We start from the raw sequence: 60,948 nt of genomic DNA, 5'->3' as shown, positions 1-60,948 counted from the left end.
TTGTTGTGTGTCGAGTAATGATTAAGCACAGAAATTATTTGTTACTGGTACGACCACGCGCATGAATATGACGAAAAATACTATGTTTCGGAAGATTTTTGAGGATTAACAAATGTCAAATGTCGCGCGCTGAAAAGAGGGACGCCCTCAGCCGTGGTCACGTGATTTGGTATACGATCAAAACAACCGGAAGCATGCTGGCATTCCCGCGTCAGACAACAGATGTGAATGGAACAGAGAGGGGCTATATGACTGGGGGACAGAGCGGGGTGGTCACAGTCGGCACGGCTTCATTGTCATAACAGTAACCAACGTGCGTCTGTTTATCAGCGAAACCGGTAACGTGAGATAGCAGTGAACGATCGCCACTTCTGTAGTACCATCAACATGGGTGACGAATACGAAGTCATAGACGAGGAACCTAAAGTCGAAGTTGAGAATGGTACCAACCAAGGCGTTCAACTTAAAAAACAACTGGGACTTTTTAATGGAGTGGCTATTATTGTTGGAATTATCATCGGCAGTGGGATATTCGTGTCTCCAAAGGGGGTGTTACTGGAAGCAGGATCTCTCGGCAGTTCACTCATCATTTGGGGACTGTGTGGTGTTATTTGCCTGATCGGTGCCATTTGTTATGCCGAACTTGGAACAAGCATTTTGAAGTCTGGAGCTGATTATTCTTATATCTTTGAGGCATTCGGTGACATGCCGGCATTTCTTTATCTATGGGTTGCCATAGTTATTATCATTCCAACCGGCAATGCCATTACGGCAATGACTTTTGCAAACTACATCCTTCAACCAGCTTTTCCAGATTGCGGACCGCCGGACACAGCGGTCAGTCTACTGGCTGCTCTATGTATCAGTAAGTATATTATTTTTATATTGACAAACTCTTTATGTTTAACCAATACGTGTTGTACAAGATCGTCACTGTTAGACGTCCTGTTTTTCGTTTCATCATCATTGCATCATCGTGTTTCCTTGCCCACGTGGGTAAAACTGCACACAACATTCGATTGAGCGCTGCCTGATTTCCTTTGATGTTTTCAATATCTGCGCTGTATGGAGCTTTATGGCACACAATTTGCGCGTTATAAAAAGCCGAGCGCATAAAAACGAGGTTCAACGGGTGGTTGATCTTTACGAACCCCTAGAGAAAATGACTATGTGATCCTGGATGTTTAAAGAAATAGATGTGCATCTATTTAATTGGTTTTCGCTGACGTTTTGTTTTTGTTTCTGGGAATATACCCCAGACAGGAAGGAATGGCAGCTGGCAGATTTGTTTTGTTCTCGTATGTAGGACTTCATAATATGGAATACGTTATTACATAGATATTGAATACAAATATACAATGGTAAATATTGTATTTATGTGAATATAGATCTAGACTGTAATCTAGATGCAGCAGCTGTAACATATGGAAGGATTCAGCAGTCTGTGGGACGTAACGATATAATTCAGGAAAGTCAAACAGACCTTTTCTTGATGTAAGGTATTTTTTATGTTTCTTCAGTCATCGTAATATTCTGTGTTCCATTAATGTAATTTTACTTGAGAACGTTGAGGACTGATTTCATTAAAAATATTGATTTAAAAAGTGAGGTTTATAGTCATGTGATCAGACAATTTTTAATACAAAATATTATTAATGATGATTGATTTGAAAATTGTGTCATCAATGATTTTGCACATAAACTATAGTGATGTAATGTAGTTTTAATGTACTCACACAATATACAGTTTAGGTTTTATTCGTGGACTGCTTCTAAATTATGTTCAGGATACTGTTGTTATGAATCCATGTATAAACTTGCGACACTCAGCAGTCATGTGGAATATGTTAGTTTCTTTTTGGCATATTTGCTCAGTTACTTAACCGATATTTATCAATAATCAATCAATGTTCAGTTAATGATAATCAATCTCTGTGATCTGTATCGAAAGCCATCCCTTCCAATTTTGTAAGTTCAAAGGTTCTTACAGGAAATATGTGGGTCCTGAAGAAATGGTGCAGCATACAGTACTCCGAGATTAGATATATTTAATTTCTGGACCTTTATATTTCTTGTCACAAATTTGGTACGATGAATGTGATAATTGTGCGCCCCTTTGGGTGCACTATCTTTTCTGGTCTAGGGCCATTCTATATTGGCCTACCTTTAGAATACAGCACCACAAACTTTAAAAATACGTCATAATACCCTTTTACGTAATGTAATGTGATTTTGTTCGAAAGCACGTTCTCGATACAATGCCCTATGACGCCTGCATGGCAACACGGTTGTCTGGCTCAGCGAGTGCGTTTAAGCTCCGCTCACTGGTGTTTCATTTCTACGAGCTATGTCATTGCATAAGCCCAACGATGTTGAGAGTTTCCAGTAGTTGTATACCGCGGATGCTAATATTTTGCAAGCACCAGTTTGAAATATTTTTCTTTTTCACTAATACGCTCATATATTTATTTGTATTGCGGGCTGCTGAGGTGTTATGTTTTGTGTATTTTGTATTTTGTAATTTTTTAAATTTACATATATATTTTTGTCATTCAGTAATTTGCACCATTACATAGAAAAGTGTTTTATTAGTATTTTATTTTTCGAAGCGGTAATAATGCATTACACTAGACACGTCAGTCGTGTTTGTGCCGGTTCGGTCAGTGCATTCTATTTATTAGGATTAATTCAAGGGATTGGGGTTAGGGTTAGGGTTAGGGTCGTGTTTGTGCCGGTTCGGTCAGTGCATTCTATTTATTAGGATTAATTCAAGGGATTGGGGTTAGGGTTAGGGCTAGGGTTAGGGCCCTAATGCAATATAGTAGGTACATGTCCGGTGGTTCGGTCAATGCATTCTATTTATTAGGATTATTTCAAGGGGTTAGGGTTAGGGCTCAGGGTTTAGGGTTTAGGGGTTAGGGTTAGGGACCTAATCCAATATAGCAGGTACATGTCAGGTGTAATACGTGAGTACCATTTGTTGTTTTTCTTTTTTGCATTTTAATACTTTTTTTTCACACAAAAACGGGAAACCAAAAACGTCGAAAGTACATTATGAAATGGGTTAATGTAGAAATTTTGGGCTAATGGAAATTGGCCTGGAATTTGCACTCAAGCCTATTTCACACGCAACATAAATTTTGTTCAGTAATGATTCGAAGGCTAACTCACCCTCGTGCCGTCACTGCACATGCTCATGTCTCCCTCGTTCCTTAGTGCGATCCACATTATCCTTACAGTGTTCCCTACATCACTTTTCTGTCACAAAATCACCGATTTATATAAAAAGCGTCATTCATGCATGCACCGCGTGAAATCTACGCCTGACGCCTGGCGTCAACAACCCTTTTCAGTTTGAGGCATATCGGCTCATTCCACGCCACGCGTTAATTTGTAGATTACGGAATGGGGACGAGTGTGCCAAATGGCATCGGATCCATTCGGCAATTGTCCGAAGAATAAAATCACGCGACACCAAGTCTACCCGTAGCATTCGTAATTGTCCGTGACCTATTCGACTCTTTCCGTTCATTCCCGTGACGTCACAGGAATGACTCGATAAATTTGCACATTGCGCAACAGTGTGGACGTAGCTCAGTCGGTTAGCTGTCGAGCTAACAATCCGAAGGTCGTGGGTTCGCGTCCGACGGGTTCTCACAAACTGGTTGCTTGTCTTAATGGCATGTGACCTACGGCAGAGATCGTCCTCACGAGAAGTTGTGGTGCTGTATTCTAAAGGTGCTCAGCTGGCTGCACATTTCTGTGTCACGTTAAACCGTGGTCTTGACCCTTGGTGCAAAATTCCCATGTCCCCTTCCCTTTCTCAACATTCCCATGTCATGCTGTACGCTTGATTTGTTCCATTCTTGGAAGTGTGCTTTAAAAAATATCCCCGATGATGATGATGATGATGATTCCCTATAGTGAACTTTGGAACCACAGAGCATGATACACATACATGCTAGTGATAACATAAATAAAAATACTAAATAAAATTAAATAAATAAATAGTATAGATAAGATTATTTAAAAATCTTGATGTGCGGATTTGAAGTTTAAGATATTTATCATTAAATATGAGATTTTTTATTTCTTTTTTTATCTTTATAAATTAAAATGCAGCATCTGCTAGAGTCATTTGCTGGTCATTATCCCCAGCTGTCACCTTGTACAGTGCAGTTGCGGAGGTGTAATACAATGTGGGAGGTAATCCTTCAAGCTGTGATCTTGGCTCAGATCAGAATGACTTCTTTGAGGCATTTAGAAGTTGGGAGCACTAAGGGAAGACAACAATACATGAATGAATGACTTCTTTATTACAGTGGGAGTGAGGTTTCACTTACTTTATAACGGTGTTAGAAACTCCACCCACTGTCACTCCCACTGTAATAAAGTAGTAGTTCCTCCATTTATTGTTTTCCTGCCGCAGTTCAGAATATATTCCCGTCTTTACAGGAGACTGTATGTTGTTTTGGCTATTAATGTTATAACATATGTCATATTTGGGATTACACTTTCTTAGTAAAGTAGAGATTCTAGTACTTTTTTTGGATTGAGTCCCATCCGGGATTGATGTCTGGCATGTTGTGCACACAAATTGACTTGATTTATGTTCGAATTGTTTTCGTTGTTGTTTATGTTGTTTGTCCCAATATATTTCAACATTTTAATGGTAAAATATAAAAGCTAAAAAAATATTAACAGAATAATCAATTGTAAAAGGATCATCAGTGTTTAAAGTGATTTCTTGACCAGAAAAAAATTCTGCCATTAAGAGAGCATCTGATATATTTGTATGTGGTATGTTGATGGGAGGTGAGGGTATTTTAAGAAGAAAGTTTTTTCCTAAACTATTTCTAGCAAACTGAATACTGAGCAGCATTCAACAATATGTTAATTTTCATTAGTAACACAAAACGTTTCATGAATTCATAGGTATTTATCAAATTTATGAATTCTTCACGCATTCATATTGTTTTTAATGCTGAGTCTTTTGAGACAGATTTTGTTTTGAATAGGTAACTTCTTATTTTGAAATGTGATTCAGTGAACACATATTCATATTTGTTTCAGAGTTATTCAGTTACAGTCTATTGTACATGATTTTTTAAATAATTTGATTTTAGGAAAATTAATTGTTATTATGTTTTATTAAGAACTGAAATTGAAAAAATCCTTAAAAACATTTCCACTGCCAACAAAAAAAATACAAAATGGGTATACTTCTAAGCAAACAATTAGTTCAACATGTTGAAACCAAACCATCAGGAAGTTAATGATCCACCTTTGTAGGGCAAAATACAAAAAAAATGTGGTTCCGATTACACCTCTTTAAAATTTAGGGTAGGTAGGGAGGAATTTTTTTTTTACATTTTTATTTTATAAGTATAGTACGAACTAATAACACATTTTTCAATATGTAATTGTTTATTCAGTGAAGCTTGCGACAATCATGTCAACTTTTTCTATCAGAATGACCGATGGCCGTTGGCGAAACAGGAACAAACAATGGTATCTGAAAGCTTATTTTACTCATACCTCTTAAAAAAACTAGGGTCGGCACCAGAATTCAAGGGTTGGTCTGTTAATCGGAACCACAACATTTTTTTTAGGCCTAGAGGCAAGTGATAATAATTATGAATTTCTAAGCATGATATATGGAATGTCCAGTCTTTTGTTTGCAATAAATTATATGGTCGATGTCAATTGAGCAGTTAAAATATGTTTATTGAAGTGTCAAATTACCATGATAATTAGGTTTATGTACATCCTTTCTGATATAGTGCATCATAGCTCAAATTTATTGCAGTAAATAGTCCTGACTCATGAAGTGCCAGAGTGTTGATTCTCTCCTCTCTCTCATACCTGACATAAATATTTCTCCCTCATTCCTGGCATCAGTTTATGTGTTCTGGTATTTTTTGATGTACTGTATGAACTGGGTTAAGACAAAGCTGTCTTGTGTAGGATCATTTTGTTGTAATAGAGGATTGGGGACAAAATTGGTCCTTCCATTTCAGACACTAAGTCCCTGAAAATATTAAATTTAATCATGAAATATTATTGCAAAAGATACCCTGGTCAGATAAAAGATTTCAGAAGCAGTGGAGAATTGATTGAACATCCTTCATTTAGGGCCATGGACTGTTTCGGCAAGGTGGAAGGGGAAAATAATATGGTTCAGGGATGGTGAGACAGACAATTTGAAACAATCTTCTTAATATGTGGGTTGTATATATTGTTGTTTTAGTGTAACAATTCAGTGATAACAAGGGGTTGTCCTGTTTAGAGTATCTTTTGAAACAAATGTATCCAAATGTGGAAGCCGCAGTAGCTGAGGGCTAACTTTGTGTGTTGGTGATTAGGTGCCTGACTTTACTGAGGAAGTGTAATCCCATTTGACATGTGGCCACTTTCACAATGACACACTTTCATAGTGTATTTAAATGGACACAGTTTTGTATGATGTCTGGAGCATCCTTTGACAACATATTTGAGAACAACCCCCACACTCTTACCTGCACTGACACTGAGTAAAGTACGAGGACCAGGTCGTGCATGCAGGTAGCGTGTATAACACACATTCTGTCCATGCTGACAGACATCACCTGCTTTAAACTCCATGATGAGAATGCTGTCCCTCTTGTGAAATTGCAATGATAACAATCAAGGAAATATTTTTAATTTGGGATGATAAATTCTAAAACTGATTTTTCTTGTCAATGGATACAAATAGTATCTATCTAATTTTCGTATGTATAAGCATACTCTGGTGAATTAAATCGCTGAAAACAGGGTGCCAAAAGTAAGTCTGATGGACGATAGTATTGGACTTGGACTTGAGGAGAACCTTGTCGTTGACTTCAGCAACAATGCATGACGATATTCAGAAACAGAAGGGCAGAAATTATTTATACTGAAAGGTACTGAACTATATTCATAGAAATCTACTGTTTTAGTATTGCGGTCTTGATGAGATACGTAAAGTAATTAAACATTGATGAAACATTTGTAATGGTATCACTACTGAGCATTACTGGCTTGGTGATTATTTTATTTGACTCTGAACGGTATATGTAGATATCATGGCTGTTATAGCCATGGAGTGGACATGGGATGAATGAATTGATGCTGTCAGTACTTTCTTCTCTCCATCTTGTTTTGTCTCTGGAGCCTAACAAAGACTTTCAGCCATTATTTCATTATAGACTTTCCACAGATATCAGTCTATCCATAAACAGGGTTTTACATAGACTTTTAAAAATGGGAGTCATGGTGACTCACAATATTTATCTTTGGGAGTCATTTTCAGTATTTGGGAGTCATGAAAATTTTAATATTTCTTGATGTTAATCATTCTCAGTATGTAACTGTCCATGTCACACCACCAAAGAGACTACAGCATTGTTCAGTTCAAACAGCCAGGATTACTGTCTCCTCTGAGTTCTCTGGAACAATCTGACAGCTGTGTTAAAGTCAAACTATCATTGAACAATATCATTTTTTGCTTATCAAATCGATTTTATTGAACTGAATTGTGAGGGCCACCCATAAAACTTGCGTCAAGCTTGACTCATATGATAATATTTTGAGAGTTGTTTACCAAATTGTTGCGTCAAATACACAGGAATCATGTGTCATATACAACCTGGCATAAAACTAGACTAAAAACTAGTCTCTGAAATGAACAACTGTTACAGAAGAAATGGTTACTGGCCCCAGTTACTAAATTACGATCATAAAATATATTGAAAAGAAGACAGAAACTTTCTTCATTTACAGAATCTGGTAATCTAGACTTATTATATATTCTAGACATGGGATTTCATGGGTATGTTTGTTTCAGGCTCTTATAAAACTAGTGCCATTTGTGTTTTTAAGAATTTTTAAAAATACATATTAGGTCAGTTCTTGTGAAGTGGTACATGAACGGTAATAATGTCACAAACTGCTTATGTAATCATTAACCAAAAATATCCAACGCCAGTATGAATTTGGTGACATCGTTTGTAGCAATGAGGCATCACAAACCTTCGCCAATTACCAGGACAAGTAATTCTTTAGTGGGTGTGTCTTAATTCTTTTTTGTTGACAGAAAGAATCCAAGGTAGTCAATGAAAAGTCACTTGCAATTAATTCATATATAAAAAAGTATATAGTTATAGAATAATTGATCAATCCATTGATCTCGCTTGCATCATTGATTATCGTTGGGTTTGGGAAACAAATTCAATATTCTTTAAAAAATGAAGCATAAAATTATAAACTGGCCCAAAAAAGAAACGCAAAATGAATAAAAATGCAAAAATAACGTATATTCTTGATCAAAATCCAAAATCTTTGATTCATGAAGGATACTTACTGTTGTCAATCAATAATGCCTTTGGCAATGAGTTTGAAATTTCGTTCAGTTTTTTTCAAACAGATGAACATTCATAATTTAACAAAACGAAAAGGAGACTTGCTTACCATGTCTCCCTAACGCACCAATGTACAGCACGTGAAACATGCATGCATTAGCAATAAAAAGGCTGGGTTTTTGTTTGATTGTCACTTGCTACTGAAGTTAGAGAAAGATCCGGAAAGATGCCCCGACTCAGCGAAGCAGAGAGGAACAATGCTGTCGGTCGTTTGGAAGCTGGTGAATCATTTTCAGCAGTAGCCAGAGTGTTAACCGTGGCGCCAAGCACCATAACTAGACTGTGGAACCGATATCAGCACCAAGGAACCACATGTGATCGACCCAGATCCAGCAGACCAAGAGTGACCACCAGGGGGCAGGACCGGTACATCAGGTTACGTCATCACAGTTGAACCACAACCGTGTCCTCTACAGCATCCAACATACCGGGCCTGCGTAGGATATCGGCACAGACAGTGAGGAACAGATTGCGAGAAGCAGGACTTTGGGCTCGACGTCCTGTTCGTGGGGTCATTTTGACAGCACAGCACCGTCAACGACGTCGTCAATGGTGTCAGCAACACAGTATGGCCGCAACTGCGTTGGAGACGAGTGTGGTTCAGTGACGAATCCCGTTTCCTACTCTATCGTTCAGATGGAAGAACTTGAGTTTACAGACGTCAGGGACAACGTTTTGCGCCATGCTGTATTCAGGAAGTTGACAGATTCAGCGGTGAAAGTGTTATGGTATAGGAAGCCATCTCACACACTGGAAAAACAGATCCTGTCCGTGTGCAGGGCAATCTCACGGCTTGGAGGTACACAGACGAGATCCTGAGACCTCACGTTCTACCCATTACCCGGAACGCCAATGTCATTTCCCAGCATGACAACGCCCGGCCACATGCAGCTCGACACACGAGCTTACCTTCAGGCAAACAACGTCCAGGTTCTGCCTTGGCCATCAAAATCGCCGGATTTGAATACTATAGAGCACGTATGGGATGACTGACGTGTACGTCAACGTCAACAACAGCTGCAGACACTAAAACGATTGGCTCAAGCACTTCAGGAGGAGTGGGCCAACATTCCCCAACGTGTCATTCAGACCCTTTTTGGGTCCATGGGAAGGAAATTCCAGGCTGTTCTTGATGCCAATGGTTGGCATACGCGATACTGACCACGTTGATGACCTTGACCTTTGAATGCGACATTTCAACCCTGTTGTAATGACCTCGTCTTCTGTGTTCTCCATGCTGCACATTTCCTCCTTCGTAACATTATTCATTAACATATTAAATGTTCCTAAACAATTGAACCAAAATCTTGTTTTGCGTTTCTTTTTTTGGGTAGTATACTTTTGAAGGTACGCTTCTTATTGTTATGTTTGTTAAATCAAGACATAAACAACTAATGCAGTTTCCTGACTCGTAAAACTACAATGTAAACAACATACTCTCGTGCGTGTCAACAGGAAGTGTCCTCAATCGTCTTGATCGTGGTATTAGTCAGTTCCTGTTTTGTTTCACAGTGTCATGATGATGTCCCGGTATTGCCCACATGGGTTTTGTGTTGTGGTTTGTGATTACAGTTGATTATTGATTGATTACTGTTCCGATTATCCATCTGCATATTGTGAGCAATAACCGTCACTAACAAAAATAAATTATTTGTGTACAATTTGTCTTCAAATTCGACTTAAATATATCCAGAGAGTTGATAACTGGACCAAGTGTTTTATAAAATGGTTCGTGAGTACATAACAGAGGAAGAACAAAGTAACTACGCTGTCAGTAGTAATATCTATTATCAGATTATGTTTAATCTGCGATTTTTTTAATGTGTGCCAAATGAACAGGGGTGGAAATTACCCATTGCCCGACGTCCGAGTCCAGTGTTTTTTTCTGTCGGGCAAGCAAATTCGTATATCACACTGTACCGGCATCCAGTTGACTTTCCAATGTTAATTATGTTGTTTATTTAAAAAATCAACAAGAAAACGGCCGGTATAGTGGAAAAATTATCAGGGCAAGTGATTTCACATGTGCCACTGTACCGGAGTACACTAGCAATTTTAAAGTTATTTCCACCCCTGATGAAATGAGTGATTTTGGATTTTGAACTGTAGAACAAGTGTCTGTCACTAGTCTTGCATGAGGTGTATCACTTTTTGTTCCCATCGCAAGTCCCCTGGAGATAGATAGTTTCCTATACTACTGTTCACAACTATAAACCCATGTGGGGGTAATTTTCCCTTGTTTGACAAGTCGGCCCAATTACTTGTGATTATCTTCAGCATCTGACCTGAGCGTGGGGCTTTCATGGTGGGAAACTGATGTGTGAGTGTGTTCATGGGACCTCTTCGATATCTTTGGCTTCTATGGTAATTTACTTAGATTCATGGAATCTCTAGAAGTATCCCATCAACAAAATGTCATCGCTTTGTTTTCATCATCCATCAAATCCAGGTAGTTATGACTGTCAATTTGCCGTCTGCTCCATCTGCAGTGCTCAGTGGCAGGAGTTGTATGACCTGTAAGTTGAAATACGGCGCCATTGGTGGGTAAATTTGAGTATGCCAAGGCAGGCTTCAAATGGTTTAATGGTCCCTTTGCAAAGCATTTACTCCAAATGCAATGTATGTCCAATTGGGTACATTGTTAACACCTAGGTCAGTAGATCAATTTGCACGCTACTGAAAAAACAACCAAGCTGCTTGTGAGGCTCTAGAAGGTTAACGGTCATGTCAATATCAAATCCTACTGGGTACCCATTAACTGCTTGGATGATTAGAGGCATGTTTCATACAAAGTGTTCAATATCACATCCCACTGGGTACTCATTATCTGCTGGGTGATAAAAGGCATGTTTCATACAAAGTGTTCAATATCAAATCCTACTGGGTAACCTTTATCTGCTGGGTGATAAGAGGCAATACCAAGGCATGTATCAAATCCTACTGGGTAACCTTTATCTGTGACAATAGAGGCATGTTTCATACAAAGTGTTCAGTATGACATCCAACTGGGCACCCATTATCTGCTGGGTGATAAGAGGCATGTTTCATACAAAGTGTTCAATATCACATCCCACTGGGTACTCATTATCTGCTGGGTGATAAAAGGCATGTTTCATACAAAGTGTTCAATATCAAATCCTACTTGGTAACCTTTATCTGCTGGGTGATAAGAGGCATGTTTCATACAAAGTGTTCAATATCAAATCCTACTGGGTAACCTTTATCTGCTGGTTGATAATAGGCATGTTTCATACAAAGTGTTCAGTATGACATCCAACTGGGCACCCATTATCTGCTGGGTGATAAGAGGCATGTTTCATACAAAGTGTTCAATATCACATCCCACTGGGTACTCATTATCTGCTGGGTGATAAAAGGCATGTTTCATACAAAGTGTTCAATATCAAATCCTACTGGGTAACCTTTATCTGCTGGGTGATAAGAGGCATGTTTTACCAAGTCATACCATTATCTGCTGGGTGATAAATAGTGTTCAATATCAAATCCTACTGGGTAACCTTTATCTGCTGGTTGACAATAGGCATGTTTCATACAAAGTGTTCAGTATGACATCCAACTGGGTACCCATTATCTGCTGGGTGATAAATGGCATGTTTCATACCAAGTGTTCAATATCAAATCCTACTGGGTACTCATTATCTGCTGGGTGATAAGAGGCATGTTTCATACAAAGTGTTCAATATCACATCCTACTGGGTACCCATTATCTGCTGGGTGATAAGATGCATGTTTCATACAAAGTGTTCAATATCAAATCCTACTGGGTAACCTTTATCTGCTGGGTGATAAGAGGCATGTTTCATACCAAATGTTCAATATGACATCCAACTGGGCACCCATTATCTGCTGGGTGATAAGAGGCATGTTTCATACAAAGTGTTCAATATCACATCCAACTGGGCACCCATTATCTGCTGGGTGATAAGAGGCATGTTTCATCTGTTCAATATGGGTGATAAGTTGACAATAGGCATGTTTCATACAAAGTGTTCAATATCACATCCCACTGGGTACCCATTATCTGCTGGGTGATAAGAGGCATGTTTCATACAAAGTGTTCAATATCACATCCTACTGGGTAACCATTATCTGCTGGGTGATAAGAGGCATGTTTCATACAAAGTGTTCAATATCAAATCCTACTGGGTAACCTTTATCTGCTGGGTGATACGAGGCATGTTTCATACAAAGTGTTCAATATCACATCCCACTGGGTACTCATTATCTGCTGGGTGATAAAGGCATGTTTCATACAAAGTGTTCAATATCACATCCCACTGGGTACCCATTATCTGCTGGGTGATAAAAGGCATGTTTCATACAAAGTGTTCAATATCACATCCTACTGGGTACCCATTATCTGCTGGGTGATAAGAGGCATGTTTCATACAAAGTGTTCAATATCACATCCTACTGGGTACCCATTATCTGCTGGGTGATAAAGGCATGTTTCATACAAAGTGTTCAGTATGACATCCTACTGGGTACCCATTATCTGCTGGGTGATAAAAGGCATGTTTCATACAAAGTGTTCAATTATGACATCCCACTGGGTACCCATTATCTGCTGGGTGATAAAGGCATGTTTCAAACAAAGTGTTCAGTATGACATCCACTGGGTACCCCATTATCTGCTGGGTGATAAAGGGTGATACAAAGTGTTCAGTATGACATCCCACTGGGTACCCATTATCTGCAAAGGCATGTTTCAAACAAAGTGTTCAGTATGACATCCACTGGGTACCCATTATCTGCTGGGTGATAAAGGCATGTTTCAAACAAAGTGTTCAGTATGACATCCACTGGGTACCCATTATCTGCTGGGTGATAAAGGCATGTTTCAAACAAAGTGTTCAGTATGACATCCACTGGGTACCCATTATCTGCTGGGTGATAAAGGCATGTTTCATACAAAGTGTTCAGTATGACATCCCACTGGGTACCCATTATCTGCTGGGTGATAAAAGGCATGTTTCATACAAAGTGTTCAGTATGACATCCACTGGGTACCCATTATCTGCTGGGTGATAAAGGCATGTTTCATACAAAGTGTTCAGTATGACATCCTACTGGGTACCCATTATCTGCTGCTGGGTGGGTGATAAAGGCACTGGGTACCCATTATTTCAAACAAAGTGTTCAGTATGACATCCTACTGGGTACCCATTATCTGCTGGGTGATAAAAGGCATGTTTCAAACAAAGTGTTCAGTATGACATCCTACTGGGTACCCATTATCTGCTGGGTGATAAAAGGCATGTTTCATACAAAGTGTTCAGTATGACATCCTACTGGGTACCCATTATCTGCTGGGTGATAAAAGGCATGTTTCAAACAAAGTGTTCAGTATGACATCCTACACATCCTACTGGGTAGGCATGTTTTCAAACCATTATCTGCTGGGTGATAAAAGGCATGTTTCATACAAAGTGTTCAATATGACATCCCACTGGGTACCCATTATCTGCTGGGTGATAAAAGGCATGTTTCATACAAAGTGTTCAGTATGACATCCGACTGGGTACCCATTATCTGCTGGGTGATAAAAGGCATGTTTCATACAAAGTGTTCAGTATGACATCCCACTGGGTACCCATTATCTGCTGGGTGATAAAAGGCATGTTTCATACAAAGTGTTCAATATCAAATCCTACTGGGTAACCTTTATCTGCTGGTTGACAATAGGCATGTTTCATACAAAGTGTTCAGTATGACATCCAACTGGGCACCCATTATCTGCTGGGTGATAAGAGGCATGTTTCATACCAAGTGTTCAATATCAAATCCCACTGGGTACCCATTATCTGCTGGGTGATAAAAGGCATGTTTCATACAAAGTGTTCAGTATGACATCCCACTGGGTACCCATTATCTGCTGGGTGATAAAAGGCATGTTTCATACAAAGTGTTCAGTATGACATCCCACTGGGTACCCATTATCTGCTGGGTGATAAAAGGCATGTTTCAAACAAAGTGTTCAGTATGACATCCCACTGGGTACCCATTATCTGCTGGGTGATAAAAGGCATGTTTCAAACAAAGTGTAAAAAAGACCCTACTGCACATGGTCATCGCTCAAAAGACTTTTCACGACCAAAGTTGTTTAAATAGACTGGTTGTCTAAACTGCATGGCATACACAGGATGCAGACCTGAAACAGGAATTGATTGACCTCCAAATTCAAATATGGCGACATTCATTATCAGTTTGATTAATTCCTGTTAGTCTGTGTTTCCAAACAATGTCATGCATTTGTATTGATAGTGTTTCGAGGCAGTGGGGTAGCCTAGTGGTTAAAGCTTTGTCTCGTCATGCCGGAGACCTGGGTTCTATTCCCCACATGGGTACGGCAAGCTGGTTATAATCAAGAATGGACCAGACAGTCCAGTGATTGTATTTCATAAAAGTGTGGGATTGGAATGTTGGCAGAGCTTTCCCTTTGGTGTAGAAATGTAGCAGAATGTGACTTTTTGTTCAGAACTTGTACGGAATTTATAATTTTTTGAGCACTTTGAGATAAATTTCAAAATTGAGAATGTGAATTTGAAGTCTGTCCTCAGTCATGTCAATGTATATTAGTTGTCCACCCTCGTATGCCTACAGAAATGTACCATCAACATGTGAATTAATCGTAATTTTGTTTATTATTTATTTAATGATTTCAATTTTTTGTGCAATTTGAAAGACCATTAAAGGCCATTTCAATAGATTTGAATCTTCCTTATGAACAAATTATCAAAGTGTTCAACATACTCAAGTGCTGCAATTGAAAGACCCTGCATGTTCATGTTTCACATGCATTTTGTACCATTAGATCTTGGTTCGGGACCCGTGGATTAGATCTTGGTTCGGGACCCGTGGAGATCCGGGTTAGAATTGATCTTCAGCAACTCATGCTTGTCGTCAGGCTTGCTGACTTTGTTGACACCTCAGTGGATCCCATTTATGTAGATTTATGCTCATGCTGTTGATCACTGGATTGTCTGGTCCAGACTCGATTATTTACAGACAACCACCATATAGCTGGAATATTGCTGAGTGAGACATCAAACAACAAACCAACCAAACAACCAGTCTTTGTTTGGACTGACTGACTGAGTTTGGTTTTACGCCGCTCTTAGCAATATTCCAGCAACATCACGGAGGGGGACACCAGAAATGGGCTTAACACATTGTACCCATGTGGGGATTCGAACCCGGATCTTCGGCGCGACGAGCCAACGCTTTAACCACTAGGCTACCCCACCGCCCTCTTTATTTGGAGTTCCCAAACCAGTAACAATGCTACATGTAGCAAAATACAGTTTGGCTGCAGGATTCAATCAGGATTTCCAGGAGTTGTTAATTTGACAAATGTTTAATCAGTCACGTGACTGCGACTATGTTTTGTTCACGGAATTGTACTCTGGGCCACATGGCCAAAATACTGAATCATCTCTTATCTAGTTTGAAATCAGGAGGGGTGACTAGACCATTGTCTTCTGCCCTCACAAGGCAAAGAGTTCCTTTTCAGGGTTCGAAATACCCCATATAGTAGTGTGCCTTGGCCCGGTAATTATTGAAATGGCACCGCTAAAAAAATGTTCTCGGTGCCCTTTTGACATGCCTGATTTTTCAGAGACATAACTCACATTTAGTCATTTGATCCCCAAAACAATTATTTTTTTCCAAATTAAATAATACCATACATATTTGAATGCTCATAAACCCATTTCTTTATTTAACAAAAAATTTCAAATGATCATCATCATTGTCATTTATTCTAAAAACATGTGGGCATACTCAATTTCTGAAAGGCACACCTAAAATATTTGTCTGGTGCCCTAAGGCACACTTAGAAAAAAAAGTATTTCTATCCCTGCTTTTGCTTATAGTGCGTGGTCTCTCTTTGCCAGATTTGATTTTTTATAGTCCAGTTTAAGTATAGTTCTTATACTGAGATGAGATTTGTTCCACATAATTCTTCTCATTTTGTAAATTATGTAATGTCATTGGCATCTTTTGTGATTCCTGCCATTACAATAAATCCATGTCTCGTAAATAGTCAGTATTTTGTGACAAGAACCTTCTCATATCTATTAATATAAAGAGGCAAAATTGATCAAGGTCATGACAAACAGAGAACACAAAAATATATCCATCAAACACTTCAAGGTTGGTTGGTTGGTTTGTTTAACGCCGTACTCAGCAGTATTCCAGCTATATGGCGGCAGTCTGTAAATGATTGAGTCTGGATCAGACAATCCAGTGACTAACAGCATGAGCATCAATCTACACAATTGGGATACAATGACATGTGTCAACCAAGTCAGCGAGCCTGACCAACCAATCCCGTTAGTCGCCTCTTATGACAAGCATGGGTTACTGAAGACTAATTCTAACCTGGATCTTCACGGGTAAACACTTCAATGGGCAAAGAGTTGAATCCCACCCAAACTGTATTTTGCAACCTGAAGCTTTGTCACTAACTAACTCCATAGCAACAGAAATGTTGGTCGAATAATTCTGTAGCATAACACATTTTGGAAAATAAATTATACCTGTGTAACCATATTTCTGAAATTTCATATAATCTGAACCTCAATGTATTTATATTTTGATGATTTCTCATATACTACTGAGTTACCAATATCTGTTTTATTTCCAGCTCTTCTTACGTTTATCAACTGTACGAATGTGAAATGGGCCACCCGAACACAGGACATCTTCACAGCCACGAAGGTGCTAGCCCTCGTCATCGTCATCATCACTGGTATGGTCAAGCTTGGCATGGGTACGTCATTAGAATTCATTTACACCTTGTGGTTTTGACAGAAACATATACTTATGGTAATCTTTGCTAAACTGCCCAGTAAGGCCAATATATGTCCGTTTCCTATTACATGTTTTTTAAAAATAGGGTACTGGCAAACAAGGATAAGTTGGGCTGGTGCAGAGAACGCTTTTACGAGAAGCAGGTGGTGCACGGCAATGAGCAAACCCATTTGGTTTGTGAAAGGTAGAGCAGATGTAGGCTCATAAGACTCTCACGTGGTCGGTGTAGCACTACACTTGATCGCAGACAACCTGGGGCCCCTTAACTCACAATGGCAAGGGCCAGTGGGCGGCACTCATACATGACGGGTCAATTGTCAGGTCGGTGCTCAACTTACCCTTGTTTGCCAGTAGGTGGCTTAATTTTATGTGCATATTTTTTTACTTTTTGAATATAATTTTTTAGTAGCACCAGGTGTGCACCTATAAGAATGTCTTCAAGGATACCATATCATGTTGTGACAATTCTGTGTGATGAAACATTGACAGATTTTTATATCAAATCAAAGCCTTGTAAAGACTAAGGACTAAGGGACCATTCATAATTTATGACAAGGGGTGGTGGTGGTGATTTTTATGGAATAGCATGTACAATGTGATTGACACACACACACACACACACACTCACACACACACTTTTAAGCATAATTTTTAAACATTTTTACCTACAAAATTGCTGCCGCCCCTAGTACATGTGTACAAAATTGATGAAAACCCCCACCTCCACAGAACAAAATGGGTGAACCCCCGTTCACATCACCACCCCCACTAGCCATAAATTATGAAGAGTCCCTAAAGCTGTTAGTTTTTATCAGTATGTGGTCATTCCAGGTTGTCATTAGTCTGTTGTACAACACCACATTAAGCAATATTTGACGTACTCCAACTCACAATCAACCAAGCCAATTCTAATCCAGAATACCTACATTGGACTATCCTGTTCAAATTTTAGAAGGATTTCGATGTGACTTCCCCAAAATGTTGTTATTTTACATTAAGAAACCTTTCTCTGGATATACAACTAATCAATCCTATCATTCTGAAGTAGGGATGTCACGATACATAAGCTTCATGAATCGATACGTATCACGATACCCATGTCACGATTTGATACATATCACGATGCCTATTTTCATGGCATTATTGCGTAAATTTAGTTACATTTTGAACATTAATATTTCATATTTAAAGTGATACTTTCAAAACTAAATATCGATACAGTTTTGAATGTATCGATAATTGTATCGTCTTAGAAAAAGTATCGATGTATCGTGGCATCCCTATTCTGAAGACAATTATTCTTTACATGTCAAACCTGAATTTAATCTTTCTAGTCTGCCAGAAGTAACATGCTGGTTAGTGGCCTTGTAATGGCTGAATTTTGTTGATGTGTCAAAAACTCCTACAGATGTTATGTAATTTGTTTGGTGTAGTGAAATTATTGAAGTAATTCATTGTGGTGTTTATTGTGTTGAGGGGAACAGGAGTTGGAGTCAGTTTGTTCACAATGAAACACCTGCTACAATGGGGGATGTTTCCTTTATAGTCATTTACGACATGCACTCCAGCCTTTGAAATCTCTGCTGGTCGACTAGCCTGTTTAGTTGTGCTGACAAGTAAAATCCAATGGTGGAAGTCTTCATTGACATAGCATTTTGAGGAGTGCCATTCTGAACATGTTCTCAATGCTTCTATGCTGCTACAAATTGTAACTGAATAAAAACTGACTGAAATGTGAACAAACTAGATATTCATATCTTTTTTAAACAGTACAAGCTAAAAAAAATCTCTGAATTTCTAAGTCTGGCAACCATAATGTTTGCCCTCTGTCTGAAGTGTTTCAAACAGCAATAAGGATTGAAAGTTTGTGTGAATGGGGGCTTTGTCAGCTCAGTTGTGTCAGAGTTGTGTCCCTTAGGGGTTGTAGGATCAGTTGTACATCATGATTATATATGTTGGTCTGTCAGACCATAACAGTGCAGGTTACATCAGTGAAATTTGTTTAAGAGGCATTTAGAAGTTGAAGTACAAAAGAAGTATAACATTACATGCATGAACAACTTCTTCGTTACTTTTTATACACTCTTATCAAGCAGGTGAGGTGAGATGAAATTGGGTTTTAACGTCGTGCCTGAGATTATTTCGCTCATATGACGACGTGCATGCGTGTGTATGTGCGGCTGCTTGTACTAGCCCAGACTAAAGCTAGTTTTATAGTGCTAGCCCACTGAGATACCATGCCGCAGTGAAGCATAAGTACCCCACTCAGACACATTATACTGACTCCGAGCCGACCAGTCCTTGTTGTACCCATTAATGCTGAGCGCCAGACAGGGACCAACAGGTACCATATTTTAACGTCTTTTGGTATGACGCGGTCGGGGATCGAACCCGCGACCTTCCGCTCTCCGGGCGGACGCTCTAACCACTACACCACAGAGGTGGTTTATCAAGCAGGTGATGATAATAGTGGTAGAACTTACACCAAAATGTCGCTTTCACTGTAATAAAGAAGTGGTTCATCCATGTATTGTTATTCTTCCATACTTTAATCAAGGTTGATGATGTGTGAGAACTGAGCACATAACTCTTTTGGCAATGGTCAAGCTGTGATATTACTGAAATATTGTTCAAAGCTGTGATGAACTCACTCAAAAGATGAAAATGTCCTCAAAAGATGAGTGAGTGAGTTTAGTTTTACCTACTTTTAGCAATATTCCAGCAATATCACAGCAGGGGACACCAGAAATATGCTTCACACATTGTACCCATGTGGGGAATCAAACTAGGATCTTGAGAGAACACTTTAACCACTAGGCTTCCCCACCACCCCGTTCAAAAGATGAAAATGTCTTTGTTGTAGAAGCTATTATCGTCTTAGCACTACAGGTACCATAAGTCTGTGATACAGTATGGCATGATAGTCTTAGTGCTGAGATTGCTTTGTTTACCAGCTCTGATTGCATTCTTCACTCACCAAGTTTGTCAAGTCAGTCAGGCAGAGGATTGATCAATCCTTGTAATCAATCCTTGGTAATCAATCCCTGGTAATAAGTTTAGTAATGAAGTCAGTCATTCCATTAAAGCTCTGAATAACATTTTATTATAATTTTTTAAATGATCTGTTTTCAACGAATGAGCTGAGAGAAATCTGTCTTTTCACAGGTGTTCTATAAGTGGCTGGTGGGTTGAATTTGTAAATCTGTTACATGAATACAGTTGTCACTTCTGTTGGTTTGAAGCTGTTTCGCAGACACCTTTTGCAGATAAATGCAAACAAAATATTCAGCAGTTTTGGTATTTTTTTAGACATTTTGTATGGTTAGTCCACATGTAGTGTGTCTTTTTGAAACTTTGTTTAATCTTGAAGATATATGATGACTCTGTAAATAATTGAGCCTGGACCTGATAATCCAATGATTAACGTGATGTTGGATGATAAGGGACCCTGCAAGGCAGCATTTCCACAAATTATGGTCACTTTAGCTGATTCAAGGGTATCAGGTCTTAGTAATTATGAATTTAGAAAAATAGAAGTGGTGTTTTACTCTTTAAAATTGTTAATTCCAAATTCAAAGTTTCTTCAGGGAATTTTGGAATGTTACAATTCGTTCAGGAGTTTCCAAGGGAACAGTTTTCCTCAGTGGGGATTAGGGCAGTTTACCAAGAAACAGTTTTCCTCAGTGGGGATTAGGGCAGTTTACCAAGAAACAGTTTTCCTCAGTGGGGTTTAGGGCAGTTTACCAAGAAACACATTTCCTCAGTGGGGATTAGGGCAGTTTACCAAGAAACACTTTTCCTCAGTGGGGAGTAGGGCAGTTTACCAAGAAACAGTTTTCCTCAGTGGGGTTTAGGGCAGTTTACCAAGAAACACATTTCCTCAGTGGGGATTAGGGCAGTTTACCAAGAAACAGTTTTCCTCAGTGGGTTTAGGGCAGTTTACCAAGAAACACGTTTCCTCAGTGGTGTTGAGGGCAGTTTATCAAGAAACAGTTTTCCTCAGTGGGGCTGAGGGCAGTTTACCAAGAAACAGTTTTCCTCAATGGGGTTTAGGGCACATTACCTAGAAACAGTTTCCCTCAGTGGGGTTGAGGGCAGTTTACCAAGAAACAGTTTTCCTCAATGGGGTTAGGGCAGATTACCTAGAAACAGTTTTCCTTGGTGGGGTGAGGGCAGATTACCAACAACCAGTTTTCCTCAGTGGGGTTGAGGGCAGTTTACCAAGAAACAGTTTTCCTCAATGGGGATTAGGGCAGTGTTTCTAGGTAGGGTGGGAATGTTCCAGTTTTCCTAGGAACAGTTTCCAAGGCGTGGCATGGGGCAACTGGCCTGTAGAGCAGCTGCCTTCTTACCCCTTGACCTAGACTAATACTTAAGTCTCTGAATGTATATAATGTTGGTAACAAACAATTCCTTTTAAACTGAAAAGTTGCCCAGTGAGCTGGAAGTTTCAGAACCAAGAAATCTAGACTTGCTTCATTTAGGGCTTTAGCATTGCATAAAGGGCTGGGCAGAAGGGAAAATAATGCAGTTTACTGACTGTGAGACCTTTAAGGATTCATAAAGATTTGAACCCCATATCCAGACCAGAATCGTGCTTAAACAGTTCCATGCTTCTTCTAGTCACCTGAATCGAGGATAACTGACGACTTCTATATACAAGCTGGTGGTACAGTCTTCATGGAACAAGTAGTGCTGGTATAGCAGTGTCAGGTCTATGTAGCTGTTGCTTATTGAATGATAAGATTTGTAGGCATTGAATGCTCAATATGGGGTCTTTGTGTTCGACGCAGGTCATTCACAGGTCATACATTGAAGAGATTAGTTGTGATGTTGAAGTTAAACATGGGATTGGTTCACCACACAAGCTTTAGTTCGTCCTGTAGATGGCTTTTTAATGTTTTATTGATATGCTAGATAAAGAGACAAAATAGCCACCCAATATCTGAAGTTACATCACTAGCATGTCTTGGGTACATGGCTGGTGTGAAGGTATACTGAATGCATTATTGATCAGGTTTTGATGAAATGTTTACCTTGCTGAGTTCATTTGAGTGCTTTGAATGGAACAGGATGGGAATGAATTACAAGGTTTTAGTCATTTTTAGGTCAGTTTGTCTAGTTCCCATAGTGTTCCCAGCTCAAGAGTTTACACCCACCCATATCAAAACCTTGTTTCCATCTTTGCCATATCATGTCTACTATTCTATGTAAATATTTGAGAGGAAAATTGCATACATCACCAGTGATTTTAGAGAATGCTTTTTTCAGTATCAAAATTTGGGCTCCGTTAAGATTGTTCTGATATATCCAGAGCCATCGCCTTACAAACTTGTGCTTGGCCTTGTACAAAGTTTTTGATCAACTTGCCAAAGTACTTTTGTATTTTGGAGTGCAAACTTCATTGTTTTTTAGTTGAATGACTTGATGCTTATTGCTTTGCTGTGCCAGTTTTAGATGACCCTTGTCCAGTATTTTCTTAAGGCTGAGGTGTGTTCTTGATACTGTGTTGTTCGTATGCCTCTGTTGTAAGAGCTAAATGCAGTAAAACAAGTATGTGTTAATCTGTCATTTTTATTGCTTATCAAAGATAAAATCTAATTTTCAAGGGAACAGTTTGCTTAGAAGGACAGACTTTTTTCCTAGAATTTCCTAGAAGTTGTGAAGGACAGTTTTCCTAGAATTTCCTAGAAGTTGTGAAGGACAGTTTTCCTAAAAGTTGTGAAGGACAGTTTTCCTATAGCTAGAAGTTGTGAAGGACAGTTTTCCTAGTTGGTTTGGTGTGGGTCAGTATCCTTTAGAACAGTTTACCTAAGTACAGTTTGGGGCAGTTTTGCCAGGTCGGTAGGTGTGCAGTGTGGGGCAGTTTACCACTGAACAGTTTACCTAAGAGGGTTTTGGGGCACTATATAGGTGTATGGTGTGGTGTGGGTTGTGGTGGCCTAGCGTGGCGTGGCGTATGTGTGCATGGCATGACGTGGCGTGGCGTGGGGCACTATATGGTATGGGTGTGGTGCATGGCGTGTTGGTGGTGGTATGAGGGTGTGGGTCAGTCTCCCCAAGAACAGTTTTGTAAGTGCAGTTTGAGGCAGTTTTCCTAGGTTTGTGGTGTGGTGTGGTGTGGTGTGTTTCGGTGTGTTTCTAAAGGGACAGTTTTGGGATGGTTTGGGACAGTTTTGGGATGGTTTGGGACAGTTTTGGGATGGTTTGGGACAGTTTTGCCTTATGGAACAGGGCCTTTTATATTTTTTGTGCACACTTTGTTTTTGTTCAGCTTCAGTGACCTGAATGTAGAGTCAATTTCACATGACCCAGCCAAGCATTTCCATAAGGCTGAGATGTGTTGTGTTACTTGATACCATGCTGTTTGTAGGCCTCTATTGTAACAGCGAAATGCAGCAGAAACAAGTCTCTGTACTGTGGTAATCTGTCATCTTATGTTTTTGTTGTCTGATCCCCAGGTCATCGTTTTTGTATTTTTGGGAAGCCATTCGAAATATAAACAGCGAACTGATTGCAGGATTCCCCATTAAACTGAACAAATGGAACAGTAATCCCTTCAGCATAAACTCATGACGTCATTTTCAAAACTTACTGGGGCACATTCTGAGAGATGATATAAACTTATAACCTGATACGATGCTGAATCACCACCCACAAGTAACATTAGCTACACGCAGAATTCCTTGCATGGCGTCTTTGTGAAATGTAACGTTATGCGTTTCAGCTATAACTTCCATGTGATATATTTAGTCTTGACAGCTTGTTTGTGATCACTGCTGTTACAATGTCACTTCAAGGTACTTTTTTTTTAGAATCAAGATTCAGCTTCTTCACTGAAAATGAGTTGCCTACCATTGATATAGTTTGGAATCCCTACCAATAGCTGTCTGATGGTCAAGTGTTTTGTGTCAACAATTTTGCAAGGTTCTAACTAAAATGTTCAAACAAATGGCAGAGCTCAATTTAAGGTTGGTTGGTTTGTTGTTAAACACTCAGCAATACTGCAGCTATATGGCAGCGGTCTGTAAATAATCGAGTCTGAACTAGACAATCTAGTGATCAACATCATGAGCATCGATCTACAGAATTGGATACGCATGACATGTGTCAACCAAGTTAGCAAGCCTGACCACCTATCACGTTAGTCGCCTTTTATGACAAGCATGGTTTGAAGAAGACCAATTCTAATCCAGATGTTCACGGATATCAATTTAAGGAAATAAAAGCTACTTACACTCAGTGCAACCTTAGGTAATAACCTTGTTGCACCAGATAACAGGTTGCACCTGCTGCTCAATAACAAAATATACATAATGCTTGAGTTTGGGTATTGATGATTTAGATCACCATTATGATAAAATTATTCTGGGTCTGATAGATCATTTTTCTACTTCATTAAATTTCATGACATGAACAGTAAAAGTCATTCAAATTACTGTCTGTGTAGTCATCAGTCACTGCTCCAAGCCACTTCCTCATCAGTCTGTGTTCTTTGAACAGAAAAATGTTAACACGCAGTGGGTGCTAGAGGTGGGTGATAATATTATTAACCGGTATGTTGCAATTCAAACTACACAATACGATATATTGCGGTCAGGGGTGGAAATAACCCATTGCCCGACGTCCGAGTCCAGTGTTTTTTTCTGTCGGGCAAGCAAATTTGTATATCATACTGTACCGGTGTCCAGTTGACTTTCCAATGTTAATTATGTTGTTTATTTTAAAAATCAGCAAGAAAACGGTCGGTATACTGGAAAAAATATCAGGGCAAGTGACTTTACATGTGCCACTATACCGGAGTACACTATCAATTTTAAAGTTATTTCCACCCCTGGCGGTACACTTTTCGCGAACCGGTTCACCCGATACGATCGGCAATATCCATGACCGTGATTGGTAATTTTCATGATGTAGTAAAAAATACAAATAACATTTGTATTTCCTTCATATTATTATACATTGATAATTTTGAGAATTTATATTGGTCATATAATTGCATTTGCATGACTTTTAAACCATATAAATAAAAAACATAGATTGGAACGGCCCTCGTTGTAGGGATAAACAAACCAAAATGGCGGATGCCGCTGCAGACGCGTTTTCTCAAGTTCCAAAGCGAAGTCTTCAATTTGGAAACATTTTCAACTGATCTATTGTACAAACACATCTGAGTCCTGCCAGTGGCCAGTGGTATTGTTTCATTACCTTAAACCATGTGTTACACCTTCACAACATATTGCAATACATGTTGCAATACGCCAACACATATCACACTATATCACAACACGAAAATTTAGGCGATACCCAACCTAGTGGGTGTAAGTTGGTAAAACTATGACATTGCATTTTGCACATACACATATTGCACCAGTGCAAGTTCCAAATGCATAAATCAAGCCCTGAATGGTCTTCAGTACTTTAAAGTTGATTTACCAGACTAATAAATGCATATTGTACTAGAGATGTGTATTATTTGTCTTGTTGTTATTACAATATCAGACTATGAACGTATCAGTTGGAGTGATCGAGTTGGTTTTTATGCCCCTTTCAGCAATATTCCTGAGATATCAGTGTACTATCACAGCAGTATCAGTTGAATGGTTTGATCAATATCTGTACCCCTCTAAACATACTAATATAAATATACTGCTCAAAGAAGTTAAGGAACATTGAATTCTTTTATGTTGCTGTATTTTATCTGTCATGCAATGAGTCACATATTAAATGATAGGCTGACACACTGAAATGTGGATAAAGTTCTGTGTTTATAAATCATGAAGAAATGGGAAATATATATTTGAAAATTGTACTATTATTTGTTGCAGACTTGACTCAAATATTGGCCTCTAGACAAGTCGAAATATATCCCAGATACATATCTATAGCATGGATAAATATATTGATGTTTGCAACACTGACAACATACTAAGACAGATATACTATTCAAAAGAAGTTAAGAACATTTGATTCTTTCATAGCATGACGTGGTATGAAGGAATCTGGTGTTCTTGAACCCTTTTGTGTAGTATATATTGCTATAAAGTATATATTGCTATAAAGTATATATTGCTATAGAGTATATATTGCTATGAAGTATGTATTGCTATAGAGTATATATTGCTATAAGTATTTATATATTGCTATAGAGTATATATAGCTATGAAGTATATATTACAGTATATATTGCTATAAAGTATATATTGCTATAGAGTATATATTGCTTTATAGTATATATGGCTATGAAGTATATATTGCTATAGAGTATATATTGCTATAAAGTATATATTGCTGTAGAGTATATATTGCTATAAAGTATATATTGCTATATTGCTATAAAGTATATATTGCTATGAAGTATGTATTGCTATAGAGTATATATTGCTATAAGTATTTATATATTGCTATAGAGTATATATAGCTATGAAGTATATATTACAGTATATATTGCTATAAAGTATATATTGCTATAGAGTATATATTGCTTTATAGTATATATGGCTATGAAGTATATATTGCTATAGAGTATATATTGCTATAAAGTATATATTGCTATAGAGTATATATTGCTATAGAGAATATATTGCTATAATATATGTATTGCTGTAGATTATATATTGCTATAAAGTATATATGCTATAAAGTGTATTGCTATAGAGTATATATTGCTATAATGTGTATTGCTATAGAGTATATATTGCTATTAAGTATATATTGCTATAGAATATATATAGCTATGAAGTATATATTGCTATAAAGTTTATATTGTTATAAAGTATATATTGCTAAAAAGTGAAGAGCTGACATACTGTCTTCATCTGGCGTGGTTTATTTTTTAACATCACGTTATAACAGTCCCATCTTCCGACAAGCATGGGTTGTTGTTGGCCAATATCATTACCAGGAATCTCCATTGGTGCTGACTCCTCAGAAAGCATACTGCTGGTTTCTTCAGTGTTCATTGTCATGTTTTCAGGCGCCATTTTGGGTCTCCACATCTTTAGTGTAAAGGATACTGTTGGTCTATTCAATATTTGATCTTTTCAGGGTCAACCAAAATTTTTCAGGTGCAATTTTGGGTCTCAATGTATTTGTGTAAAGGATACTCTCTGTCTATTCAATATTTTATCTGTTAAGGTTCAACCAAAACTTTTCAGGTGCCATTTTGGAGCTCCACATGTTCGTGTAAAGGATACTGTCCGTCAATAAAATATTTTATCTTTTCAGGGTCAATTGAAAGTTTTGAGGCACCGTTTGGAGGCTCCACATCTTTCTATAAAGGATACTGTTTGTCTGTCCAATACTTTGTCTTTTCAGGTGCCATTTGGATCTCCACAACTGTCTGTCTCTTCAATATTTTATCTTGTCTTTGCAGGGTCAACCGAAAGTTTTGAAGCACCGTTTTCAGGCTCTACGTCGGATCCCAGCAAATTTGCCTTGGCGTTCTACTCAGGGTTATTTTCCTACTCAGGATGGTGAGTAAATGTCAATGCCGGTCAATGCGGGGCGCAAACATTCGTCTGATTAATGGCAGAAATTGACCAATTGTCTCCTGCATTCCTCACGCCAGATAGGTCACATCCCAGTTGTAATACTTCAACTGCTGTTTGCTTATACTGGTGTGAGAATTAGTTTTATGGCAAGCACTATAGGAGTAAATAAAGTAGAAGGGGAGATGTTGAGGAGGATAGGGATGGCATGACAACTTTTAAATACGATCTGAGATAAAATAAGGACCTTTCAATTGAAAGGAGAATCAAACTTGTAGAGAACCTGTCCTTATTGTCCTGCGGAATAGGATCATATGTTGGACGTTTCAGTCATCTCTCAGACCATTCTCAACAGGGGTGGAAATAACCCATTGCCCGATGCCCGAGTCCAGTGTTTTTTTCTGTCGGGCAAAGAAATTTGTATATCACACTGTACCGGTGTCCAGTTGATATTCCAATGTTAATTATGTTGTTTATTTAAAAAATCAACAAGAAAACGGTCGGTATACTGGAAAAATTATCAGGGCAAGTGATTTTACATGTGCCACTGTACCGGAGTACACTAGCAATTTTAAAGTTATTTCCACCCTGCTCAAAGACCTACATTTGGCCTCACTGCAGTCTAGAGCAAATGTTCACAAAATATGCTGTATTGGAAGTTTTGATTTGTTTATTTAGTTATGATAAATAATGATAGTGTTTAGCAAAGATAACTTTTTTCAGTTAATATCAGAAATAAGAAATACTTAGCTTCACAGTTTTTGCAGTTTTGTTTTGTTTTTGTTGTTTAATGTCGCACTCAGCAATATTCCAGCTATATGGCGGCGGTCTGTAAATTATTGCGTCTGGACCAGACAATCAAGTGATCAACAGCATGAGCATCTATATAAGCAATTTGGATGGAATGACATATGTCAACCAAGTCAGCGAGCCTGACCACCCGATCCCGTTAGTCACCTGTTATGACAAGTATGGGTTACTGAAGACCGATTCTAACCTGGATCATCACGCGTCCCATCAGTAAGAGGGCAAGGGCCACCCTGTAACACATTGTGTAGATTGAGGCCAGGTGTTAGAATGCTTTTACTGCTTGGCAGCCCACCACCATGAGTGGGAGTAAGTGAATAATCATTAAGGTAAACAGACATTCAGCTTCCTGTGTCATCGCTAATGCATCGGGCTATGCAGGAATCTTGGACATCACACAAGGTATCTTGACAGACAAATTGGGAAAATATGCCATGTTAAGATGTTGGGTTGGGTTTAATTTTCATGATTTCTGAATCTGAGCGTGTTTGAAGATTGCATTATGCAATATGACACAAAGTAGGTTGAAAACATCAGGTGAATGTTGAGTCATCCACAGACTGACTGATTATTCACCTGAAGAAACAACAAGAATTAGTTCTGAAACATTGTATAAAGAATATAAAGAAGTTGTTATCCGTAAAATGTGTCATGTCTTCATGTTCGTCCAACTTCTAAACGCCTTTCAAGAACTTTATCATTGAGTCTCAACTAAATCTTTGTGAACCCATGCTTAACCAAGACGCAACATGCATGGGTGTTTGTTCATCCTTGTTGACTTGGTTGCAGCATGTCATCATATCCCAGTTGTGTAAGTCTATGTTTATGACAATCACTGGGTTGTCTGGTCCATACCTGATTATTTACAAACTGTCTTCATGTAGGCTGAATACAGAGATGCCAACCACTCCGATTTTGGATGAATTACTCCAAGTTTCAAATACAAAATCCACTCTCCTATTTGTCTATAAAAAACTCAGATTTAAAAAAAAATTACAAATATGTTTATGAATTTAGAAAGTTTGATTTTTCTCTAGTAAATAGCCATTTAAATATGTTCATTTGAGTTAAGTATTATCTGGTTAAGTGTGCCTAGAAATGGCATATTTCCATGCTAAATCTAAAGATTTTCACAGGGGAGGCCCCCCTAGAACTCTACTGTCATAAGGGTCCCGAGCCCCCTCTCACGCTCACCCACAACTCGCACCTTCAGGGCTCGGGAATTGCTTTTAGCAAGACATGACTCCGCTTTCATTTGATTCAGGGTTGGCATCTCTGAATATTCCTTCGTGTGGCGTTAAACAACAATTAACTCATAAATGTTTATGCATAATAACGTGAGTGAGTAGAGAGATAAAGTGGGAAATGTTTGGGAAGACTTCACCACATTTTACTAGGACAATTAACCTATGGCTTATCTCCCTTTAATAAATTGGGGCCTGGGGTAGCCCAGTGGTACAAGCGCTGCTTGTCACCCATAAGACCCAGGGTTTGATTCTCCACATGGGTACAATGTGTGAAGCCCATTTCTGGTGTCTCCGCTGTAATATTGCTGAAATATTGCTAAAAGCTACGTAAAACTAAACTCACAAACTCAGCTTTAATAAATCAAAGCGACAAAACCAAAAAAGCTGTTTACTGTTTCATTATACAATGAAAGCAGTTGACACAATCTGTCGCTGAGAGGTCAGGTTACAAGCACCAATACAGTCGGTATATTCAAGGGAAGCAGGTGGTACATAATGCAGATGGATCTTGCTAATGCCTCTGTAACAGCAACGGTATGTTGTTTTCCAATGGCCATGTACTAAGGAAACCACTCATAGATACACCAGTACACGCTGGCTAATGTAGAGAGACAGTCTGATATAAATCTGCATGTTTAAGACATATGGTTTTGTTACTCAGCTTTAGGGTTAAACGAAGGGCATTTCACTGTCAAGCATATTTCAGCATCAACATTTCTTATCCAACATATACTCATGGAAACTAATAAGGGAACACAGGAAAGTACAAGTGTTCCTTTATTCTTTTCCAGGTTTCTTCACAAGGTATGCATTGCACTGTGAGTAAAATTCTGGACATAAATAAAGGAACACTTGTACTTTCATGTGTTCCCTTATTCGTTTCTATGAGTATATTTGTATCCACTTTAATCATTGTTGACCAGCAATTGCATAAAAGTTTGTATCAAAATAAAGTTTTCTATTACAAATAGAAGTGAGTTAAATTTATCACTGTTTGAACAGCAAGTCATTGTATGACCATTGATGACGAGTCATGGTAATGGCAGGAAAACAAAATGGTCATAGATGTTTCACACATCAAGGCTTATCTAGAAATCCATCCCACAATGACTGACCGAAAATGTTTTTTGCTGAACCCGTTTCACAATCAAATAAAATCAGATGAAGAAATCATGGGATTTCATCACCACTGTTCATGACAAATTGTGTGTAACAATATTTTCCTAACAAAAGTGTATATTACACTATACATGGTGGTAGAGCGAACTGTATTTCTTTTCTAAGATGCCAAATTTAATTCTTTCTAAGGATAATTACGATTAATCTAAGGCAGAAAACAAACGACGGTGTCGGTGACCTAAATTAAGAATCCTCGCACAGGGCTAACTGGCACGCTGTTCTATAGATGTGTCTGCCCCCCTACGTTAAAGTGAACGTTACCAGAAAAAAAATGAAAAACAGTTTGATGATGGTTTACGTTCGGGATTAAATATCTTCTCTACAATATTTTAATTATATCTGTGATTAACATAAACCATATAGGGCAATATGAACATCGCATTGCTACTACCAACGTAAGATTAGATCAGGACATCCAGATGAAGCTGAGTAGTCAAGCGACATTCCACGATTGCTTTGTAGGAATGTAAACATTGCGAACGTTACCGTGTCGCTGAAAACTTGTGAGTCGAATGGAGACATTTTAACCGTTGGAAAACATAAACGTAATGTTTCCACCAGTATTGTTAGCTGCGTGAAGCTGTATGAGGCGATGACAACTGACATGCATCGTGACGTCGCTTACATTGTGACGTAATGCAAAATAGTTCTATTACGAGGGGGGAGACTAGAATGGCATTGTGACGTAATGCAAAAAGTGCACATTATCGTCTGATAAAGTACTGTCGGCACCTTTGATCTTTCACCGAAGCATCTTAGAAAGATTAAGAATCCTGGTTTGAGAAAGGAACATTTGCGAGTCATAATGAGATACTTTAACTGAAGCACTATAAATTTATACTTAAATCCAGACAAATTGACGGAATGGAATGGTATTGTTCAAGCATGAGGTTTCACCATGGTTACTGAGGTTCCAGGTATTGTTTGAGGCCAGCTAGTGTGGTGATACATAGAAGACATTCCTCGTAATACATGTATAAAACATATAATGTCTTGACACCGAATATTCACTGATTCTTTCCATGTTTCTTTTCAGGAGTTATTTGAACTTTGTCACGGAAGAACTGAAAGATCCATACAAGTAAGCAATTTTTTCATAATAAATAATGATAATAATGCTAGTTTTGAGCATGTGTAATGTAGTAGCGGTGGGGTAGCCTAGTGGTTAAGGTGTTCGCTCGTCACGGCGAAGACCCGGGTTTGATTCCCCACATGGGCACATTGTGTGAAGCCCATTTCTGGTGTCCCCTGCCGTGATACTGCTGGAATATTGCTAAAAGCGGCATCAAACTAAACTCACTCACTCATATTTCATTGTCAGCTCCCTGGGGAGCATACGGACCAAGCTGTCTGTGATGTGTTAGGTTAATAGGCACATTATTGTCTCAGCAAAGCAGGAATCCAATCATTGTTCGGTGAAGAAGCAGGGTACGATTTCGGTTTTTGCGCCCCTACATTCGGGTATTACCCTGACACCAGTCGATTTGGGTGACCTTGACCTTATCTTCAAGGTCACCACCACACTTTGAACACTTTTCAAACTTATGTAAACGCGATATCTCATAAAACATTGCACCCAATGTCTTCAATTATGTCGACAGCCTACATTGGGTGATTATGCAGACACCAGTCATTTCAGGCATCTTGTATGTGACCAAAAAATTAAAAAGTAGTAAATATGTTATAAATATTCCATATCTAGTGGCGGGGGACATTGCCATATCAGTGGCAAACTCTAGTTTTTTCAGTACCAGCACCGAGTGCAACCTGGCTTATAGGTTTCAAAATTTTGGTTGCACCATAAAATAATGTCACTGGTTCTAAAAAGTAACATAAATACTTGTTTAGCAATTTTAGCAACAAGTACTCAGTATCAGATGCATTCGACAGAACCTGATCCCAGGATGAATGTTTCTGTTTCAATTTTGCATTACCTTTATTTGAAAATCTCAAATATATGATTACTGCTACGCAAATGATTTATGAGTACAGAAATGTTTCTGCTCCTAACAAGTCATGCAGGGAAAAATGTATTACTTACAGTCACTCACTTCCCAATTAAAACACATTATCCCAGCTTTAATATGTTGCAGGATTTATTGCTACCTGCACCAGGTACAACCTGTTACTGAAGGTAACCTGCTGGTGCAGCCATTGTTAACATGCAGCAGTGCTGGTTGTAAATAGGGGGGGAAAACACCCCCCACCCCCCATTTGTCTCGAGACACACAATCATCCATTCTATCTATTTGTAGCTTTTCAGCACAGACACAAGTTCAGAGTTCATATAAGATGACACATGTTTTCATTCCTGCACATTGTTTTGTTGTAAAACATTAGACATGAGATTTATTATCACATATGGATTTTCAGGTTAGTGTGCCATGTTTTCTGGAGTATAATTATTCATCCCTCGACAGGGTGGAAATAACCAATTGCCTGACGTCTGAATCCAGTCATTCAGCAAATTTGTCCAGTTGACTGTCCGATGTTAATTATGTTGTTTATTTAAAAAATCAGCAAGAAAATGGTCGGTATACTGGAAAAAATATCAGGGCAAGTGACTTTACATGTGCCACCATACCGGAGTACACTATCAATTTTAAAGTTATTTCCACCCCTGCCTCTAGGAGATTCAGTAGTTTGGAGTATTATGGTCTTATGTAGTGAGTGAGTGAGTATGGTTTTACGCCACTTTTAGTAATATTCCAGCAATATCACAGCGGGGGACACAGAAATGTGCTTCACACTTTGTACCCATGTGGGGAATGAAAACAGGTCTGTGGTTTGTTAATAATCAAATCCTGACCTGCCAATCCAATTTTATTATTATAATTTATGATCCCCTACTTTGTTTAAAGAGTATATATATATGAGATGTAGAGGGGAGATGGGGTAGCCTAGTGGTTAAAATGTTCACTAGTCATGCTGAAGATGACCCAGGTTTGATTCCCCACATGGGTACATTGTGTGAAGCCCATTTCTGGTGTCATGTGCTGTGATATGGCAGGAATATTGGTAGAAGTAGCAATAGGCCCTACTCAGACCACACCTGGAGACTCCTAGTCCCTGTCGAAGGTTGAGTTGTACATTGAACTCTGACTAGAGTGTATTGACTGTTCAGATCTATTGATCACACATTCATTCAATCTAGTTCTCCAGCAGTATCCATGAACATTTCTATTTATCATTTTTCATTACAACATTGATGGTATTGTCACGAATGACAGATACATATTTGACTGACCTTGCAAGTGACCTGAACTAACAGTGTCAGTTGTCCAGCATCGAAGTATTGATGGCAAAACATTAATATTCAACATCAACAGCATGCTGTACAGTCAATTCTTTCAAAAAATTGTAATGATATTTGTCTACTTAGGTCTAATTCAACTCGTTTTACGCTTTTTTTTCGTGAAATAAATTCATTATTTAAACCAGGTCAAAGTTCCTCTAGGTCAAAGGTTAATCATATCACTCCTTCAACTTACACCATCGCCAGAGAAAGTAGTTCCCTTTTCAAACTACACACGTTTATTATGTGCACACAGACTAAATTTGACAATGATGAATAGATCATAGTATTATAGATAAAATGGACGGTATTATGATGAAACCGCCCTCTAGTTACAGAAATGAGCGGCCCGCTGATTCCTCAACTACGGGCCATTATCAGTTCTGTTGTCAAATGACGTCATAGCAGGTGACGTCACGCTCCATAATGACGTCATAAACCTTGTTTCATGATCTAACAGTGTTGGGTCAACAGCCCGTTGTGAGTAAGTTGTTAGAACTTAAAATTAAGTTTATGATACTGTTTTGTCTTTTTTAACACAAATTCCACTCATTTTAGCTGGATAGGGGAGTTAATTGACCAATGGCTTCTGCAAATGACAATGTCCTGCAAAACAGCGTTACCCCAATAGTGTAGGGATACATTCAAAGGTTTCGGTGAATCGGTTGTTTAACACTGTACATGGCAATAATCCAGCTATATGGTGTAAAAAATATTCAATTCTGGACCAGACAATCCAGTGATCAACAGCATGAACATCGATCCATGAAATAGGGATGTCAACCAAGTCAGTGAGCTTGACAAAAGACGATATCTTGTCAAATTAAGTTAGAAAATCTAAATTTTGATAAAGTAAATTTTCTCATCAGATACTGTAAACATACTTTTTTCGTTTGGTGCAAATTTCGCGGAATTGACAGTTTAGACTACATTGCGCGGTCAATTATTCGCGCAATTAGTAATTGCCGGAACTGCCAGCTGTCTCTTAGGCCGCCACTAATAGCAATGAAAACAACCAGAGTGGCTTAACCTGTCAGGCGGCGTGTATTACTTACTCACAGGAAATCCCAACCTGCGCGATATATACAGTAATACGTTTACTCATGGATGTATTAAGAACTTAGGAAGTGAGATAGCGTGATGGTACTAGTATACTATATAAAGAGATGAAAAACACATCAGTCTTATGTTCCGAATTCTGACAATCTGACGATGGCATTGCGAATGTGGTTAAAGAAAGCACCTACCCCATGACACCTGGACTTCCAGACTTTGTGATTTCATTTTGTGATATGCAGGAATAAATATAAATAAAATCTTAATGAATAAATAAAATACTGCTGTATTATTTCTTTCCGAGTCGTTTCATGGTAATCCGTTTTGTATCAAACCATCTGTCACTACGATTGGTCAAAATAGAACATGTCGGGACATGATTTGGGAAATCATGCGACAGTTAAGTATGATTCTTTATACTACTATCAGTCATAATTTTAAGATTCCCGTAGATTTCTGTCTTCAAACTTGATGTGTTATGGTAACAACTCAGAGGCGAGCGTGGGTAGAATGAATGAATGAAAGGTTTATTCGCTATGTATAAATTTTCGCGGTAAAATATTTTGTACGAAAATAAAACCTGCACGATATATAATACGTTTACAGTATAAGGTTGAGAACACTAGGATTATGTTTGTTTCCACCAACCAGTATCTGAATAGACTGAATGGGTAGTCTCAGTGCCTTCGTTGATTGAGTGTGCTCGTTATATCAATCACTGGATTGTCCTGTATCCAGGTTACTGTCTTATAGCTATACAGTTGCTGAGTTCTGCATTGTACAACATAGTCGCACATACTACTAGAGCCATACTTGACACACACAGGCAAACTGTTGGTGGCCATGTTGGAGTGTGATAGCTTCATTCCAATGCCGGGGTGATGGGGTAGCCAAGTGGTTAAACCTTTTGCTTATAACTACGAAGACCCGAGTTCGATTCCCCACATGGGTACAATGTGTGAAGCCCATTTCTGGTGTCCCTTGTCGTGATATTAGTGGAATATTGTTTAAAGCCACGTAAAACTAAACTCGCTCGCTGGCTCATTGGCTCACTCAATCACTCACTCACTCACCCCAATGTATGTGTCATCCCCCCCCTATATGTGAAACCAGTGAACTAAATAACCCTAAACTTACATAGCATGTAGCTATCACTGAACATATGTGTCCAACAGATGTCATGAAACTATATACACGTATTTGTCATCTTCAGGTAAAGGTGTTAATGATGTCTGGGAACATATTTTAAAGTCCATTAATAGCTAATAATCGGTCATCTATGTTTTCTAAATGTATGTTAATTTGGCTTAGTTTTAGTATTAGGCCAAATATTCATGTACTTTTTTTCTAGAAAATTAATTTTAACCCTGATTCAACAATTAATCGTTGTTCAAAAGTACTATTTATTTTCAGGAGTTCACTAAAATGATCTGTTGCAGAGTTGCCATTTGCCTCATGGTAAAAGTGGTAGTGTCACTTGTCATTCCTGAAATTTACTTGTCATGGACAAAGCAGACTTAGGGTACTTTCAAACGCTAATGATATTCGGTGTCAGTAAAGTGAAAGTGCTGTCATAGGTAACCGTAATGAAAGTTAAGTTTAAAATTTCACCCACCACTGGACATTTTCCTTGCACCATGTTTCATCATCCAATTAGGGGCGGTGGTGTAGTCTAGTGGTAAAGTGTTCGCTCTCCACACCGAGGTGTTCGATTCCCCACACTGGTACAATGTGTGAAGCCCATTTCTGGTGTCCTTCCAACGTGATATTGCTGGAATATTGCTAAAAGTGGCATAAAACTAAACTCACTCACTCATCCAATTATTTGGATGCATGAGGATCAGTGGTAAAATGTAAGTGTTCATATTTGGAAACTAACTTGGGCCAAAACAAAAATGGTTGAAGAAATATAACCTGCATATAGAATAGGCTGTTGGGTGGACAAGGGAAAACTTTCGCTATTCTTCTCCATTTGATGCTGGAGAAAATAGCAAAACATATTCAGACCGGCCCAGATTGTCCACAGACGCCAGGCCAGCATTTTGCAGTTTTGTGTCAATAACACATTGGCTGGACAAAGCTGAAATCTCTTCCTGTCCTCGCTGTTGAGGCGGGGAGATTTATGGCACTTCAAAAAGGGGTATCCCCTTTCTTTTGAGGGTCTACTTAAGAGGTACGTGACCCCTGGTGACCCCGACAAAGGCCTTTTATGGGAAAGACCTTGACCCTTTTTGAATGATATTTACATGTTCCCTGGTACTGCTTGACTGATGAATCTGATATTTTCATTCTTATTCATTCTGATGATGACATCTTGTTTAAATTGGTGGGCCTTTATTGCATGATGTCTATTGAATAAGTAGGTTTCATAAAAATGGTGGAGTAGCCTCGTGGTTAAAGTGTTCGCTCGTTATGCCAAAGACCCAGGGTTGATTCCCTACACGGGTACAATGTGTGAAGCCCATGTCTGGTGATATTGCTGGATTATTGCTAAAAGCAGTGTAAAACTAAACTCACTCACTCATACAGTTTCAACATTTTCTTTCTGCTATGTTAAACACCAGGATGTCAGTGTACAAAACACAACTATCGTAACTCTGTAATAAAGCGGGTGCTGTAGGGTAGCCTAGCCTTGTCATGCCGAAGAAATGGGTTCGATTCCCCTCAATGTACAATGTGAAAAGACAATTCTGGTGTCCCTAATCACGATATTGCTGAATTATTGCTAAATGCGGCGTAAAAACATACTCCCTCGTGTTAAGCACGAGAGTTACGATAACCTTAGTGCTTAGTTTTTGTACTATGGCACCCAGTTTTAGCATGAAGTGAGACATATGATAAGGGGCAGTAACAGGTGCTGCCATCTTAGCTTGGTCAAACTTATCTGTTGCACATGTGGACATGAGATATTGATGTAGAGGGGAGCCTTCGAACTACCCGATGATGTTACAGAAGTGACCCACGGAATCTCATTGTTTCCGGGAGGTTCTCAGTTTTCTTGGTATATATGACTCATCTGGGTGTCATCAGTTTTTCCTCCATGGCTAGACACTGACACATTCCTTGGAAACAAAATTACCAGTCTGATACATTTCAACAAAAAGGTTCCACATGGTCATCCGTCTGAGCAGTTTACGTACCCAGCATTGCGTAACTTCTGATATCACAGGAGTATTGCATGTTTACAGTGCATCACTAGTAGAGTTTTTGTTCTTGAGTTATGTGATATGGATTTGTGCAAAAAAAATTTCATGAATATTAACAAAAATTGATGACCTATTGCATTGAATGCGTAACAAATTTTTATGGAATATGTTCATCACCAGCAATATTTTCGTTGATTTGCATTCAAGTGATGCGATTTCTGAGGGATTCAGTTAGGTTTGTTGTTTTACGCTGCACTCAGCAATATTCCAGCTATATGGCGGCGGTCTGTAAATAATCAAGTCTGGACCTGACAATCCAGTGATCAACAGCATGAGCATCAGTCTACGCAATTGGAATACGATGACATGTGTCAACCAAGTCAGCGAGTCTGACCACCTGATCCTGTTAGTTGCCTGTTATGACAAGCATGGGTTACTGAAGATCAATTCTAGCCTGGATCTTCACGGATGTGATAGCTGAGGAATTCAGTTTGGAATCCTTCTGATAACAGTTCTCTCATCCTCCAAGACCAGATTCACTTCTGTGTTGAAAAACACTCAAACATTTTCATGTAAATGTGTACAATATTCTCAAAGGTGATAAAACATAATTTCCGGGTTCTCTGCCATAGGTACATTGCACAGTATGTAACAGCTTCACCACCACATCAAACAATTGATTTATTGCTACTAATTACCTCCACACGCTAAACATCACTAACCAAATACATACATCAAAGTTGGGGTCAAACGGTATACCACGGTATTAGTAGAACCGTCATATTTTGCCTTTGGTTCAGTATACCGTAATGCAATCCAAAAATGGGGTATTTTCGTTTTTGTACAGTCATTTTATTAATTTTTTTAAACATTTTTAAACATTTTCTAAAATGTCTAGAAATCAAATCATTTTGTCAGAATCGATATAGGTTTGGTTCTTGTCAATATTCTGCATTATGATAAAAAAAATGGGTATTTTCGTTTTTTGTACGGTCATTTTATTAACCTTTTAAACATTTTTAAACATTTTCTAAAATGTCTAGAAATCAAATCATTTTGTCAGAATCGATATAGGGTTGGCTTTTGTCAATATTCTGCATTATGATAAAAAAAAATTGGGTATTTTCGTTTTTTGTACGGTCATTTTATTAACCTTTTTAAACATTTTTAAACATTTTCTAAAATGTCTAGAAATCAAATCACTTTGTCAGAATCGATATAGGTTTGGCTTTTGTCAATATTCTGCATTATGATCATATATCACGTACCGAACCAAAACGAACCGAACCAAAGGCCTTGTATCACAATACGTACCTTACCGTGGTAAGAGCGGTTCACCCCTACATCAAAAGTGATGACAAACGCTGGTTGTGTCAGAACCACTGACGTGTGTGTTGTGTATTATCTGTATAAATCACAGAGCCTGTTCATGACAGCAGTAGTGGAATACTGAGTTCCATGTGAATGACAACACACAGTTTTAGGGTTAAACCATGTGACACTTACATAGAAGGGTCAGTTTCGAACAGGACAGCTGAACTGCAGTGTTGTCAAGCAAGACATTTTTTTTGTTTACTGAAGAGATGACAACAGATTATACATAAACTTTGACATTTTTTAGCGTGAGAATGACCTAGAATCAGTACAGGACTAACAATGTAACAGTATGGGGGGGTGGGGGTGTCCTGAGAGGATACGTAAGTCCCAAAACATTCAAAGTCTATTTAAATCTATCCACTCTTTTTAATCGTAGAATATGCGTCGTTTTAATGTATGGCTAGATGTGTCTAAATTGCTAACGGCTGAAGGGATGGTGTAAATCCAGCGAGGGTCCATGCAGGAAGCAAATGTACTGTAGTATGTCCCTAGTATGGTGATCTACCTTCACTTGTTGGCCATCTATAGCCTGTTTTTATGTTGTATTGTCGTCAATAGTTAAACTGTTTTAGATTTAATCACTAGTTTTAAATTCATATCTGTGATAATCTAGTTATTTTACTGTCCTTCGTTGACAGGTTTTTATAATTTACCATTAATTACTATGTATAACAATTAATTGTTCTCGTCACGATATGGCTGAAATATTGCCGATGTGATGATAAATTTTAACTCACTGAGGGGGTGGTGTTGTGAATTTTTTTGAAAACATTCTGTTGTAAATTTGAAGGGAGTGAGGATGAACACAGTTACACAAAATGGGGTCGGGGTGTATGTGTGTGGACGTAAACAAAACAATCCTAAGACAAAACCAACCACACTCTCTTTTGTCTGGTAACTTACTTGGTTGACAATGTTTTTCCCCTGGTATAGGCAACCTCGATAACAGAGGAGGTGAAGCAGTAATATACACGTTGGATGTACATAGATCATAAAATATTTAATATATATGTAATGCATATCAATTGTTTATGATGTACATGTGCGATATTGACATTAATATCCCGTCCCACATGTTGTCTTGGAATCCTGCCCCATTCTATACCTGTAGAGTGCTGTATGATTTGGTACATACTGATATCACTCCGTGATGCTGTAACTTAATATTGACCACTGTGCCGATGAAAATGAGACTGTATATTCAGATCAATGATTGGTTCCGGGATGTCATCTCAAATTCTGGAAGGTGCGGTTGGGTAGCATAGTGGTTAAAGCGTTCACTCGTCAAGCCAAGGACCCAGGTTCGATTCCTGACATAAGTACTATATGTAAAGCCCATTTCTAGTGTGCCCTGCTGTGGTATTGCTGGAATATTGCTAAAAACGGTGTAAAACTAAAACTCACTCACTTAAGTTCTGGAATAAGCCAGTCAGACATTCTCTTTCTCATGATGAACATATTTACTACACATTTATTCTTAAAGGACAAACTTCAAAAGGTGTAGATGTTGAATCGAAGAGGCTTGAATATGAAAGTTCAGCTTTGAAACGCCAGTACAATTTGCCTTGAAATTTGGAAGTTCAGTCTTGAAAAGAAGTTTGTTTGGTACTGATAAGGAAATCAGCTTTTAAGCTGAAGGTCTGACTTTTATCCTTGAAAAGGCTACAAAATGTGGTGGCTAAACGTCTATCACACTTGAAAACTTTTACAGCAAACATTTTATCAACGTTTTATGCAAGTATTTGTGAGTGTTTATTGCTGCTTCAGCAAAATTATGTGATGTAGCCCATAAATAGTCAAGTCCAGACCAGATAATCCACTGATTGATATTGTGAACAACGATATACATCTTGGGAATGTATCAACGGTGTCGGCCGGGGAAGCGAAATTTCAATATTCCCTATTCCCGTTAAAGCGAAAACCGAAGTTGTGCTAGAAGTGCCGTGAAAGCGAATTGCTATGAAAACATCGACTTACCGTACTGCAGGTATCGCGCGACCCCAATACTCGATCTGTGAGCCTTTAACTGAGATGAAGTTTCAGTTGTTTCAATTTTCAGCACATTCAGTGACCCTACTTAACTATAGTTTTATTAATTCATGTAATGAATGATGATCATTGTTAAAAGAACCTTAATGTTCCTGGCCGAATTTGTCAAAGTTCTGTCAACTTTTTTCAAGGAAAATATCTACTCTTTAAATGTATCCAAGTTCATTAAGATTGTTTGTAAACACTTTAATTGATGTATCATTTAGTCATCTTGTTGTACATTTTGTATGTACTCCTTTGTTATACTCATGTACCACCGATATCTCTTTTCCCGCGTGAGCGGGCATTGTGAACTTCCTGCGGGAAGTTGATCTGTATCATAAATTGTAACCATGTAATGTGAATAACGAATTGCATGCTTTTGAAGTTAGTGCTATGACATTTTCTGTTTTTAAATAACAATGTCATGAATAAATATGTTTTAATATAAAACTCATTTAAAATGTTTATGAATGCAGACTTGATTTCGTCACTATATGGCTGGAATAATGCCGATGTGACGTAAGGCCCAACTAAACTCAACCTTTCTGGCACTCCATGACAAAATATAAGAAGTAGCTCTGATTATCCCCTCAAAGGCTAGAAATCTCCTTATTCCTATCGACTGTTTGTGTAAATATTTTGACTGCATGATCCTACCAATCATGTTATATGGTTGCGAGGTGTGGGGACATTCAAATACAGACATTTTAGAAAATGTTCACAGGCTATTCATGAATCTGTCCTGAAACTACGCAAGAGTACACACACTATCCTAAATGCTCTATGGAGAGACTGGACGAATTCCCATCTCTGTATATATTACAAAGTGAATAATTTCAGTTTGGTTTAAACTTGCCACTAATGTACATCAAAATAAAATGTCAGTTATAATTCACAATGTTTTATCACAAATGCTAGAAAATAATATGTATGCTTCACCATGGCTCGCTAATGTTAAACATATTTATTTATTTATTAAATTTCTACCATGACTATGATATCAGACGACGATTCACATTTCTTTGTTTTTCTTGTGTATTGAGAGTCCGGGAACGCTAAATTCAGTGTTCACTGTAGCTTGACCGTTCCGCGAAAGCGACACCTAAATTGAGGAGGTTTGGTCCAGATTTCGCTTTCCCGGGCCATAACCGTATCAACCAAACCCCTGACCCTCCCTCCATCAGTTTGTTGACCATTTTCTGGTTGTTGAGGATCTATTCTAACCTGTAATTTCCAAAACGCATTACTGTATATTTGAAATTGCAATGATTTAAAAATATAGTAATGGGAGTGTTAGTTTGGAATTAAGCAGCTGTTTAAATGAGCTGCTTGATGACTACCTTTAACTCCTAAAGAGCTCCCCAGTTGTTGCTGAACCTAGGAAATGGTATTTGTAGGTGACATTTTGATAGATAAGGATGGGCAATCTGCGGAGTGTTAATGTCAAGGGCCTCATTACCCTGCTGCAATACTACTGAATGTAGAGGAACAATGAAAGCAATAGTATCATATACTGTTTTAACATTTCCAGTAATGTTGAAATAGTTAAAAATATCTTTCTTAAATCACTTCAACCAGAACATTTTTGATAAACATTTGTTTGTGTTTTAAGCCACATTTAGTAATGCTCCAGTTATCTATCACAGTCTGTGAATAATCAGATGTGGACCAGACAGTCCGGTGATTGACGTCTTGAGCATCGATAATTGATACTTGATTACTGTAGTTAACGATTACTCATTTACTATTGCGTTTGTGCTGTTTTCCTCAAGGGGCAGTGGGCTAGCCTAGTGGGTAAAGTGTTTGCTGTCATGCTGAAGGTCCAGGTTTGACTCCCCACATGGGTACAATGTGTGAAGGACATTTCTGGTGTCCCCCCACCGTGATATTGCTGGAATACTGCTAAAAGTAACGTTTCACTGGTTGTAATGGAGTATTGTTGTATTTGTAAAATAGGTCATTTAAAAGTCAGTAACATTACATCTAGAGTTACTCAAGTTTTGTTTATGATAAATAATAAGAAAGAGATGGCTTTTCAGAACGGAATCTTTAGCATCCAAGCATAAGGGATCTAAAGTCTATGATCAAATGAGTTCCTGTAATATTTTTAATCCAATTTTCAATCTGTGAGATAAATGTATTTGATTGAACACATAAAATGAATAGGTGCTCCTGAAAGTTGCTGTGTCTGTGTCTGTGCCAAAAAGTACAAGCATGCACTAAAATTCTTCCTATCTTATAATAAAAGTGGTATGTTACTAATATTCAGTGGATTAATATATATTAAACGTGTCTTATGTTCAATTGTAGTATTTTTATCGTGTTTGTCATGCAAAATATTTGTCAAGATAGTCGTTCAGTTGTACCTGGATTAAAAAATGTATAGCATTCATGGTGGTGTAGACATATATGATATGCTCCATTGTCATACCATGTAAATTCATTGAATCAGAAATAATTCACACTTTTTCTTCTCCTAGTGATAATTAGTACAATTTTGCCATGTTACAGGTACATTGTCAAACACAGCTGTTTAGCCTTCAGCAAATCGATTCAGCTTGTTCAGTCAGTAGATTATGCGTTCATTAAAAAGAAAGGTGATTATGATCGATACTGAGAAGCTATTGAGGCAAATTTGTGATATTTGTATTGACTTAAATTGATGTTAAATGTGTTATGAATTCAATCAGCCAAGCCTGGAGAGTATGGATTCAGTGGTTGAAATATATCCATCTGATGAATGGTAGCTGTGTAGGATATGCAACATAGAGAGAATTCAACAAACTCTCACCCTACCTTTCAACTACATACTTTAATTATTTCAATTCATCTCTAATTGTTTTCAATACAATATGCGGGATAATTTCAAACCTAAATATGTTTTCATATCTTGAATGTTCTTAATAATATAGTTTGTTTGACGCACGAGCAATATTCCAGTGATGTGACGGCGGTCTGTAAGTAATAGAGTCTGGACCAGACAATCCAGTGATCAACAACATGAGCATCAATATACATAATTGGGATGTGTGACAAGTCAGCAAGTCTGACCACCCGATCCTGTTATTCGCCTGTTACTACAAGCGTGGGTTGCGGAAGACAATTCTAACCCGTATTGTCACAGGTTCTTAGTAATAGGAACAAAATACATGTCACTTATGTCATAGATTGGTGGCACACATGGCTGTTGTTTGTTATAGAAACAAATATGTCATGAAGCTAGTTTTTTAAAGGCAGGTCATGACATTTGGTAAGTTTGATACTTCTAACCCCACTGTAAGCAAATCCAGTGATAAATGTTCACAACTCAAATGGTAATTGCCAAAACTGCTATTCTCTGGATTCCTTTGTGAAGACAAGCAAGGGGTACTCGGTGCTATTCTCACCCCGGATTCCCTGGTGGAGACAAGCATGGGGTACTCGGTGCTATTCTGACCCCAGATTCCCGGTGGAGACAAGCAAGCCTGGTGGAGACATTCTGACCCCGGATTCCTCAGATTCCTGGTGGAGACAAGCATGGGACACCGGTGCTATTCTGGTGGAGACAAGCATGGGGCACTCGGTGCTATTCTGACCCCAGATTCCCTGGTGGAGACAAGCATGGGGCACTCGGTGCTATTCTGACCCCAGATCCCCGGTGGAGACAAGCATGGGGCACTCGGTGCTATTCTGACCCCAGATTCCCTGGTGGAGACAAGCATGGGACACTCGATGCTATTCTGACCCCAGATGCCCAAGCCCTCGGGTGCTATTCTGACCCTCCCAGATGCCCTCAGTGGAGACAAGCATGGGACACTCGGTGCTATTCTGACCCCAGATTCCCCGGGTGGGGAGACAAGCATTGGGACAGACTCGGTGCTATTCTGACCCCAGATTCCCCGGTGGAGACAAGCATGGGGGGCTATTCTGACTCCTGGGTGGAGTGCTATTCTGCTATTCTGACCCCAGATCCCCGGTGGAGACAAGCATGGGGCACTCGGTGCTATTCTGACCCCAGATTCCCCGGTGGAGACAAGCATGGGGCACTCGGTGCTATTCTGACCCCAGATTCCTGGTGGAGACAAGCATGGGGTACTCGGTGCTAGACAAGCATGGGACACTCGGTGCTATTCTGACCCCAGATTCCCCGGTGGAGACAAGCATGGGGCACTCGGTGCTATTCTGACCCCAGATTCCCTGGTGGAGACAAGCATGGGGCACTCGGTGCTATTCTGACCCCAGATTCCCTGGTGGAGACAAGCTCGATGCTGGGACACTCGGTGCTATGGGGACTCGGTGCTATTCTGACCCCAGATTCCCTGGTGGAGACAAGCATGGGGCACTCAGTGCTATTCTGTCCCCAGATCCCCCAGTGGTACTATTCTGTTGCCCCCAGGATTGGGACACAATGAAACCTACTGTCAACAGACATTGTCACTTTTTATGTAACAAAATGAATGAACAGTATTAATAATAACTCAGAACTGTTTTGTTTATTTTAAAACTGCACCCATGAATTAGAAGAAAGCAGTGATGCTCCCGTGTGTATGTATAAACAAACACAGGGTGAAGGTTTGAGTGGGACCACATGGCCTAGGGTTGTATGTAGCTGGGCTGGAATGATAGTAACAACATAGAGATGTCACTCACCTGCCAAGATTGCGTTGATGGAAGTGTGTCCTTGTTCTTTCTGGTCAGTTGTTATATATAGGGCAGTACTTGGCAGCAGCAGGCAGACACCTTTTGTGTGGGCAAATCACCAAATGAAGACACTGGTTGACTGTAATAGGATTTGGAATGGGGTTGCTAGTGAGATTTTATCTTGAGATGAATATTTTTTCTTTCAAAAATGGCATGTAAGTTATCCAGCATTCTAGATCTTTGAAAACTGGGATTGATTTCCAGTGTCAACAAAAGTTATTTTGAAAATAATAATAATATGGCCCCTTATACAGTGCTGAGCTCCTAGTTGCAGGTACGTGCTCTAAGTGCATACAGCATTATGTACATTATTAACACGGATAACCAAAGCTGCTTGTGAGACCCTAGAAGGTTAATAGTCACATTGTTTCAAGTACATACTTTAATTGTTTCAATTCATCTCTAATTGTTATCCTCCCTGCTTGGAATGTGGGTGGATATAGTCGATGCCGCTTGTGCATCCGTCCGTAATGATACCACTGGGTACCCATTTTCAGTATTTAAGCTCGGTGTACTCTTGCTTGGTGTATTTTAGTTGCCGGCTCTCAATTTCCAATTACCTCTCTACATACAGGTCTTGTTTTCTGACAGTATGATTGCCCTGCTTGAGAGATTTAGTGTTACAATAGCTGTCGGCTCTGAACATTGACTAGCATGCGTGCAGTCTTTGTGACACTGTTATTTTGCAGATTGCTCTGCCAAGTATTAACCTATCAATGAATAACCAGGCCATCATCAAACATTTCATCAGAACAGAAAATTCAAGAATACTACAAGACATGCAACTCACAACAGTCTGTCATCAAGAGCAATCATCAACATTATTTCAGTGAACACAGCCATAACATTTACAAAGAAAATTATACACGTGTGCTGGTACGAAAATGTACTAAATGTGATTCAAGATGTAGATTGTCATATATGTTCTTTCTTTCATTTTATTCCTTTTACAATGGTAAACTCTGAGCAGAAATACATCAGTGTAGATCAAGCATGCTATTGGTGATGGATGCCCTTGAATGTGGTCCTTTGAAATTCACTTTGTTTAAACCAGCCAATTTGCTAATCCTTCATGATGCCCTATGGTGTCCGCTGTTCTTCAATCAAGTGGAAATGTACGCAAAACTTTAGCAAACTAATGAGAAGAAACCTCTTAGTTGATTTTATGCTTTGTTGGATTTTAAATTTCAGTTCATTTGAAAGTTAGCAGTATTCTATGAATTCAAAGAATACCTGCACATAGTTTTATTTTTAAAAATATAATTTGATTAAAAGCTTTAAAAAATTAATATATGTTTATTTGTCATAATACACAAGTGCTGATGGGTATCTCAGCCTTTGGATGTTTGCAAATCAATATATTTGTTCTGTTGACTCAAATTTACATTTAAAACATAGGTGGTGTTTTTGCATATTCATTTGTTTTCCCTTTTTTGAACCAATATGTTTCTACACAGAATTACTTCGCCACAGTTTATGTTTTACAAACTGTTGCGGGAATGAGTGATAGTTAAATAAGCATTGTGAAATCCAACAAGAGTTCTTTAATCTTATTTTGCCCAATGGTTTATGTAAAATTATCTGTACCTGTCATGTGTATTGTTTTTGGAAAATTTGAATATTTTGCATATTTTTATCATTTTAGAAATCTACCACGTGCCATCTGGATCTCGCTGCCGATGGTGACTGTCATTTACCTAATGGCGAACGTTGCATACTTCTCCGTGATGACGCCTGCGGAAATGTTGCAGTCGGATGCAGTAGCTGTCGTAAGTCATCAGGGGAAAATATTTATAACTGAAAAGAACTTAAGCTTGTTCCATGTAGTTATGTTAAAGCTACAATCAAGATAATCCGAGCGCCTCATCTTTTGTAACTCAATGCAGGAGGTCACAGTGGCCCACTTGTCTGAGATGGCTCAAGTCAATGTGCAGAGTTGTGACCCTTGGGGACACCAGGATTGTGGGTTTGAATGCAGGTTTGCATACCAGGGGTTGGACTAAAGTGATAACATCAGAAGCTACTCTATCTCCAGGCTTTCTTCCACTCATTAACGTGAAGTGATATCCCTTGAAAACTGTTGAGAGCATGTGTTAACAGGGTATGAAAATTTCAGCCATTTCTACAGGGCTGGTTAGATATAAAACTTGCAAGCCCTGTTCAAAACTTACCTGCCCACAAAATATCTTCATATGCATGTCTAAATTTTAACCCCCCAACCGTCGGGCAGGCGAATTTGTGGGAGGTGACAAATGGCGGATGGAATAATGCCTGACTAACTGAGGTCATCTCACCTAGCATCCTCGATAATCTCCAGGGTATACGTTACGACCACGGCTTGACCCTATAATTATATTACCTCCCTTGGCTGGCTTTTTATCCAATCAGGTGTCTACGTTGGGAAGATGACGAACCAATCACAACTCACTTTCGCTTCTTAAAGTATCTAACCGTTTAAACTTGGCAACACATTTGATGCAGAGGTAGTCTGAAAGAGGTAGAAGGAGTTATGATAGGAGATTATCGGGGATGCTCACGTGCTGTTGCACCTGAGTGTGTGCTGGTGCTGTTCCACCAGCCGTTTGTCACCCTTCGGTGTGAAGCGTGAAAATAGCACAATATTACATGATGGTTTCTAAAATAACTTTTTCCGTGATCGATCATAAACGTCAGATTTCAGATCCTGTTGAGTACAGAGGTTTCAGGACCATGTGTTTTATTTATGTTTTGTGCACTTATCCCTATTTCTAGATATTTAATCATTTATCGTTCTCATTTGAACTCAAACAGACTACACTCACTCACACACTCACTCACTCACTCACTGCAATAGGGGCCTGGACAATATTTCCAGTGCATCTATCGTATCCAGCAGAATGGTTTTAAAGCAATTACTCTTTGTTTCAGACTTTTGCAAATCGTACTCTGGGAGTTATGGCATGGATTATGCCTGTATTTGTGGCCTGCTCAACGTTTGGTGGGCTCAATGGTGCAATCTTCACATCTTCTAGGTAAGCAGAGGTATCTTCCTTCTTCCCTGGCAAATCCAAATACAATCAAGCAATATATTTTGCAGAATGTCATATAATACCATCAAAGATTAAGTTTATCCAGTATTCCATGTTCAGGGCTATATTACGTATGGGTAAGTATATAGATATCATGTTTTTGTGACAGGTAATTACATGGTGGGTATTCACTTTTTTCCAGGTTATTTTTCGTGGGAGCTCGTCAAGGTCATCTGCCTGGTTTCCTAGCAACCATTAGTCTGAAGACGATGACACCATTGCCTTCATTGCTGTTTGGGGTGAGTGATATGGAATTACCAAAGTTTTTTCAGCTCAGATGTTAAACTGAGTGCCATCGTGATGATGCTACGTATCATCGTGTTTTCAGTGCATCATGTTCCTGGTGATGTTGTGCATCAAAGATGTGTCTGCTTTAATCAACTATGGGTTGTTTTGATCATGTTCCCAGGATGTTACTGCGTGGTGTAGTGGTTAGAGTGTCTGCCCGGAGAGCAGGTCTCGGGGTTTGATCCCCGACCGCGTCATACCAAAAGACGTTAAAATATGGTACTTGTTTGTCCCTGCCTGGCGCTTCAGCATTAATGGGTGCAGCAAGGACTGGTCGGCATGGAGTCAGTATAATATGTCTGAGTGGGTTATTCATTCTTAACTGCGGCATGGTATCTCAGTGAGTTAGCACTATAAAACCAGCTTAATTCTGGGCTAGTACAAGTTGCCACACATACAGATGCATGCATGTAGTCATATGAGCGAAATATCCTTCAGTGTGACGTTCAACCCCATTTCACATCACCTCCTCCGGGGGCAGTGGGGTAACCTAGTGGTTAAAGCGTTCGCTCGTCACGCCGAAGACCCGGGTTCAATTCCCCATTTCTGGTGTCCCCCCCTGTGATATTGTTGGAATATTGCTAAAAGCGATGTAAAATCAAACTTACTCACTCACTCACTCACTCACATCACCTCCTAGAATGTTAGGCATGGTGTGGTAGCCTAGTGGTTAAGGCGTGTGCTCATCACGCTGAAGGCTCAGGTTTGATTCCCCATATGGGTACAATGTGTGAAGTTGACCCTGCTGTGATATTGCTGGAATATTGCTTAAAACGGCGTAAAACCCAAGTCACTCACTCAGTCACTCTTATGATGTTGTGCAGCAACGATGTGTATGCTTTAGTAGACTACAGGTCGTGTTGATCATGTTTTTCAGTGCATCATGTCCCTAGTGATGTTGTGCAGCAACGATGTGTATGCTTTAGTAGACTACAGGTCGTGTTGATCATGTTTTTCAGTGGATCATGTTTTGCAGTGCATCATGTGCCTAGTAGACTACAGGTCGTGTTGATCATGTTTTCAGCATCATGTCCTAGTGATGTTGTGCAGCAGCGATGTGTATGCTTTAGTAGACTATGTCCCTAGAGTTGCGCAGCAGCAATGCATGTATCGTGTTGATCATGTTTTTCAGTGCATCATGTCCCTAGTGATGTTGTGCAGCAACGATGTGTATGCTTTAGTAGACTACAGGTCGTGTTGATCATGTTTTTCAGTGCATCATGTCCCTAGTGATGTTGTGCAGCAACGATGTGTATGCTTTAATAGACTGTCGTTGATCTAGTGATGATGTGTGTATGCTTTATGTAGACTACATGTGCAGCAACGATGTGTAGTGAGGTCGTGTTGATCATGTTTTCAGTGCATCATGTCCTAGTGATGTTGTGCAGCAACGTGTATTGTTGATCATGTTTTTCAGTGCATCATGTCCCTAGTGATGTTGTGCAGCAACGATGTGTATGCTTTAGTAGACTACAGGTCGTGTTGATCATGATTTCAGTGCATCATGTCTCTAGTGATGTTGTGCAGCAACGATGTGTATGCTTTAATCAACTACGGGTCATTTGTGGAGTCACTCTTCATTGCACTCTCTGTGGCTGGCCTGCTGTTTCTCAGATATACCCGTCCAAATATGGAACGTCCAATCAAGGTAAGAATCTTATAGCTATTCATAAAAGTTCTTCATATCAGGTATTGCTTCCAAATCTTTTGGGGGCGGTGGAGTAGTCTAGTGGTTAAAGCGTTTGCTCGTCACGCCGAAGACCCGGGTTTGATTCCCCACATGGGTACAATGTGTGACGCTTTTTTCTGTTGTCCCCCACCATGATATTACTGGAATATTGCTAAAAGCAGCATAAAACTAAACACACTCATCCCAAATATTTTTTGTTTTTCTTTTGTACCAACAAGATTTTCTGACCAAATAAACAGAACAGTTAAACCTGCAAAAAGATTTACAGAGAGCGAGACACCTTACATAATTGAAGGTCAATCATGGAGATATTGTAACTATTCACATTAAAAGAAATGGGTGTGATAGTTTAGTGACATAGTGGTATCTAAGATGGCCCCTGTGTTGATGTTTTCCTTAATACAATACTTAGTGTTTCTAAGCTGTGGGCCTGGTCGATCTGTATGTTCTTGATGTCACTTCTTAAGTAACCCAACTCCCTCACTCACCCTGATTGTTGTTTGCTACAGGTGAACATCTTCTTCCCCGTGTTCTTCTTATTGATCTGCCTGTTCCTGCTGATTACGCCACTGACGTCCAGCCCCATGGAGTGTCTGATGGGCCTCGTGATGATCGCCACGGGGATCCCCGTCTACTTCCTGGGGGTCATGTGGAAGAAGAAACCACGGGCGTTTACATCAATGCTGAGTACGTACAACAAGACTAGTTACCATGGTTACGTGGTGTGGCAGTGATGTGTCACACAAGAAATCGTTACTTTAGTTACCATGGCTACGTGGTGTGTCAGTGATGTGTCACACAAGAAATCCTTACTTTAGTTACCATGGTTACTGGGTGTGTCAGTGATGTGTCACACAAGAAATCCTTACTTTAGTTACCATGGTTACGTGGTGTGTCAGTGATGTGTCACACAAGAAATCCTTACTTTATGTACTATGGTTACTGGGTGTGTCAGTGATGTGTCACACAAGAAATCCTTACTTTAGTTACCATGGTTACTTGGTGTGTCAGTGATGTGTTACATCAGCAATAATTACTTTGCTGAATACATACCATAAGACCAGTTACCATGGTTACTTGGTGTGTCAGTCGTGTCACACAAGCAATAGTTATTTCGCTGAGCACATGCAGTTGGACAAAATACTTTTCTGAGTAGACACAATAAAGTCAGTTACATGTACTTGTGTGTCATTGACAAGTTTTACTTTCCTGAGCAGAAACAATCTGGTCAGTTATTTTGTGTAACAGTAATCTCTCACACAAACAATCTTTTCAATAAGATCTTGTGTATCAGCAGAGTTTTACCTTGACTTACGAAAAATGAGGTCAAGGGGCCCTCCATAAATTTTACAGATCCTTGCTGGTAATATAAGGGTCCTTGAATGCATTGAAAGGGTGTAGTTACTCTCTGAACATATATCAGTTTGATACAAACAAGTTCCTTTTAAATTGAAAAGGAGTCCCAGTGAGATGGGAGATTCAGAACCTTATAAAATCAAGACTTGCTTCATTTAGAGCTTTAGCATTGCAGAAAGGGCAGGGCAGAAGGAAATTAATGTGGTTCAGGGACTGTGAGACAGACTAGAGCTGTAGGTATGCTCTCAGTAGTTTTTTCGGTCTCTAAGGATACTTCATTTGGGGTTTTCTGTGTCCATGAACCCTGATCAGTATATCTTTCTCTCTTGCCGCGTTAAGGATCTTAGGGAATAGATGGTAATGCAGCAAAGGTCTCATGGGCAGGTTTTAATATTTGATGTAATATTCTTGTCTGTTGCAGGATCATTTACTAGGTTTACACAGAAGCTCTTCTACGCTGCGCGAGAGGAGCTCAAAGAAGATTAAACATCAGCTTCCCCGAGTCTCAGTAGTCATGTTCTTAGCTTCTTTCAAGTAGTTTGTGTGGATTAACAGGTTATTGGACAGGTTCATCATTAAAGTGGTACTCCACTAATTCTTACGCATTAATAGAGAGAATGTGTGCATTGTATGATGGGGTGTGGCAATATATCATATTTCAAAGTTGCACATTTTTTCTGCCAAGATAGCCGAGGTTAGCAGCGCCAAACAGGATTTTATGAACCAACGCCATTACATATATGTGGGGTTTCTCCCACATTTTAGGAACAAATTCCAGAAAATATTTGAAATACCATTTTGCCTGAGGGATTAAAGAATAGAAAATACAACATGTTCCCAGCACATGCAATGGTGTTTGAAATGCGTTAGTATATTTCTTCGGGAGTCTTGACCAAAATTTTAACTTGTTTATGGTTTTAATAACTGCCTTTTTATCAATTTTCTATGTTATCAGAGTGCTTATTGAAGTGAATATGGTACCTTTGTTTTACCCTGATTTGTCCTGCTCGAAGTTGAATGGCAAGCCTGTCTGGCCGTCTTTGGTGACATCTTGAGTCCACTGAAGATATAATATCAGTAGATTATTTTACCATTTAAATATTTGTATTTCCTAACTAAAGAGTCCTTCTTGTGACCTCACAGTATTCAGTCTACATACAAATACACAAGATACACAAATCTGATTGGCTGGGGTTGGGGAATACCCCCTGTGGGATTCCCATGTTATTTTTAGTAACTCAAGTCAATATCATACACAAGATCTATATACATGTATGTGTTTCTGTAGACTGCTCTCAAGTGAACAAAATGTTGAATGGTATCTGTTGATGCTGTCTATAATGTCATGAATGTGTTCTTTGATGTCTGACTGATCAATTCTTGTTATGGTGCTTGTAAACATTCATGCAGATTCTGAGGGTTGTAATCCTTTGTCTGTGACAATGATCTTGTAATAGTTATTTTGTTTGAATGTTAAAATTGACCCTCAAAGGATATGATGTCACTGTCAGTATATTGATGCTGTTTGTGTTCATATGTCAGTTTGGTTATTTTTTCCTGTAAAAAAGTCTTGGTTTTTTTTTTTAAATGTGCGTTTTGTGTTAACAATATTTTGTTAATTTTTTTTCGTTTTTTGTTTTAAAAATTTGTGCTTCCTTGTGTATCATCTTTCACTAAGTATTATTTTTTTAAGTATTACACTTTTTAGGTCCAAATAACACTTTTTGACCTCCAGTCTTACACTTAGGGTTGGCATCTCTGCTGTTGTGGCAAAGGTTATATTGACAGAAAACTATGTTTATAACGAACACGTTAGTGGTGGATATAACGAAGTATTTGCTGGTTCTGGCCACATGGTGTATATTTTATTCAAAACGGCCATAACGAACTACAATTTATCTTTCTGGTCTTGACTGGGTTTGTTATATCCATAGTTTAATGTTGAATGACTTGGGCTGTGTAGTGCTTTTAATAGGGCATATGTGTATATTTTGAATCTCAATTGCTAATTGACATGATTGTGAAAGAGGTATTACTGTGTCATTTTATACAGAAACAGATTGTTTGATCATACAGGAAGATGGAGTTTGAAATTTGTGAAAACGAATATCTCGAAATGAAAATGGTTCTCAGTAAATATTGAATGTTTTGAACTTATTCAGTTGGTGCTACAGTTTAATCTGCCGACCATATACCCATGATATTCTTACTGTTTGAATGTTTGACCAGCACTTACAAGACGAGATGTACATGTTGAATATCCTATTCGGCATATTAAATATACTCAAATTGTTTAATTTTGTTTCCTCCCTTCATCCAAAGTGGTGACACTGACCTCTGCTAACATGTTATCTCACTCTTTTAGTGATAACATTTCCAAATATACGATGAATTCATCACCATTCATCAGATTTAGCCAATGAACGGGAAATGTTGATAACGCAAGGGAGATAACTCTTATGACTTTTGTTTGTTATCACTTTTTAAAGGGAAAGTAATTTACGGGGTCCAAAAAAACATTTACCATTTATTGTTCCAACTTATTCCATGATGAACATTTCCGTAATGTCTGTATTCCTGTAATTAGATAACAGTCAGGTTTCATGTTTGGTATTGAATATACAGATGTATTATATTCCTATACATGCATATACATATAGCTATATATTTTATGTAAGTAGAAAAGTACCACAGCATGATATATACTACTCAAAAACAAGTTAAGAACCATAAGTTTTTTTATTGGTATAGTTAAACCATGCTGTGGCACATGAACAATGGTAATATGAAAGAATCGGTTGGTCCTTAACTATTTTGAGTAGTATAGTTTGGTTTGGTAGGCACTGTACAGTTATCATTTGTTATTAGCATTATACTAGTGTTACTTGTTATGTTATTACACAAGTTATACAACTCTTTTATTTAACGCTGGCGAAAGTATAATGTCGCACAAAATCGTTTTTAAATGTTTACCGAGCATACATGGTATAACTGTTAACCCCAGGTACTGGGACTGGTGTTATGATTGGACATAATGGAGTCTCCAGATTGGGGAATATGTAGCATCTGTTCTAGATATTTTAATGTTTAGGTGATATACTCAGTAGAATAATTGCTGTGCTGTTGTCAGTGTTAGGACTTGATTAAAGGGGCATTGCAGAGGAGTAAGACAACTGATTCTAGTCGTCCACCTTTGATGTCCAGGGTAGAATAGTAGTAGTCTTTGATTCTCAATACCAACAGGTCTGAGGCACATGGTACATGTAGTACAATGTATATGCTGAGAATCTGTATTCTCAAATTATTTTTTGATCGACATGTCATGTTAAACATTCCTTGATAAGTTGTAAATAAGTTTGTCTTTCTGATTTCATCTTAGAAACAAATTGTGCTATATTTTGATAAAAATGGTTTGGTTTCAGGTATGTTTTTCATGTTCTGTTTAGTACATACTGATAAAAGATAATATTCATTGTCTACTCAATTTAAATTACATTGTGTTCAGTCTCTAATTTCTTGGTATATGATTGTTCCTCTCTTGTGCCTCACTTGTTGATCAAAGTGCGCTATGATACATCTAAAATATGATGTTTGAGGTAAAGTAGCTCCCAAATGCTCATGAATCGGTGTGACATGGTGGCCAATATGATGTTCGAGGTCAAGTAGCTCCCAAATGCTCATAAATCGGTGTGACATGGTGGCCAGGTCATTAAAGATGCCAAAATATTTTGTGCATGCCGGAAACATGATGGTGGATTTAATCCCGGACTACCTGGTATGTTTGTAGGTTTATCAGTATTGCGTCATATTTTCCTCCTGCTGACACTGATGTAAGTAATATGCATTATATACTCTTTAAAGTGGCATTGAACCCAACTCACCATAGCTGCCTTGTTCCTATAGAGACTCATTTACTGCTGAAAAAAACTGTGACCTCTGACTTGTGACCTGTGACCTGCCACCCCAGCTGAAGGTAGAAGGAAGACTTGAGGAGGAAGCACTACATTCAATATTTTGTTATTTGTATTGTAAATATTCTTATAAACATTTTGAGTCAATCTGGTCTTTGGTCAATCGAAAACATTCCATGAAACGGAAAGAGGAAATAAATGCTTACTCACTCAGATTGGAGTATATATAAGTTGTGCCTATACACTCGTCTGTGTAATGATCAGTTCATCAACAGTATCGTTCATTTGTCATCAAGTTATCACTTTGTTTTGGAAAATTTGATTTTAACCAACAACACAGAATACATATAATTCTGTGATGATACTTTCCTTAAAGTGTGACATAATTCTATGATGATACTTTCCTTGAAGTGTGTAGAAATGACAGACTGTATTAAATACCCACAACAGTTAATAGATGGCCTTACTTATTTACATTTGGCACTACATATTCAACTTCAGTTTTAAAGAAAAAAGTACAAAATGCTTGTTTGAATGCTTCTCATGCTAGAAACAGATTGACCTGACACAACCAGTGGGGTTCATGCTGAGGTATTGTATAGGAATACAGGTGTAATGTTGATGATGTTATAAAAAAACTGATATGAAGTATGTTATAAATTCTTGGAGCTTTTTGAACAAGTTTCTTTTTCTCTCCACTTTTCCTATTTACATGGAGATCAACTGATGCAATCTGATTTTGATACATAACATTGTTTTGTGGAAATTTTGTGATAATGAACCCTGGTCCCTTGTCCTTGTCAATTACTGGTGATCACTGGATTGTCTGGTCCAGACTCAATTATTTACAGACTGCCGCCATATAGCTAGAATATTGCTGAGTGCGGCATAAAACTAAACTCACTCCCTCACTCTCTCAATTACTGGTATGTAGACTAGCACAGACAATACTCACACTTTGCGATCAAGTATTAGATAGATCTGAAGTATCTGTCCAGCATGTTGGCATTAATATTACCCCCGCACAAACGCAACAAACATATTTTTGATATTACAGAATCTGTAAATATATCATATTTTGATGAAATTTTCATGCCAGTGTTCAAAGTTTTTGTAAATAGCATCACTTCATATTTTTGGTATCTGTGGTTGTGTAATGGGATGAAGGTTTTAAATTTACTTTATTGCTTAACTTTACGAAGTGAATGATATTTTCACATGATCATCCTTCTTGGGTAGTCTTCATTGGTATATATGAGTAATGACTTTATTTCTAGTGAGATATATTCTTTCAGTATATGGGGTTCCAATTGTTCTTTTTATCTCTTTTTGAAGTTTGTATGTAGAATCATGTTCCATGTATGGTATTCTTGTATATTACGAGACTAGTTGGTTATGCTTCATTTAGAAGATATAGCTACTCTGTTTTCAATTTTGCGGCCCTTTATCGTTGATTTAAGACCGCTAAATGTAATTTAAATTAAACATTTAGCGGTCTTAAATCAACATGATAAAGGACCATAAATTGAAAACAAATAACTTTATCTTCATTCTAGCACGACTGATAAAGCGTTTTAAAACCGAACTGTTTGGGCGCAAGAAGAACACAAGGTCTTGAAGGGGCCTTTTCCTGGAAATCGCTTGGAATCGTCCCGTTGAGGGACAGGTTGTGTAATGAACAAAATAAGACATTTTCAACAACATAAATGCTTTATTTCAGGAACCAGTATGCTTGTATTTGTAACAAGTAGCATACATAAATAAATCAAAATACAGTTTATACTGTGAGCAAGTACAATTATTTGATTTTTCTCAAGCTGAAATATTGATTCTATGACTATGGACTTGCCCAAATTCAAGCCCGTGAACTTCGCTAAGTTTAAGTAAGCTGCAAACTTTATTCACAGACATAATTGTTGATAACCACCCTACTGTTCCCAATTTGGAAAAGACCTGACATGCCACATTTTATGTGGGATACATGGACAGTGGAAGTGGAAGGACTGGGCATTATGGCGGGACGGAAGCAGTCAGGTTAGGGCGTGTGGGCGGCGTGTGTTGTCGGCGTCAACACACGTAGATTGGGACCGGTTTGAATATACTGCGGCTTTTGCACTGCTGACGTACTTTCCAGCTCCGTAGTTTCTTCACTGGGATTAGGGTGAAGAAATTCTTCTTCAAACCATTCGCTTTTTACTTCAAAAACACCAAAGATGCTGCCGAGATAGAAATTGCCGATGTCCAACATGTTTGTTTACAAACAATAGGGTCAACGAGTTCGTTGTATTCATACGCGGTGAATCGGTCACTTTAATTAGCGGTCTTAAACTGCCATTTAAGTACGGTTTTGATGAGCTCTTAGCCAATCAGAATCGAGTATCACACAATGTCGTGCAAGAATCAGTGTTTGGGATGGTGGAGAAAACTAGTGGTTAAAGCGTTCGCTCATCACACCAAAGACCTGGGTTCGATTCCCAGCATGGGTACAATGTGTGAAGCCCATTACTGGTGTTCACTGACGTGATATTGCTGGAATATTGCCAAAAACGTCATAAAACCATACTCACCCATTCAGTGTCATTATACCTGCTTGTGTGTATTATTGCTCATAATATCGATCACTGGGTCGTCCGGTCCAGACTTGATTATTTAAAGGCTGCTATTGTAGAGCTTGAATATGAGTGAGTGAGTATGGGTTTACGCCGCTTTTAGCAATATTCCAGCAATATCACAGCGGGGGACACCAGAAATGGGCTTCACATGTTGTACCCATGTGGGGAATCGAACCCAGGTCTTCAGCATGATGAGTGAACGCTTTAACCACTAGGCTACCCAACTGCCCCGCTTAAATATGACTGAGCTATGGATAATATACACTCAAAAGAACACCCTTTTTTCATTACATTGGTAAATCTTTCGTAACTGGTGGATAATGCATTTATTACACAGCCTGCCAGTTGTAGATGTTCCTGCATTTGTTTTGTGTAGTATACATTGTATTTCAGTATGTTAGAAACTTATAAATGCAGCTTGTAGTAATGCTTCCAATTGGAGTAAGCTTAGTCCTTTAAGGCTAGTGTGTACATGTAGTACAACACATAGCCTTCCAATTGTGGATGTTCTTTAACTTGCAATATGCATTATATTTCACTGTCTTGTAAATGCAAAACTTTGTGGCAATAGTGATCTGGTCAAAAGTAACTCAGTATCTCACATTTTTGTTTCACTAAAGTTCAATATCATTAATAGATTTGGCACCAAGCTGTGGATCCTTCCGAAATTGAATCTCATTTTGTTCAAGCCTTGTCCAAATGCTGGTAATTTGTATTATTAAGTTGACATTTTATATTTATGTGTGAATCTAAATGATTGAGATATCGAGAATTTAGTTTATTTCATAGATATGAACATTTAGTATGAAGTATATACATTGTACATTGTTTTGGGACAAGTTATGTGATGCTTGAATACCATGGCTCTCCTGGTCCACTGTCCTTGACTCTGTGACAAACTTAAATTCTTTAATATGGAATTGTTATATGAACATGACCTCAATGTCCAGCATGCATAGACCCCTTCATGTGAAAACTAAACTGTGGAAAGTGGAGATATCATAATGATTTTGTTAAAACTCATAATATAGCTGTTGTTTACCCAGAAGGTATTGACATAATGTTGAGAATGGTAATGGTGATACTATGACAATGTTTCTTGAAAATGTGGAACTGGTTTTTGTAAAGAGTGGTACTGTGAAATTATAGAGTGACAGAGGGAATATTGCATTCTGCAGCATCAGCAATAATCATTGATGTCGCTATTCAGGGCTTTGACATAGATCGTTGAAGGATAAACAGTTTATATTGTCGAAGGATAATCCCTTTAAACGGATCATGGAATGATAATCCTGTCTCATAGATCGTTGAAGGATAAACAGTTTATATTGTCGAAGGATAATCCCTTTAAACGGATCATGGAATGATAATCCTGTCACATAGATCATTGAAGGATAAACAGTTTATATTGTCGAAGGATAATCCCTTTAAATGGATCATGGAATGATAATCCTGTCACA

At 38.6% G+C, this 60,948-nt stretch overlaps 1 protein-coding gene and 1 long non-coding RNA gene across 2 annotated transcripts; one reads left to right on the top strand and one right to left on the bottom strand.

Moving 5' to 3' along the window:
* The first annotated feature begins 203 nt into the window (after positions 1 to 203).
* On the top strand, positions 204 to 54,545 carry LOC124287901 (Y+L amino acid transporter 2-like). Its single transcript, XM_046724388.1, has 10 exons — positions 204 to 865; positions 17,089 to 17,214; positions 27,631 to 27,730; positions 32,015 to 32,059; positions 48,209 to 48,332; positions 49,471 to 49,574; positions 49,774 to 49,870; positions 51,418 to 51,567; positions 52,119 to 52,296; positions 53,387 to 54,545. Exons 1-10 carry the CDS (start codon positions 388 to 390, stop codon positions 53,449 to 53,451), a joined length of 1,467 nt encoding a protein of 488 aa, XP_046580344.1. The 5' UTR covers positions 204 to 387; the 3' UTR covers positions 53,452 to 54,545.
* On the bottom strand, positions 29,717 to 36,957 carry LOC124287902. Its single transcript, XR_006901336.1, has 3 exons — positions 36,948 to 36,957; positions 34,687 to 34,692; positions 29,717 to 29,827 (listed from the first exon to the last, which is right to left on the bottom strand). It is a non-coding gene; the product is annotated as an uncharacterized LOC124287902 (long non-coding RNA).
* Positions 54,546 to 60,948: the final 6,403 nt, after the last annotated feature.

This window comes from Haliotis rubra, unplaced genomic scaffold (assembly GCF_003918875.1).
Source record: "Haliotis rubra isolate DU_JTF1 unplaced genomic scaffold, ASM391887v1 Scf408, whole genome shotgun sequence".
Classification (NCBI taxonomy): Eukaryota; Metazoa; Mollusca; class Gastropoda; order Lepetellida; family Haliotidae; genus Haliotis; species Haliotis rubra.
The sequence above is the reverse complement of the archived record's forward strand: the minus strand, read 5'-3'. Positions and strand labels throughout refer to the sequence as shown.

Coding starts and splice junctions, on each gene's coding strand:
- LOC124287901 (XM_046724388.1), top strand. CDS start 388: ATGGGTGACGAATACGAAGTCATAGACGAGGAACCTAAAGTCGAAGTT. Junction 49,871..51,417: donor TGCCTTCATTGCTGTTTGGG/GTGAGTGATATG, acceptor TCATGATTTCAG/TGCATCATGTCTCTAGTGAT. Junction 52,297..53,386: donor GGCGTTTACATCAATGCTGA/GTACGTACAACA, acceptor TGTCTGTTGCAG/GATCATTTACTAGGTTTACA.